The sequence below is a fragment of the Rhipicephalus sanguineus genome, chromosome 10, assembly GCF_013339695.2.
Source record: "Rhipicephalus sanguineus isolate Rsan-2018 chromosome 10, BIME_Rsan_1.4, whole genome shotgun sequence".
In the NCBI taxonomy this organism is placed as follows: Eukaryota; Metazoa; Arthropoda; class Arachnida; order Ixodida; family Ixodidae; genus Rhipicephalus; species Rhipicephalus sanguineus.
The window spans coordinates 113,263,107-113,335,037 of NC_051185.1; the positions used below are offsets into that span (position 1 = coordinate 113,263,107).

The 71,931-nt window shown below is 47.9% G+C and overlaps 3 protein-coding genes across 4 annotated transcripts; 1 reads left to right on the forward strand and 2 right to left on the reverse strand.

The window, feature by feature from the left end:
* Window positions 1–20,039: 20,039 nt before the first annotated feature.
* On the reverse strand, window positions 20,040–22,224 carry LOC125760039 (uncharacterized). Of its 2 annotated transcripts, none has more exons than XM_049419630.1 (2): window positions 22,096–22,224; window positions 20,040–21,697 (listed from the first exon to the last, which is right to left on the reverse strand). In XM_049419630.1, the coding sequence occupies exons 1-2, from the start codon at window positions 22,174–22,176 to the stop codon at window positions 20,510–20,512; spliced, it is 1,269 nt and encodes a 422-aa protein (XP_049275587.1). In that variant the 5' UTR covers window positions 22,177–22,224; the 3' UTR covers window positions 20,040–20,509. The 2 variants fall into 2 exon arrangements, with proteins under 2 accessions (XP_049275587.1, XP_049275586.1); XM_049419629.1 differs by having other exon boundaries at window positions 20,040–21,991.
* Window positions 22,225–30,207: 7,983 nt separating this feature from the next.
* Window positions 30,208–30,861, reverse strand: LOC119406669 (uncharacterized protein K02A2.6-like). Its single transcript, XM_037673399.1, has one exon. It carries the CDS (start codon window positions 30,859–30,861, stop codon window positions 30,208–30,210), a length of 654 nt encoding a protein of 217 aa, XP_037529327.1.
* Window positions 30,862–37,430: 6,569 nt separating this feature from the next.
* On the forward strand, window positions 37,431–47,415 carry LOC125760295 (neprilysin-4-like). The gene is made up of 3 exons (XM_049420175.1): window positions 37,431–37,544; window positions 38,656–38,799; window positions 47,077–47,415. Exons 1-3 carry the CDS (start codon window positions 37,431–37,433, stop codon window positions 47,413–47,415), a joined length of 597 nt encoding a protein of 198 aa, XP_049276132.1.
* Window positions 47,416–71,931: the final 24,516 nt, after the last annotated feature.

A 71,931-nucleotide genomic window follows, 5' to 3' on the forward strand; every position in this document is an offset into this window, starting at 1 on the left:
GGACCATGTCCTCGATGTACATCGCCACACTTTCATTCGTGAGCTGGTTCCTGGTTTGAAGAGAAGCCTCCGCCTTTTCTTTGCGATCTGTGCTGGCGTAAGTAGCCAGCACTTGTCGTCGAAATTCCTCCCAGGTAGAGAAAGAGGTTTCATGGTTCTCAAACCACGTCTTTGCAAAGTCCTCCAAAGCAAAGTACACGCGACGGAGCTTCTCTCTCTCGTCCCATCCATTCAGGCTCGCCACTCTCTCGAACAGGTCCAACCAATCCTCCACGTCTTCGAACAGTCGCCATCGAACACTGGAGGCTGGTGAGGTTGATTGATGACCACTTGTGCCGGTGTTACCTGGCTAGTCATGGTGGCGGCGTCCGTTGTCTGAGTTCCCCTTGGCGTGAAGTGAAGAGGACTGAACTCAGGTGAGTCACCTCGAAGACGGCGGCTGGCCCTCTGGTGTACAGGAGTCACTTCTACGGGATCGACTCGCTGGTCGTCGGGGCTACGCTGTCTTGCGCTCGTGGGGCTTCGATTCATACCCCGCACCTCCACCAGAAATGTAGCGATGCTGAAGCACAAAGGCTAATAAAACAAACGTATTTATTAAGGGCGAAGTTGTGCCCACAACTCAAAGGCACTGCGGTCGTAAAACTGCGAGTCAGTCGAACACCAAAGATGTCGTTCAGCTGTTCTCCTCTTCTTTTTCCACCGAGAGGCACACGAGCGCGTGGCGCATGCGAGCCGGGTCCGGCCAGGTGCTCGTGCCACGATGGTCGCTGCGCGGCACTACGATACGGCGCGCAGTGTCGGGTATGCATGTTGACGGCGCGCTATTTGAATGCGGCCAATATGTCGCGGCAATATTGTCACGCACTACAAGCGTTGTAGGGCAAGAACACCGGAACAGCAAGACGCGAATGACAGACACGATCCAACGGCTAGCGCCCCTCGCCTTCGTCGTCTTCGCCTTTTCGGCTTGCCACGGCATGCTGGCTCAAAACACCAGGTGGCATTATTCCCCCTCCCAACGGAGCATCGACTCGATGCTGACACACAGGAGATACACTGAAGAGGCCGATAAGGAAAAAAAATGAACAAGAGAGAAAAATGTGAAAGAAATACGTTATAACACATAGCGAAGATGCACGCGAAAGAAAACGAGGTCTGGGGTCCGCAATAAAGGCAAAAAACGCATTTCACAGTTCTTTGGAGAGCTAACCGACAACGGCAAAGGGAAAAGAAAGTTTGCTGCACGACGAAAATAGTTGCCAAAAATAATCACCGCATAAAATATGGTTTTAGGCGTACAACATGTACAACCTCTGTGCGCGGTACACGGCGTTGGGACGATGCTGAGCCTCCGTCTGGGATAACTTCATAGTTAACTTCGCCCACACGCCTTAGTACTTTGTACGGTCCGAAGTACTTGCTCAGGAGTTTCTCGCTGAGACCTCGTCGTCGAATGGGAGTCCAAACCCAAACTTGGTCACCAGGTTCATAGGTAACTTGTCGATGGTGGATGTTGTACCTTCGTGCATCTGCACACTGCTGCGTTTTTATGTGCACGCGGGCCAGTTGACGCGCTTCCTCTGCGCGCTGAATGTAATCTTCGACGTCAGGAGCTAACTGCTCGTGCTGGGAGGTGTCGTCATAAGGAATCATGGCGTCTAGCATGGATTGAACATCTCGACCATAAACGAGGCGGAATGGCGTGAATCGAGTCGTTTCCTGTATTGCGGTGTTGTACGCAAACGTTACGTACGGTAGGATTTCGTCCGACGTTTTATGCTGCGCATCCACGTACATAGAGATCATGTCCGCCAGCATTTTGTTGAGCCTTTCTGTGAAACCATTAGTCTGAGGGTGGTATGCAGTGGTCTTCCGGTGGTTCGTGTAACTGAGCTTGAAGATGTCGTCCAAGAGCTTTGCCATAAACGCTGTCCCTCGGTCAGTGATGATGAATGACGGGGCGCTGTGACGAAGCACAATGTGATGCATGAAAAACTGGGCGACTTCGGATGCTGTCCCGCGGGGTAGTGCCTTCGTCTCAGCGTAACGGGTCAAGTAATCAGTGGCGATAATGAGGAAACAGCCCAAGGAGGTCCATTCCAACCTGGTCAAACGGTGTACGTGGTGGATCGATGGGTTGTAGGAGGCCTGCAGGTTTTAAAGGTGGCGACTTGCGACGCTGACATTGACGGCATCCTTTCACGTAGCGCTTGACGCAAGCAGCCAGTTTAGGCCAGTAATATTGTTGTCGCGCCCGATCAAGAGTCCTCGAGTAGCCCAGATGGCCAGATGTCGGCTCGTCGTGGCAAGCTAACAGGATGTCATCGCGAAGGCCTTGAGGCACGACTAGAAGATGAGATCTGCTGCCGACACCAGTGTTCCGTTTGTATAATATGCCCTCTCGTAAGCAAAATGACGGCAACGTTCGCGAAATAGGACGAGGGATTGACGCGGTGCCACCTTCTAAATGATCAATGATGAGCCTTAACTCAGCGTCCGTTCGTTGTTTAGCGATCAGATCCGCCCCGCTGAGAGTCCCCAGGAAGGCGCTGTCGTCTTCTGCGGCTGCACTTTCAGATTCGACAGGGGCTCGTGATAGTGTGTCGGCATCTTCATGCTTTCTACCTGACTTGTATACGATGGTGACGTCGAATTCCTGAAGTCGCAGACTCCATCTTGCTAATCGGCCAGAAGGGTCTCGGAGGTTAGCCAACCAGCATAAAGAGTGATGATCAGTCACAACTTTAAATGGGCGCCCGTAGAGATAAGGCCTAAACTTCGTAATAGCCCATATTACCGCGAGGCACTCCTTCTCTGACGTTGAATAGTTGATCTCGGCTCGTGACAAAGTGCGGCTCGCGTAGGCGATAACTCTTTCGGTCCCATCTTGAGTTTGCACCAAGATAGCTCCGAGACCAATGTTGCTGGCGTCAGTGCGTACCTCTGTATCAGCGTCCTCATCGAAGTACAGGAGGAGAAGACAATCTATGTTGCAGTTCCGCAAAGGCAGTCGAGTGTTCGTCAGCCCATAGAAATGGTGCGTCGTCACGCGTAAGTCTGATTAGTGGCTCCGCAATCTTAGAGAAATTTTCAATAAAGCGGCGATAATACGCACACAGACCCAGAAATCGTCGAAGACTTTTCTTGTCCGTCGGGGCTGGAAAAGCAGCCACGGCAGCAGTCTTCTCGGGATCGGGTCGAACACCAGCAGCGCTCACAACGTGGCCGAGGAACTTTAGCTCTTCGTAGCCGAAATGGCATTTCTCAGGCTTGAGGGTGAGGTCAGCCGATCGAATGGCTTCGAGAACACTCCGAAGGCGACGTAGGTGCTCGTCAAACGTTTCCGAAAAGACAACGACATCGTCCAGGTAGACAAGGCAACTTTTCCATTTGAGGTCAGCGAGAACGGTATCCATCAATCGTTGGAATGTGGCCGGAGCGGAACAGAGACCGAAAGGGAGCACTCGAAATTCGTAAAGGCCGTCCGGAGCTACAAAAGCAGTTTTTTCGCGGTCCCGCTCATCGACCTCTATTTGCCAATAGCCACTTTTCAGGTCGATTGAGGAGAAGTACTTTGCGCGCCTGAGCCTGTCTAGAGAATCGTCGACCCGAGGCAACGGGTACACGTCTTTCTTTGTGACGTTATTCAGCTTCCTATAATCGACACAAAACCGAAGGGTGCCATCCTTCTTTTTCACCAGGACGACAGGCGATGACCACGGGCTGCTTGAGGGCTGTATTACGCCGTCTTGAAGCATTTCCTTCACCTGCGTTTGAATTGCGCGTCGTTCGGTTGGTGAAACTCGGTAAGGCTGCTGCCGTATAGGGTGCGCGTCGTCGTAGGTGATGATACGGTGTTTCGTAATCGATGTCTGACGTATCTTCGACGCACGTGCAAAGCAAGTGTGGAACTCCAGCAACAGGTCGCGCAGTCTTTGTTTGTCTTCGCCAGGAAGAGTGGGACTTATGTCGACTCCGCGGAGAGGTGCTTAGCAGTGTCGATCGCCTCGGAAGCAAAACACTCAGTGACATCGGCTACTGGGTCGGCGTAGGCGATGACAGTACCGGGGAAAAGGTGCCGGTGGGCGTAGCTGAAGTTTGTGACAAGAACCTCGCAGTGGCCTTCACGGAGGTCAACCAGGCTTCGTGCTACGCAGACACCTTGGGAAAGGAGTAGGGAATGATTGCTTTCCGCCACCATTTCGCCGTGTGCTAATCCGTCGCACGCCACTTTAACCACGACACTTGCGCGCGGTGGTATCGTGACAGCGTCGTCTATTACACGCAGACATACTCGATGGTGGCTCGTGTCGTTCGCTGCTGTGGCACTCTTTGTCGAGAATGTGACGAGGCGTTGTCGAGTGTCGATGATAGCACCGTGCTCTCTGAGAAAGTCCATTCCAATTATTAGGTCTCGAGAACACTGACGGAGAACGCTCAAGCTAACAACAAAGGTACAACCGCGAATCTGTATTCGTGCCGTGCAAACGCCGAGCGGTGTGACGATATGACCACCAGCAGTACGAATTGGCGTTCGGTTCCAAGGCGTCGTCACTTTCTTCAGAAGGGCGGCCAGTTTTTCGCTAATGATAGAATAGTCAGCACCCGTATCCACTAAAGCACTGACTTGGCGACCGTCGAGCAGTACTGGAATGTCCAAGGAAACCTTTCTGGAATCAGTCGGTGATGTCGTCGGTGGATCGTCGGTTCGCGTAAGCGTCGATGGGGGGCCTTGAGCATATCCAGTCTGAGCGGCCTTGCCCCCGAAGGTCGCTGTGGTTAGTTTTCCCGGCGTGGGCTGGGTGACCGACCCTGCACCACGCTCGAATAGCTACGGCGACTAGGGGAAAACCGCCGCGGTGATGGGGAGCGAGGTTGGTGCAGGGATGACGAGGATCCACGCTGCTGGGCAACGTAGTCTTCGATTTCAGGGGGCCGCTGGCCGAACCTAGGTCGCGGTGAGTTCGCCGAGAATCCGCGTAAGCCAAGCTCCCGGTAGGTGCACTGTCGGTATACATGCCCAGCTTCGCCACAGTGGAAGCAGAGAGGACGTCGATCTGGTGCACGCCATACGTCTGATTTCCGCGGGGTCAGTCGATGGTCGTTGCAATACGGGGCCGCTTGGACTGTCTGCAGCATTGCTGGGGCCGCGGTGTGAAGCGGCATTGCAGGTGTGATCGGGGCCGCGGTGTGAAGCGGCATTGCAGGTGTGACCGGTTGCCTCAAAGCTTGAGCATACGACATCCGGGGGAAGTCACTCGGTGGCTGAGGTTCTCTCATAAAAGACGGTTCTCTTAGGGCATGCTGGACTTCATCTCGGACAACGCTGGACAAAGAAGAGATAGTGGGCGGTGAAGGTACTGACAGCTTCTGAAGTTCTTCGCGTATTACTGAGCGTATGAGCTCTCGGAAGAAATCCATGTGGCCACCGAAAGCTCCCAAGCAGTCCGTAGTTGAGGCAGCGTTGACTTGTCGTTCGTATGATGGGGCCCGGTGCCGAAGAGTGTTCTCGATGGTCACGGCTTCAGAAAGAGATTCTGACACAGTCTTGGGCGGACTGCGCACAAGCCCACCGAACAGCTGCTCTTTCACCCCGCGCATGAGGTACCGCACCTTTTTCTCTTCTGCCATGTTGGGATCGGCTCGTCGGAAAAGACGCGTCATGTCCTCGACATACATTGCAACGCCTTCGTTTGGCATTTGTGTGCGGGACTGGAGATCACGCTCAGCTCGCTCCCGACGATCAGGGTTGGCATAAGTCTCAAGAAGCCTGCGTTTGAAGTCTTCCCATGATGTCAAGATGCCTGCACGGTTCTCATACCAAACACGTGCGCAATCCATGAGGCTGAAATAGACGTGTCGCAGCTTGTCTGCGTTGTCCCACTTGTTGTGCACGGCAACAAAGTCGTAGTGCACAAGCCAATCTTCCACATCCTCATGTGGAGCGCCATGGAAGGGATTTGGCGTTCGACGATTGAGCAAAGTACAATGAAGCGGCGTTGTGCCTTCCGTACCGGTTTGGTTGGTGTCGGTTGGGATTGTCGAAGCCGCCATGTTGTCTGGGAGCAGTCCAAACTCAGGAGCTTTTCCTCGAATCCTTCTGCTGGCGCGGTGCACAGGAGTAACCACCGGCACGATGCTTGAGATCTTGCTACTCGGAGGGGTACGGTGCATAGATTACCCCGCACCTCCACCAGTTTGTCACGCACTACAGGCGTTGTAGGGCAAGAACACCGGAACAGCAAGACGCGAATGACAGACACGATCCAACGGCTAGCGCTCCTCGCCTTCGTCGTCTTCGCCTTTTCGGCTTGCCACGGCATGCTGGCTCAAAACACCAGGTGGCAATATAATAAAGAAATGTCCACCTAGTCAAGCACAATTGAAATGTAACAGTGTTAGTGTTCGAATAGGAAAAAAAGAGAAAAAGAAAGCGACACTACGGTGCTATACAATAAGAAATGGCAAAAAACTTACAACACAGAGAGCACACTGCGATAATGGCAAATATTTTTACACCTCGTTGGCCAGATAACTGGTCAGTGAGTCACGAAATGCATCAATGTCTCTGAGAAATGCGATGCCATCCGGCAGGGAATTCCAACATCGGACTGCACGTGAAAGCGCAGAGCAGTTGAATGCACGTGTTGATCCGTAAATGCGGCCATAGCTAAAGTGACTATGGAGCCTGTGTACAGTGCTTTGTACAGTGCTATGTACAGGTGTATGTTAACCACTACAGCTGTGGTTAACATACACCTAATGTCCATGTTAAGGGACACTAATCTCCGACAACTAATGTATATGTTCATGGATATTATTTGTCGCGATGGAGATGTGCCACCAGGCGTCAACGTCGGTGCGTCAACATCAAGCGGTGGTATAGCTGACAAACCTCAATATGCATTGTGCCAGCTCTCCCATATCAATCGTGTAATAAACATTCAACTAAGTTTGACAGGACGCGTTTAGCTTTCATGTTATAGCGATTCTTATAACGGAGGATTCTTATAAGGAGTTTGTAGGTATAACGTGCAGCAGAAAGCACAGGACAGGGTTGATTGGCGGAACATGGGAGAGGCCTTTGCCCTGCAGTGGGCGTAGACAGGCTGATGATGATGATGATGATGATAATAGAGGGATCAACCATGTTTTTTCCGAAGAAGTTTCAAGCGCTGGCGTAGATCTCTTGATTAATGCTTCATTGCCACGCAGAGCGCCTGGGTTCGACTCCAGCTAGAACATTGGTTTTTATTTCCACTGTGCGCAAGGTCACATTAGTTTTTCTGCGACACACCGCAGCCAGTGCCTGATCAGGCACTTAAGGCTTTCGCCTTAATAAAGGTTACGACATAGTTATTCTTACCTTATCCGTTCGCCTCTATTGTGACGATGTTTCTATTTTTGTATGATGCCTCAAAAATATAAGTGTTGTTTCTGCCATCACAGTAAACTTGAAAAGTTTAGCAAACGTTTTCATTTTCCTGTTCAATCGCAGATCGACTACAGCACAGAACATGGTATGTGGCGACAGCAGGAGCACTCGCAAGAGGACTACCAGTGGTTTCTCGCAATGTACGGCGTGAAGCCACCTCATGACTACGAACTCGCCGCGAAGATAAAACGATACGAAGTCCAACGTGAGATGCATCCGTTTTTTGCTCTCAGAATTTATTATACAGTTGAAACGCGATTTAGTGAAGTGACCGGGGTGCTCGAATGATTTCGTTAAATCAGGAAGTTCGTAAAAACGAGGAAGGAATATTTCGGTCCATCAAAATCTAAAATTGTAACGTAGCGTCACACGAAAGCTGATGCGGCATTATATTTGTCACCAATACACGCCTGCGCGTGTGAAAAGGCCGCGAGGCCAGCCCGAGCATGAATTTCTCCCATGTCCGGCCGATCCAGGCAAGGTAGACAGTCCCGTGAAGCTACGACAAGCTGCCGACATTTCAAGACAGGGAAAACGAATACAGTTAATGTGCGAGCAGTCAAAGCAAGACAGTTCCGAGGAGACGATCAATGCCATCTGTCGCATAAACGATCAAATAACGAAAGTGACCACCATGTTATGTGGAAGTGCTTGCAGGACCAACAAACTACTACCGCCCAGCGCCATTTGATATGTAAAAGCGCTACCAACTGCGGCGTGCAGCTAATCTGGTTGCGTATAGGTTGTTGCTAGGCTTGTTGCTAGGTAATGTTAGGTTGTTTGTAGGTTGTCTCTCAGCGCAGAGAAGTTCGAGGTAAACTACAGACAGTCGCAGACACGACACGAATGCCCAAATTCTAGAGACAGAAACTCGCGCTGAAACCGAGCGTTCGCACCTCTCATAGATCTACTGGCACGTCGTCGTTGGCGTAGGGCTTCCGTCGCTTCGGGGTCTTCTCGCACCCACCCTTGCCTTTGCCGTTCCCTAGTATTCTCTAGTTCTACGTACTCGGGGTCTTCTAAGCTCGCCGCCGTCACTTTGCAGCCCTTTCTTGGGCTAACTGTTGCCTTCTTCATTATTAATGAACCAGTAGGGAGTAGTGGGGTTTACCCAATATCTGAGGGACGTACCCGCTTAAGATGATGATAGATTTTTCCGGTCATACGTTTTACCTCTAGCTTTAACAGCTTCGCTGTTTAAAACTACTGTCGTGACTAGGGTGTCTAGCTGTTTTTATGCGATAGCTTTACAACGCACGTCCGAAGAAAAGCCGCATGTTTAAAAATTGGGAAGAAATCACTGCATTTTTGCTCATTTATTTACGGATAAACTTTGTTAAATGGCGTTCAGTGCTATGAAAACTTTACTTTGTTAAATCGAGTTGATTACAGCGTTGAACCCTATGGGTACCTGCCGTGGAATGGAACATTCTTCGTTAGATCAGGAAATTCGTAATATCGGGTTTCGTTATATCGAGTTTCAACTGTACCTCAAAACTAGCGTGCGCCTAAAAGTTGTCGATACGTGCCTTCCCGCTAATGCATGGTGGCCTAATGTATGTAATAATCTCATTGCTTCATTTTTTGTGCTCTTATTTAGAAACGTAAAAAGAATATACTGCCATGGCTAACCCCAATTCGCACACGAATTGCTTTATGTATCCATTCCTTCCTCGCACCATAGTCGACTAGAATAAACTAAATGTATCCATTCCTTCCTCGCACCATAGTCGACTAGAATAAACTAAATAATATAATTGTGTGAGCACCAGCTTTGTCATTGTCTTTCTCGAAATTAGAAGGTGCACATCCCACTTGAATTATGTTGCCTTCAAGACTCGCCGCCGAGAACGTGTGAAAAATCACCAGTGTCCTTTTGTGGTATGCACAGAATGTGTTGTGTATCGCGGTTCCATTCTCGTGGCAGAGCGCTGTTCTCTGCCAAGATTTTATATATATATATATATATATATATATATATATATATATACATGTATAGAGAGAGAGGTGCATGTTTCATTCTATTTGTTCGCAATGCGTGCTCTCGTTCTCTTGAAAATGTACTATAACGTCTATATCTGTGGCATGTTTTCTTTATTTCTTTCATTCTTTATGTAGTTGAAATGATCGCGGACACCATACTCTCCAAAGGCGATCGCGCGGAGAACATTCGCATTACTGATCTCGGCCTACACACAGCTCCATACGTTACTTCAGGTACGTGAATCAAGAACTGGTCCTTCTACCATTGTGCAAAACTATTTGGTTCAATTGTGTTTTGCCTAACGCCATGAAGGTGTCATTTAATACCAAACAGTCGGAATTATTCGCTTCTCCTGAACGAAGTGTTCTGGCAGATCCCACGCACTGTGGGAGTCGATGTCATGCGAAGCAGCAAGCGAGTATCAGCATATGACAATCTTTTTATTTTGCTTTGCGCCAAGCGTTGCGAGGTTTGTCGTCGTCTTTGTGCAAATTGAGTAGTAGTGCGCAGATCATGGGCTTACCAGGAACGTCCGGTACGCAGATGCCCAAATGGCAGCTTATGGTCCGATGTAACGTCGACACTCACCTTAGAGCACAGACGTCAATTTCACCGAAACGAAGACCACACTACGGTGCAGTGATGTACATATCCTAAGTAGCTGTTGTCGGCGTATTTCTCTGGAGTCGAGCCATGGTTGACTATAACTTGCTGAGCCATTGGGGTAGTTCTAGCGGTACTTATGCATTGTTTATTACATTGTTATGAAAGCGGATAGCCAACACTGCTACCATGATTGACGTTTGCTCCGATATGATGCCTGTGCATGCTTTTTTTTTCAAAGGAAGTTTCACGTAATGACTAGCTCTGTGGTAGAGTATACACTCAACTGTTACGCTGAATGCCTGGTTTCGATTTCGTCTCGCACCAACGATTTTTATCTTTGCGTCCGTCCGATTGTTCGCTCACTGGCAACGCTGCCGATGCTGGCACCGGATGTTCTGCGACGCAGGGTCGTTAACGCTGTCGCGTTAAGATTTCCCAAGCCACTTCTCGGCTTTCCTGAGTTGATATGGGCTGTGCCTCATGTATGGTGGATACCCGTATTCCATAGGCCGTTGTATGCGGGTATGCTGCACACCTGACTCAGGGAAATGGTTTCATGATGTACGCGACAGCCATATCGTGCTAATCATGTCATGACCCATTAATCGTGCTGATCATACCAAAATCTTTTTCCATGCCGGTGTGCGTCAAGCTATGGAGCTCACAGACGTAGGCGGCTAGATAGATAGAAACGGTCAAAGTTGCTTTGCTTCGAAAAGCAATGCTTCGCATTTAGAAGTCTATTGAACACGTATTAGATGGGAAGAAAATGCATGTCATCAATTTTGCAGACTGTAGATAAGTGAAATCTGGCGTACGTACCTTGTCACGTGCGATGGGAGTCAATCCTTGGAAGTCGCTGCAGGAGGGCGAAAGGAAGAAAGCTCGTCAGTGGACTAGTATCTTGAACGGTCAATCTTGTCTTCTTTTTTAGAGAGTGTCCAGAAGAGTACACATACAGGACAATACTTAGAATGATCAAAGCGTGCCCACATATTTCGACAATCACGGGAAGAGCACAAGGGGAATACACATAACGATTAAAGCCTCTCGATTTGTCCCGACACCAAGAGCACACGAATACTGGAATACATAGGAAGGTTCAAGGAAAGAAGGTGACTATTAAGGGCTCGTTTTTGATTTTTTAGACACAATAATGTTAGACACAATAAAAAACAACACGGCAGGGACTTGTCGGTCCCTGCCAGCGGCAAGTTATCTTTTCGTCTACTTTACTTTCTTCACATTTATATTCCAATTACTACAATTAACACCCACTGTACTTTCGTTGGCATTATTGTCTGTTAGTTCTCATTAATATTGTACCTAGCCAATCAAAAATGAGCCCTTAATAGTCACCTTCTTTCCTTCATTCATAGCGAGCAGAGTGTCGGAACGGAACGAAAACCGAAAACGAAAAACGAAAAAAAACGATATTTTTGACCGGAACGAAAACGTAACCGAAACTTTATCTATTATATCGTTGCGGGGTGAAACCGAAATTTTTTCAATCGTTTTTCGGTTCACGAGAAAACTTGGCAACCCAGAACAACTGAGGTCATGCAACGGAAGCAGTTATGCATGTATCAGGGTACAGTATCACCGCGTACCTCAGGCAGGAATTCCAAAGCAAAGAAATGTTCAAATTGTTTGAAAAACGAAAACAGTGGCAACTAGAGATGTTTATATTAACGCAAGTTGACTTTTGCGTGCCTGCCACGCAGCCTAGCGTGGAGAGGGCATTCTCGGCGCTGAAGTTTGTTATAGCGGCAGCCGTTGCGAGATCACAACAGCCGACTTTCGCGCCATAGTTGTCCGCCGCCGCCGCCACCGGTGTCCGTAACCGCTATCGCGTGAAATAAGAAAAAAAATCAAATGAGAAATTTATAGGATCGGATGGGATTTGAACCCGCGCCCTCTGCGTGGCAGTTGAGCATTCTACCACAGAGCCACGCTGGTGCTTGTAACGCCTTCGCAAAAATACTCTAGCATCATGTCGGGCAAGGAATCGTGTTAACATATGTAATATAGCGTGTCAGAACAGTGAAATAACAACCTGGAGTCACACAATGCGAATTGCGCAACAAGTCGGTCGTTGAATGCTTCCAACCCATTACAAAGGGCTCAGCCATAATTCTTCATCATCCTCAGCCACAGCACAAAGTGTCCATAATGCCTTACAGATGTGTAGCGGGTACCACGATTCTCCGAAGAATGACAAAAAGTGGCATAGTGGGTGCTTCCCTACTTCAGAAAAATTACGATGATTTGTTGCGTAGTGGGTACCTCATGTGTACTTGTATTAGTTGCACCAAGAGAGCCTACAGGGGGCTCTAAAAAGGCCGCTCTTCCAGCTATCGCTGTGACTGTGCTGCGGGTTCCGCGCAGGCCTGGCGATTTTTTAGGTGCGAAGTAGCTTATGAACGAGGCCTGTCGCCCCGGCGTTACCAGTGCCCCGCGTGCCACTAGATGTATGGAAGAAAGAAGAGAACGAAGTACTGGCACGAGTGGAGAGCTCGCGAATGGTGTGCAGAAAGAAATGTTTGCCTGACAGATGGACGTGCCATATAGTGCTCTCTCCACTGCGGCGCGTGCTCTAGTATAAATCATGCAAGGTACCCACTGCGCCATAAATCATACAAGGTGCCCACTTCGCCATAAATCATCCTCATTCATGCAAGGTACCCACTACGCCATAAATCATGCAAGGTACCCTTAGATGCGAACCAGCTTATGAACGAGGCCTGCCTCCCCGGCGATCGCGTCGGCGTAGCCAGTGCCCCAGCCGATCCGGAGCGGTGGGCTCGCGAAGCCGAAGCGAAACGGGCGCATTAACATCGCATTCTCAATCTTCAAGCTGCAATGTTCAAGCTGCGACCACAAGGCTGTTATACTCAAGGGAAAACGTTTCACTGAGCTTAAAGTAACAACATCAGGGGAACCGTTTCCCTGAGCTTAAAGTCATATATGACGAGTAACAACATCAGGGGAACCTCGAATAGAAGGACCATGAACAGTGATGAAGAAAATTAAACATTTACAGAAATCTAAGTCGACTAATGGCTGCTTCGCACATTATTCAGGGTTCTTTTTACGGGGACCTGGCGGGAATTTTTATCAGAACAGCGGTCTACCACATCAATCACATGCTGCTCCTGAGATTGTGCTCACTCCGTTGGCACAAAGCATTGAACCCTCTAAAAAATTCGTAAATAAACTTCTGAGAAAATAAATGCTATGACTTCGAAGGGTACTGGTTTGTGCTAGTTGGTAGGAATTCGTGGTACAGTTACTTCCGCTCCTCTGAAGAACGTGGGAAGTACGTGTGTGACCCCTGTCCCACTTTCTTAAGAGGAGCGCAACCAACTATACCACAAATCCAAAGTTTTTATTGGGATAGCAATTATATGGACAGTCTCGGCTAAATTTTGCCGTCGCCGCCGTCATGCACCGTATATGTATAAGTATGTATATATACATAAAAGCCCCAAAGAAAAATAATTTAGAAAAACGCTTCCGAATCGCGGAAGCGAACCAGGGACCTCTTGCTTCGCAGCGAGTGACGCAAACCACTACGCCACAAAGCGCAGATCCTCCACGTAGCTAACGGCGAGCCTTATATACACACCCTTTACCGCTAGACGGACTCAGAGACGCTAGGCGCTTATAAGCGTTTCTCCATTACCAGCGAGATTGCGCTAGGAGAGCGACGGGCGGATTTAAAAGTCGTCGGCGAGCTCGCTCGCTTCTTCTTATATTAGCGCAGGGAGAACCTTGCGCTTCCGCTGTCTGCTCGCGCGTTTTTCTCGTGCTGAGGGGAAGAGGGATAGTTCACGCTTTCATCGTGGTGTCCGCGCTCATGTTGCGGAGCGTACGAGAGTCACTCGAGCTCAAGGGACGCCGCTAAACGAAGAAACAGACGATGAGCGCGAACTATCAAGTGCCACAGCTCGACACTTGAAGCACTCTAGTTTCCTTCACTGCTTTGGCCGCCTTTGCAACAGGAGCGCTGTTCAAACTGAAAGTATCCATTGGCGAGCCTCACTTTTTTATGATTACTTTAACTTCAAAATTTTACATACAAATAAAAACCGTTACGAACCATTATGGAACATTTTTTATTCGTTCCGGAACCGAAACGGAACGGAACCTTTTGCGGTAGAACGAAACTAAAACTAAAACGAAAAACATTTCGTTCCGACACCCTGATAGCGAGGGTCTCGTTCTGGCAGACTTGATGTTTTCAGGTGGTATGCGAGGAATTATTGGTCAGCTGCCAGTTCGTAAAAAAGATGACGTTGTACGTGACGCCAACAGGCAGAAAAAGAGGGTTCCACGCTCGCCGCCACGGCTGCGATCGGCGCTGACTAACACTCCTCGGTTTAAGTACACATATATACCCCATAAAGTGGACGGGGGGATGGTCGCCGCCGTAGCTCAGTGGTAGAGCATCGGACGCGTTATTCAAAGGTCGCAGATTGGGTCCCTGCCGGCGGCAAGTTATCTTTTCGTCCACTTTACTTTCTTCACATTGGGAGTTTAAAGGCTCTCCACCGTTTTCAAGAGTATCAGAGAGAGCAGAAAAACACGAGAGTGCTTAGGACGGTTAAACCATACCTAAGCTTTTCGAAAGTGTCCAGGAGAGTAAAGAAAGTAGCAAAATACTTGAAATGATCGAACGTTCTGTAATTTTTTTAGGATGACAGAGGCGCCACCGCGGCGCCAAGTGGGTGTGTGCCACGTCGGTTCTGCACTTCTCGTGAATGATAACCCAGGCCACCCCCTTCACGTCGCCGATAGCGTGTCGGACTTGCAAGCGATTATTAGAGGGGCCACCCGGAGCCAACTTTGTAGTCGCTTGGACATGTTTCACCTCTTATATACTTGTGGCGTGACGAAGCGAGCGCTGGCCTACAAAGCCTAATGGCAGACATGGCTCGCCTCGACTAGTGGCGAGTTGACACTTCACGCGGCGGGCTTCTCAAGCCTACGATCGATTACCCCTGCCCCCCCCCCCCCCTCAACGAATACGTGCACGGAGCGTGATACGGACTCTTAGACGGATGATGATCTATTCTACTCCTCCCTCCCGGACGACCCCGTTGACCTCGACAGACATACGTCGACAAGCAATGAGGGCGACCTTGGGAACATTGGGAGGCGCAGATGACCCGGGTGTCAAGTGGAAATAGGCGTTGTCTCGTCACTAATATAGAAACAAAACCGACGACTACGCGAGCACGCAAGAACGCAGCAGCAGGTCGGCGATGCTGTGGCCCCCAATGCCACCGGGAACGTTTAAACTGGACAAAGCTCTCTCATCACTAGAGACCAGATTTCAGACACATGCCTATTTTGTTCCTTGCGTTCCTATCGTGCGACTTTGATATATGAGCATGAATTATAGGTTAAGAAGGGCTTTTATAGTGTTTTATAGTGCCTATATAAATGCCTATTTTTGGTGTTTTTGCTTTAATTCCTATAGCTGCCTATAAATGCCTATTTTCAGAATCGGTGCCTATATGAACGCTATTTAACATCAAATTTCGCTTTCAAGGGCAGTTTGAGAATGTCATTCATGTTACCAGGCAACATTGACCTTTCGTAACTCTATGTGGTTCAACCTAACCACTAGTTCAACCAACTTCCGAAAAACAACCGCTAGCAGCAGTGCCATGGGCCACCTTACGCCGCTGCGTCGACATGACGCGAGCGGTTGGAGGACGACGAAGAGGAGGTGTTGAGGAAAAGAAAAGACGCTATCTCTGCAGCCTTAAATTGGAACATGTCTCAGCGTCTGCAGAGGAATGGGGACAGGGACATAAAGATGGGAAGAGGAGATAAGAAGATGACGAGAGTTGCGTCCATGACCGAGGACGCGGCGGGCGACTTCTACAGCCGGTCGTTCAGTCCAGTGTCCCCAAGAATTGAATAACCTCTTGAAGGCCTCGGTTTGGCGGTGGACAGGGAACAGGAGGTCTCGCTGTGCAGCCGCGGGAAGGCGGAGAACGAATGCGAAAACGTGGAGTGCCGTCAGGGGAAAGGAGAGTGCACATTAAAAGAAAGAAATGTGATGTGCACGCGGCTTTTCTTTTGTTCGTAATTTACTTCATATAGGTATAGGCGTGCGCACAGGGGGGGGGGGGTTGGCAGGGTTGGCGCCCCCCCCCGAATCACCTCAGAGGGGGGGCGCAAAATCTGCCCCATACATTGACCCCCCTTGTCACCTAAGAGGGGGGGCGAAATCTGCCTCGTACATTGACTTAGTAGGAGGGGGGGCGCGACGATGAACCTTCGCCCCCCTGATGGGGAACCCTGCGCACGGCTATGCTTATAGGGCCCTTCACCATGTCACATGAGAAATTCTAGTTAGACACTGGAAGTTACGTGTCCAATGAAGAGCGTTGTACCACAATAATGTTTTAAATTGGTTCTTTACGAACCGCGAGACCATGATGCGAGGAAACAAGCTTGAAAGCCTTGCCGCTCTCCCTTGTAGCCTTCGCAATGCAAACTCCTTCCCTGCCCTCTTCGGTATCGGAGCAACTCGGAGCTGGAGCATCAGATGACGCAGAAGCATGAACACGTCATGCGTACTCAAGGTCACGTGCGCATGACGTGCCTGAGCCAGGTTGTCCACGCGACCGGTGTTGTGCACTGCCTGTTTCTGTGGGATGGATCCCTAATCGCGCGCACGTTTGGAGAGGCTGGCACGGATCGTTTATTCATACCGCGATACACGGCGTCGCACCGCTGGAACTGTTGTGAGGGACAATGACCGAAACGCGCGCCAAGCGTTGTCAGGGCTGGCGCCGGAACGACGCGGGCACGGCGAGAACAGGAACGCGTGCGAATTGGAGGCAGATTAGTCTCGCATCCCGCTGCGATTCGAAGTAAAAGAAGAAAAATGAAAACGCGCACGGGTTCTGTTTCTGTGATTTAATAGATCAGCTTGAGCAGATTGCACAAAATGCACATGTCACCTCGGATAATCCTCGCAGTTCCACGTGCTTCTGTGAGCTATGTCAGAGCACTAATGTCTACGTAGAGGAGCGACGTTAGGGAACACACAACTACGCAGGACCATCCCTTGTTGCACGTCACCCGCTCCATGTTGGGGCATGAGATGAAGGGCAAGCGGCGTTGATTTAGAAATTACCCCTCTTTCGGCTGCACCTAGCGCTGCAATTCTTGGCAGACCTGATCGTGAGCGCCCGGCTCACGATCAGGTGTTCACCTGATGTGTTAACCGGCAGAAGAGAAATTCACCCTCCGCGATTATACCTGGCCAATACGAGACATCCCTCTCTTCTGGTCTTTTGGCGTTCTGGATACCTGCTCCTATGTTGCCCATGCCGAAAAAAAAAAAGACAGAGGAATGTGTTTATTCGACGGTGGACACTTCATCATCATCATCATTTATTTTTCCCTTAAAGGCCCCTCTCGGGGTATTACATAAGGGGGGGGGGAGGTTACATAAGGAGTTACAAACGTATCGGATCACAATACTGAAACATAACACAGAGAAATGCAGACTTATTTAGAAGCAAAAGAAAAAAAAAAAAAAAGGTTACAATTTGAACGAGGCATATAAAGGCGAAAAGAAAGAACAGTGTAAATGAATTTTACAGCGTAAGATGATCAGTGAGCAACTGCTTAAACACAATAGGGTTTCGCTCAACGACAACACAGTCTGGCAAAATGTTCCATTCTGCAATGGCTGTTGGCAAAAAATATTGATTAAAAGAAGACGTAGAACCGTGCAAACGCTGGACGCTGCACGAGTTAAAAAGGCGACGAGATGTACGGGTTGGCGGGATAAAGAGTTTACCGTGAAGATGTGGGAAGTTATAGTAAAGCCGATGGAACAAGCACAGCCTTGCAATCTTCCGACGGAACGACAATGACTCGAGTCCCAATGATGACTTTATGGCACTGATGCTTTCATCGCGACCGTACCTAGAAGAGATGAATCTGGCCGCACGGTGCTGTATAGATTCTAAAGTGTTAATGAGGTATGCTTGATGAGGGCTCCAAATAGCTGAGGCATATTCAAGCTTACTTCGTATAAATGTTTCATAAGCCAGTTTTCGCGTGGGTGAGGGACACAAGGAAAGGGAACGTCTGATGTAACCAAGTGACTTAGTAGTGTCGGCTGCTAATTTTGTGATGTGATCGGACCATGTCAATTTTTTGTTTATTGTAACACCAAGATAACGATAAGATTCGACGAGGGACAAAGCTATCGAGTTTAAGGAGTACGTGTAATTACTGTTGGAGCGCTTACGGGATATCTGCATAACTTTACATTTCGAAATATTGAGTTTCATTAATGAATTGGAACACCAGGATTCGATTTGATGTAAGTCGCTTTGAATGATTTCATGGTCAGTTCGGTGTGCGATGCGACGATAAAGAACGCAGTCATCTGCAAAAAGTCGAATAGAAGATGAAATGCCATTAGGAAGGTCGTTTATGAAGATGAGAAAGAGCAGAGGACCAAGGACGGATCCCTGTGGTACTCCAGAAATCACGTTAGTAGTGGCTGAACAGTGATTACCGACAACCGTGTATTGGAGACGATTGGTCAGGAAGCATCGGATCCATGACAACGCTAGGGGGTCCAGCTGTAGGCATGAGAGCTTGGCCAGAAGTCGCTGGTGGGGGACACAGTCAAAAGCTTTCGCAAAATCAAGATAAATGACGTCAGTTTGAAAGCATGAGTCTAAGTTTAAGTGAAGCTCAGTAACAAATTCAAAGAGCTGAGTATCACATGATAGGTTAGGCCGAAAACCATGCTGATTGGGGAAAAAGAAGGAATGATTACCTAGATGACATGCTATTTGTGAGTATATTATATGTTCTAGGAGTTTGCAGGCAATGCTTGTAAGCGAAATGGGACGATAGTTGGAGGGATCCGAGCGGCTGCCAGACTTGTATACAGGTACTACTTTATTAATTTTCCAGTCCGTCGGAAGTGAACTGTCAGTGATTGACTGCGTGAAAATTATTTCTAATATAGAACTAGAGAACACTTTTGTGCCTTTTAGTATTTTGGCTGTAATACCATCATGTCCTGGGGCACTAGAAATCTTCATTTTTTCAATGAGCTTCAAAATTCCTTGAGAAGTAATGATTATAGGAGGCATATCGGAAAGAGGAAGGTTGGGCGGATCAAAGTCGTTTAGCGTGGGTTCATTAGTGAAAACAGATGAAAAGTACGAGTTGATTACATCTGATCGCTTATCAATTGGCACATTGGAACCATCAGGGTAACTCAAAGAAATGTTATTGGAGCTTTTACTAGGTGTGAGGATTTTCCAGAATTTCTTAGGGTTGATACGCATAATGGCCTGTAAGTCGTGGTGGAAGAACTTCTTTTTGGATTGTCTCAAAGCAGAAGTATATTGACGCAGACTCGTAAAGTACTTTTCCCACTTTGAGGAAGTTACCGATCGTTTCGCGTCGCGGAAAAGACGCTTTTTTTTCTCTAACAGCCTCTTTAGTGTGTTCGAAAACCAGGGTTTTCCCAGGTCACCGCGAATGCGTACAAGGGGTACATGTAACTCTACAAGCGATGTTAACTTATTCTTAAATAATAGCCAATTATCGTCTACTGAACGAAGTGAAGCAGACCGACGGAAGTAATCAAGGAACTCACTTAATTCTGAGTTAATTTTTGGGAAATTGGCTTTGTTGTAATCCCTGATGTGTTTTATTGAGCGCTGTCGTACAGGACGTGGGATGCATAGGTTAAATAGCACTAAATTGTGGTCACTTAGACCTTCAACGGATGATAGCGATTTAACTATATCAGGGTTGGAAACAAGTACGAGGTCTAAGATATTTGCCCCACGGGTTGGTGTATTAACCATCTGAGTAAAGTTGAACGTCAGGGTCATTTCAAGAAAATCTTTGGACTGGCGGTTTTCTGACTCAAAATTTGTCCAGTTAATATCTGGAAAATTAAAGTCACCACAGAGCATGAAATTAGCAAAAGGAAAACGAGAGTAAAGATGTACTAGAACTGTATTTAGTTCATAAATGAAGGAGGCATCACAATTAGGAGCGCGGTAACAAGCAATAATCACAGTCATTTTCGAAGCTAGTGAAATGTTCACACAGAAAATTTCGTGTTGACAGTTCATTTTGATGACATAAGAAGGAACACTTTCTTTAACAAAAATCAATATTCCGCCCCCCCTCCGCCCCACCCTGTCAAGCCGGTGAACAGCGTACGCTTGGCCGTCTTGTAATAGCTCGTGGTCAGCAATGTGCGGCTGAAGCCAAGATTCCGTAAATATTGCAACGTCAGTGTTGTTGTCATTCAGAAGGGATTCAACAGCGTCTTTCTTAGGCAGGTAGCTACGCACATTAGCGATTAAGACTGCCATACATTGACAAACGGGATCATTCATAGGGGCGAGGCAAGGTTGGGGGGGAAGTGGGCGACGCGCATGCCTGAGATGTAGAAATGACTGCTACGACTGCAATTCAACAACGCTATCAGATTCTGCATGGTACGAGAATTGCTTGTTTTCAAGTAGTAACTTGTCAAAGCGCAGCTTGAAGGGTTTGCCGCTCAGCATGCCATGGTCATACAGTTTCCTTCGTGCCTGTCGAACTCTAGCTGAATAGTCTTCGCGAATTGAAAAAGTCGTGCCCTTGAGCTTGGACGCAACTGCAAGAATTTTCGATTTATCTTTAAATCTTGCATATTTTACTATGATAGGTCTACTTTTGTTTTGCTGGTATCGACCAAGCCGATGTGCACGCTCCAAGTCGTCTTCCGGTATGGAGATACCGAGATTTTCAGAGCAAAATTTTATCACTTTTGCCTGGGACTGAATCCAAGACTCGCCTTTTGTGTCTGGGATACCACAGAAAAGCAGGTTAGAACGACGTAGGCGATTTTCAGCATCATCACACTTATCTGTAAGAACCCTGATTTCAGCAGAAAGTTTGGCAAAACTGTCCTTCACGTCTGCCTTTAGACCTGTTTCGTTTGACTGAGTCGACTGCACAATTTTTTCTAGGGTGTCAACACGAGTCGAAAGGGTGGTCACGAGCGCCTCAATGCTAGACTGGGATGTTCGTATTAGTGAAAGTTCTGTCAGGACCGAGGTTTGAGATGCTTCTATGCGGGATATTGCATTTGCAATGGTTTCCATTGACGGTGGTGAAACAGGTCCTGGGTTTAGTTCAACGTCACCCGACATCAATAGGAGCATATTTACCGCCTGAGCATTGTTACAAAGAGACCACAACATTTCACACAGTAACCTACATGTACCAATAACACAAGTGGGGCACGACACCGCAAGAAGACAGCGATTTCCAGAACGCACGCAGGCCGCGTTTGGAAGGTAACTGACCTGCATTAAGAAGGGCATTTTCGTGACCACTGTCGTTGCGGTGGCGTGCCCCAAGGCGCTCGAGTCTGGTGCCGCTATTTGTAGGCGATGTTGACGCCCCTCACTTGTAGTAGCCCGATGTTGCCAGACGCAGAAGCGAGCGGCCGACGGAAACGGCATCCTCGGGGTTTCTTGGGAAGAGGCATTCCAGGCCAGCGACTGAATCGTGACGGACGCGCTTTGGCAATAGTCCAAGAACGGGTGGTTACCCAGGAAGCCAAGGCGGAGCAACGGTGCGAACAACAGGACGAAAACCTGCATTAAGAAGGGCATTTTCGTGACCACTGTCGTTGCGGTGGCGTGCCCCAAGGCGCTCGAGTCTGGTGCCGCTATTTGTAGGCGATGTTGACGCCCCTCACTTGTAGTAGCCCGATGTTGCCAGACGCAGAAGCGAGCGGCCGACGGAAACGGCATCCTCGGGGTTTCTTGGGAAGAGGCATTCCAGGCCAGCGACTGAATCGTGACGGACGCGCTTTGGCAATAGTCCAAGAACGGGTGGTTACCCAGGAAGCCAAGGCGGAGCAACGGTGCGAACAACAGGACGAAAACCTGCATTAAGAAGGGCATTTTCGTGACCACTGTCGTTGCGGTGGCGTGCCCCAAGGCGCTCGAGTCTGGTGCCGCTATTTGTAGGCGATGTTGACGCCCCTCACTTGTAGTAGCCCGATGTTGCCAGACGCAGAAGCGAGCGGCCGACGGAAACGGCATCCTCGGGGTTTCTTGGGAAGAGGCATTCCAGGCCAGCGACTGAATCGTGACGGACGCGCTTTGGCAATAGTCCAAGAACGGGTGGTTACCCAGGAAGCCAAGGCGGAGCAACGGTGCGAACAACAGGACGAAAACCTGCATTAAGAAGGGCATTTTCGTGACCACTGTCGTTGCGGTGGCGTGCCCCCTCACCATGCTAGGCAATAAAAGGAAAGACCGTGTTCTGTGCTATCGGTTCAACCATTCGCACCTTTGTGAGGAGGTCCCGATACAGACTTCGACATTGGGACCTCCTTATTTATAATAAACACTTGTAATATTTCTGTATTTTTATCAATAAAATTCTGATTCTGATCATAAACAATATTTTTTTCTTTTCTATCGTAGATACAAGTCACGCACGTCTTTCATTGAAATTCTATGAATTTATGTAAATATTTATTTTGCCTATACTTCAGATTTTGGAGGCCTAAAACGGTGTTCTGCGTTCCTATTTTTGGCGCCTAAAACGCGCTTTTTTAGTGCCTAAAAATCCGGCCTCTACTCATCACGACAGCCACCGTAGTAGCGGGAGCGTCTCCGACGAGAAAGGTCCCTAAGGCGTCGCGCCGGCTGCGATGAGAACTGCTATCGCTGCCTCGAAGCGACCTTGAAATCGTGCTGTAACCGACGAAAGGCTCCGCCATCAAGGAATACTTCTTGAATCAAAACTCGCACCACACTGCCCACCTGTGGAATCTGTGAGCACGTGCAATCGTGCCAGCAGGTTTTGTCACGCTTGAATTTTCGCTTTGATAATTACATATTTCCCGCAGCATATATACCGTTCGTGTGCGATAAAGCTTCCGTCGAAGGTCAGCGGTTGTCCGTGTCGATCCCTTTCGATTTATCCCCGTCTGAAGAAGCCGCACTGCTTCGTTTTCATTATACGATACCAACCAACCCAAAGCTTGACATTATAAAGTTGACTTCCGCGCTCGCTTATCAACACAGAATAGTTTGCTCTGAATAAAAGCGGAAGGCATCCACAGTACCCCTACAAAGTTCTCGCATCTACCTGGTCCTTGACACCAAAGGCGATATTGACAACGTCATTCATTGAGCTAATCTCGACATGCTCGCTACTTTCAACTGCAGCCACCGAAGCTATGGATAAGTGCGCCCTTACCAATCACACAGCGACGATAGGTCAGGGCGCACTTCGATCTGCCTCGTTAACCGTTACTAACAAGGGAACATCCTCTTTCCGAAGAGCCTCTGCTCTTCGAAAAGAGAATTCTAAAAGGACAAACGCAACATATGTAGATGCAGTGCTCCACAGCGCTAATCAGATTGGGCGTATACCCACGGCGGTCAATCATCGGCTTGCGCGAAACCAGCAGTGCATCCATTCGCTGCTCCACCGTTACGGAGGCTTAGGGAACGGCCATCGATCTGGCCGGTGACGTCGTCAAGACCGAGAGTCACCGCACGTATTGTCACGTGGTCGTGACGTCGACGAAGACAGCAGTCGGCATTTGCAGGATAAAACTGTTTATTTGGCCGAACTTGTGGTTGGAAAATGAGAACTAGAGCTACAGCAATACACGCTGTACAATAATAGCGGCGCACAGGGCGTCGTCCGTCGATCATCTGACAAGCGGTGAAGCGCGTCGGCCTTTAAACATGTGCCGTCGAATATTCCAGCGTTATCGCTGGCTGTCGTGCAATTTCTAGAATAACCTCGAGTGCGCGCGTCTTGCGCGCAATCTTAACGAAACGATCTACAATGATCGCGAAGGTTCTCGAACAATGAGGCGCGGTTCGCGCTGAGCGTTGCCGACAGTCTTTGTGGCCAAAAACCGAATATAGCAAAAGTGATAAAGAAACGCACGTGGCAATGCTCCCCTCTGAAAAAGCATCGTCCCGATGCTTAAAACAGGACACGGGTAGGTGGGGTGGCCGATACATGCAACAATAATTAACAAGAATGAAGCAAGAAAGTTCAATAAACAATAAGCAAAAGTACAGTCCTTAGATTCACTAACGCGCGTAATATGGCTTCAGGCGCACGACATGGACGACTTGAGGTCGCGCACGGCGCCGCTGAGAGTTCGTTATGCCGTCCGGGACAAACTCGTAGTCGAGTGCGCCGAGGCGTCGAAGTACCCTGTACGGTCCGAAGTATCGTCGAAGAAGCTTCTCACTAAGTCCCCGTCGGCGTATTGGCGTCCATACCCATACACGGTCACCGGGTTCGTATTCCATGTGGCGTCGTCGATGGTTGTAGCGGCGGCTGTCAGTCGTCTGCTGGTTCTTGATCCGTAGGCGGGCGAGCTGTTGTGCTTCTTCGGCGCGCTGTAGGTAGGTGGTCACGTCGATGTTTTCCTCGTCGGTCACGTTTGGTAACATGGCGTCGAGAGTCGTTGCCGGGCTCCGTCCGTAGACCAACTTCTATGGCGTCATCTGTGTCGTTTCTTGCACGGCCGTGTTGTACGCGAAAGTCACGTAAGGAAGGATGGCGTCCCATGTCTTGTGTTCGACGTTGACGTAGTACATGACCAGCATGTCGGCGATGGTCTTATTTAGACGCTCGGTGAGGCCATTGGTCTGCGGGTGGTAGGCGGTGGTGCGGCGGTGGCTCGTCTCGCTGTATTTGAAGATCGCCTGAGTTAGGTCCGCAGTAAAGGCGGTACCTCTGTCTGTTATTAGGACCTCTGGGGCGCCATGACGCAAGACGATGTGCTCCACGAAGAACTTGGCTACCTCGGCGGCACTGCCTTTGGGCAAGGCCTTTGTCTCGGCGTAGCGGGTGAGGTAGTCAGTTGCCACGACGATCCACTTGTTTCCGGCATTGGACGTCGGGAACGGCCCCAGTAAGTCCATCCCGATTTGCTGAAACGGCCGTCGAGGTGGCTCGATAGGCTGCAGAAGTCTGGCTGGCCTAGTGGGCGGTGTCTTGCGTCGCTGGCAGTCCCGGCAGGTCTTTACGTAACGGGTGACGTCGGCGGAAAGGCGCGGCCAGTAGTACTTCTCCTGTATTCTTGCTAGCGTGCGAGAAACACCCAGGTGTCCAGACGTCGGGTCGTCGTGGAGAGCCTGGAGGACCTCTGGCCGCAATGTCGAGGGTACCACGAGAAGGCAATCGGCTCGAAGTGGTGTGAAGTTCTTTGTTAGGAGAACACCATTGCGCAAGAAAAACGACGTCAGTCCCCGCGTGAATACCTTCGGAACAACGGTGGTCCTGCCCTCGAGGTATTCCACAAGGCCCCTGAGTTCCGCGTCAGCTCGCTGTCGTTCGGCGAAGTCGTCGGCACTTATGGCTCCCAAGAAGCTGTCATCCGGGTCGTCGGGCGGTGGTGGGTCGACAGGGGCACGAGACAGGCAGTCGGCGTCGGAGTGTTTCCTTCCGGACTTGTACACGACGGTAATGTCAAACTCTTGAAGTCTTAGGCTCCACCGTGCGAGGCGACCTGAAGGGTCCTTCAAGTTAGCTAGCCAACACAAGGCGTGATGGTCGCTCACAACTTTGAAGGGCCTGCCGTAGAGGTAGGGGCGAAACTTTGACGTAGCCCAGATGATGGCGAGGCACTCCTTTTCTGTTGTCGAATAGTTGGCCTCTGCCTTAGACAGCGACCGGCTAGCATAACTGATAACCGTTTCCAGTCCACCCGTCCGCTGCACAAGGACGGCGCCGAGTCCTACGCTGCTTGCATAGGGCGTCGTCCGTCGATCAACTGACAAGCGGTGAAGCGCGTCGGCATTTAAACATATGCCGTCGAATATTCCAGCGTTATCGCTGGCTGTCGTGCAAATTCTAGAATAACCTCGAGTGTGCGCGTCTTGCGCGAAGGTTCCGAACAATGAGGCGCGGTTCGCGCTGAGCGTTGCCGACAGTCTTTGTGGCCGAAAACCGAATATAGCAAAAGTGATAAAGAAACGCTCGTGGCAGTATTGATGGGGTGTCAGGCGGCCTAATGAAAATTTCCTGCATGGTAGTCGGCCAAGCAGCCACGAGCGTTCTCATTGGTACAGAAGATTCCAGCGACAATCCATGTAAACTAACTCCCGCCCAACGAGCACAGGATAATATGGGCACCGTGTCTTATGGGACTGGACGGGAAGCGGGAGGTTCGCCTGTCCACAAGAAGATGCGCCGCAGTGCCTATCTCTGAGTTTTATGCTTCACGGAGAAAGAAAATATAAATACTGCAGTTTTCTTGCATACAGTGCGAAACAAAAAGATGAGCAGCAAATATCACACGGCAACCAACTGGTGTTACGGTAATAAAATGACTTGCCGCTTTACACAACAAGATAGGCCGCATAATGCCTTCATTCAAATTTCGCCACTTCCTTGTGATGGTTAGTTTCGGAGTGAGGTCGCGATTTTGCGGTTTCGGCGTGTCGAGCGTGCTCAATTTGCATATCCCCTTCAGTCACGGTGTACACAATTGTGTACATCAAATTCGGAGGCGCATCATGCACCGCTTGTTTCTTCAAATGGCCTAAAACTCAGTGTGAACATTCGTGCGGGCTTCCTGAGCGCACAACTAGCGGTCATTGAACTTCACTGTTCTGCGTATTGCTACAGATGATCACTTTGCTGGTGACACTACCATGTCCGACGATCGTTCGACGTGGCACGTTCCAGAACCAACGTCACGTGTATTTTTAACACGAAAGTTATGCCGGAGCCCACCACGGCCCACCACTGCCGTATTTCCGTCACGGATATTACGTTGTAAAATATACACCTACAGATGGCGAAGAAAATACTAGAAGAAAAAAATTACACCATCTCCCACTCAAGGGAACCATGAGGGGATGCGAAGCAGCATTGGGGGCGTACACCAAGTATCCGTTACGTCCACTCAGCGTTTCTGTTAGTGTGTGAACTTTGTATTTACTGTTTGTGTTATCATTACGTTGTGTTTGTGCGTTGCTTTCCGTTAGCGCCAAGTGAACGAGTGGCGCCGACGTTGACGTTACAACTTATCTGAACGGGAGCGAAGCGAGAATGACGGAAACCGACCGAGCACACGCACTTATACACACATGAAACGGGGGGGGGGGAGAAGAGAGAGTGGCTTACAGGCTGTGTTTGGCCACGGCGCGGCAGCATCACGTGGGAGGAGAGGCTGCGCCACGGCTGCAGCTCGGGGAGGAGAGGACAGGAGAGAAGGCGACCGAACACCTGCGTGAAGGAGAGTGACAGAGAGAGTAGGTGCATGCGCAGTGGAGTGCGGACGCCACCACTACCGCCGGACACAGCTCTGAGCTAAAGCTGCTTCGCATCTAAAAGTTCCGTCCCTGGGAGTCCAACCTACGACCCCTCGCTCCGCAGCGCGAAACCATTCAGCCACAGAGCGCACGTTCTTCTGCTTACTAACGGCGAGCTATATATATGCACCATTTCCCGTTGGCGGTACTCAGAGCTCGGTGGCTTCAGCGTGTTTTTGTTATCACTAGCGAGATGGCGCGAAGGGCGCGGAGGGCGCGCTTCAAAAGTAGTCGCCCCGCGCGTTGCGATGCGAGAGCACCTCTACAGGGGGTGTCTCTCGTGCGCGCGCGCTTATCTCGTGATAGGGGGCGGTTAGTACGTCTTGTGCTTTCACCGCAAGTTTCCGTTGACGTTACAGAGAGCGCGAAGGTCGTTTCGCTCGTTGCAGCGGCCGCATTTCCGAAAGGAGCGCGCTGCTCACACAGTGGCGTAGGCAGAAATATTTTTCGGGGGGGGGGGGGGGAGCACTTTCTTCATCCGACATGGGGTCTGCACAGATAAGTGTGGTCCGGTGTCATTTTGTGCTCGGTGTCCTATGGGGGAAAAAATTCGGGGGGGGGGGGGCGGGCCCGGTGTGCCACACCCTGGCTACGCCACTGTGCTCACAAAGTAACAATTGTGACAATTGCTAGTTGGCGCTCGTCCTGCGTATGTTCTTTTCGCGCGTCCCTTCTGCTTTAGAGCGCGCTGTTAGTTTCGAGCTGCTTGCTGTTCTTCACGTGGCATTGATATGGTTACTATAGCATTCATTCCTTCGCCCTTGTGGTGAAACATTCCGTCACGATCTGCCCCGCAACCGTGGACGAGGGGGCACCGAGGCACCCGCACTCTAAAAAAAATCACAGCATATCCACGGGGTGAATGATGATGAGTGGGGCGAAGCTACGGAGGGAATCATCTGTAAACCGTGAAACTCTTCCGTGAAATGCGCCCAGTACATAACATAAAGAGTGTGAAACATCGTGTATATATTAAACATCAAACTTTTATTGTACTGTTGGTTTACGTGGTCCCTTCATTATCACTTGTGATCGGTGAAATGCAAGGAAGAAGTCCGCTCCCGAGCGAAAGAGCGCCAAGAGCGACCACATTCCCCGCTCGCCCTGTGCGAATTAAAGGCAAGGCTAGAGGGACGACAGGACGCGCGTTCCACGACGCGAGGTCGGTAGCATGCCCAACGAAAGCCAACGGAACGCGATGGTGCAAGTGCTCCGGCTTCGCATCGCCTCATGGTTCCATTTAGCGTCCCAAAACCAAACATATTGCTCAAGGTGTGCCTTGCGTTTTTCGTAGAAATAATTTCTTTATCATGTACATTAAGACGAAAAGTTGAAAGCTCACTAGAGTGTATCGCCCGCAAAGTATGTCTTTTAGTGTGATTTAACTCTCGTACGGCAGGGTCCTCGCGCCGTTGCCGGTCCACCTCGCCCGTTGACGATCGGGCGAGGTGGCTACATGCAACTACTACTACTACACTTTAAGAAAAACATCTGGCGTTCTTTCGTTCTGCTTTTACAAAACATCTGGCGTCTTTCGTTGGTTTATTTCATCAATCAACGGCGTTTTGAACAAAATTTTTATTCTTTAATCACGCACAGGAGAAATCTCACCAGGCACTACCTTGGAGGTAAACAATGGCTGCTAATGGCAATGAGAGACAGAAGAAGTCTGCTTTTAGCTAACACTTACACTTCTACTTCTACTAACGTTTCCTACTGGAACATGCCAATGGCTGCTAATGGGGAATGAGAGACAGAAGAATTCGGCTTTTAGTTAACGCGCACGCTGCGAATTTTTTATCGTTCAACAACGCACAGGAGAAATCTCCCACCGGCACCACCTTGGAGGTCAAAGCGTAAGACTTGTTACTCACTACTACGACCACGACGACTACGAGGGACGAACGGGTGCCGCCTTAAGGAGCTTCGCCCCTAAAAGGATGACCCAAACGCATGGTGGGGTAAACAGCCACTGACTGCCGATCCGCGCTCGTCAGTGTTTATTATCCATACGCGACCAAGGTTGCCAGCCGAACCTGGTGAGGTAATGAAACTAAGCTAGGCAGCGCGCCATACACTCGTTACATCCGGTTCCATCCAGTTCCATCCGGTTCGATGTACAGTCTCATCCGGTTCGATGTTGGCTTAGTTAGGCGAAAAGCGATCTGGTGCCCTTCGTCGTCGAGTGCGCCTGGGTACAGGTGTTGAGGAACAAGGTGCGGCAGCACCAGGTGCTGCCTGAGCCGTGCTTGATTCATCCCGAGGCTCTGCCGTGGTTGACAGAAATGGCACTGAACTTGGCGGTGGCCCAAATATTGGCGCACAGCTGGAGGCCCCTGTCCCTTGCGAAGTGGTTGTCGTTTCACTGGCTGCAACTGGTGCTGCCGTGGATGCAAGCCGGGTCCTGCGGTTAGCCCTCACATGGTCAGCATGCCGGTGCCGTGTGGTTCCATCCTGCATACATACGACCAGAGAGGAGGAGTTTGCAGGCGAGACCACTTGTCCAGCAGACCAAGGTGGGCCAGAGCGGAAATTCCTGGCGAATACTGGCACTCGAGGTACTGGCAACGGCCCATGACGGCACCCTTTTTCAGCAGCCAGCTTCTGCTTCAGCTGTTTGAGGAGCGCCGTGGACCGGAGGTCCACGGCGCTCCTCAAGGAGCTTGCCTTTTAAGGAGCTCACAGGGGGCATGGCCGGTGACATCATGGGGTGTAGTCCGGTATTGGAAAAGTATGCAGGTGACCTGCGTACGGAAATCTCCAGCCTGGCTCTTCTTACGTTTGTCCTTATTAGTCTACACCACCCACCCGTTCTTCGTCAACCAGGTCAGATACTCTGCGCTGGGGAAAGCGGGCCCATTATCGGAGACTATGATGTCCGGCAGCCCCTGGGCGGCGAAGACCTGCCGCAGTGCTGCAATGGTCGCACCTGCTGATGGGGTGTTGACAGGTAAAACTTCCACCCACTTTAAAAATGCGTCGACCACCACCAGGAAGTAGTGGCCTTTGAAGGTGCCCCCAAAATCCACGTGAAGGCGGGACCAGGGCCTCTGTGGGAATGACCATGGGGTGATCTCCACATGATGCGAGGCCCGTTGATGTTCCTGGCAGAGTTCGCAGCTCTGCACCATGTGAGCGATGTCCTGGTACAGGCGAGACCACCACTCGTGGGACTGGGCCACCATCTTGGTCTTTTCCATGCCAGGATGCCCCGCGTGCAGCAACTGCAGGACTCTGGACTGGAGACTTTGTGGGATCACCAGCCTGGAACCCCAAAGTAGGCAGCCCTGCTTCAGGCTCAGCTCAGCGGCCTTGTGTCTGTAGGACTGCTGCACCAACTCCTCCCCTCGGGATACTGCTTTCACCACCTGGGACAGGACAAGGTACCGACTGGTCGCCTGCGACACAGCAGACCTGGAGAGTACCTCCGTGTACGCATGCTCCAGCATGAGCACTTAATCTGGCTTTGGAACAGCAGTAAGCACCTCTGGCAGCGGCAACCGGCTCAGGGCATAAGCAGGCCCCAGTAGCCCCAGCAGTGGTTTGTGGTCCGTGACTGCCTCGAACTTTCGTCCCCACAGCTACTGGTGAAAACGCTCGACGCCAAACATGAGGGCGAGACCTTCCTCGTCCAGCTGGCTGTAACGCTGCTCTGCTGCGTGGAGACGACGAGAATCAAACGACACCGGGCGTTCCTGGTCATGCTTGTCTCGGTGAGCAAGGACGGCTGCTAAACCGTATGGTGATGCATCTATGGTAAGGACGACAGACTTGGCTGGATCGGAGTGCACTAGCACCGGTGCCTTGGTAATTTCCTTCTTACTTTGCTGAAAGGCCACATCCTGCTCCTTCTTCCACGCCCAATTTTGACCATCTTGAAGCAGAATGTGCAGTGGCTGTATATTGCAGACAGGTTAGGCAGGAACCTCCTGTAGAAATTGATGAGGCCAAGGTAGCTTTGCAGCTCTTTCTTGCTCCGGGGCTTTGGCGCCTTCAGAACAACCTCAACTTTGCGGGGGGCCGGAGTCAGGCCGGCCTGAGAGATGACGTGTCCCAGGTATTCTACACTGGGAACCATGAACACGCACTTTTCCCCCCGCTTGAGCTTGAGGCGAGCATCCTGAAGTCGGGCCAGAAGTTGTGCAGATTCTGCATGTGGTCTCCGTCGTCAATACCGGTGACGAGGATGTCGTCCAAGTACACTGCCACGTGCCTCATGCCCCTGAAGAGGTTGCCTATCTCTCTCCGAAAGATAGCTGGAGCCGTGGCCACGCCGAATGGTAAACGCGTGTACTGGAAAAACCCCATAGTTGTCAATATCGTGTCATACTTCCGTTAGCCCTCCTGGAGCACCAGCTGCTGGTAAGCGTCCCTGAGGTCGAGCTTCGTAAACTTCTGTCCACCAGACAATGCCGACCAGATATCTTCAATCCGAGGCAGTGGGTACTTCTCGATGGTAGCAACGGGGTTGAACGTAACCTTGAAATCCCCGCACATTCTGACACTACCGTCTCGCTTGGGAATGGAACGATGGGAGCGGCCCACTCCGCAGTCTTCACTGCTATCAGGATGCCTTCAGTGCGAATGGCAGTGGGCGAGGCTTGAAAACCCGAGGCCGGACTCCCTCGGGTACATAGAAGCCAGCAGTCGTACCGGCGAATGTGCCCACCCCTGGCTGGAACGGTGACTGGAAATTTGTTAGAAGGCTCGGGATGTCTTGTAAGACATGTACGACTGCTTCATGACCTTCTGGCAGCCGAACACCCAGCGCGCAAATTCAATTTCTGCCGAGCAGAGTCGGTGACAACCCCTTGGTCAAATAAAGAAGGAAGGGTTGCTTCCCTGTTGCCAAAACGAACGCCGACCTGGGCCTGACGTAGGACCTGGGAAAGCTCTCCAGAGTAGCTCCGGAGCATGACGCCTGAAGCCTCGACGGCCGCTCCAGGGAAGCTCCTTTTGAAAAGTTTGCCAGCCATGACAGCCATGACTGTCCCCCGTGCCAGTTCCATGGAAATGGGGCGCCCGCAAACTTCGACGGTCAGCATGTACGGCGGCACAGACTACGGGACAAGGCCTGTGCGCCACATGTCGAAAATCGACGGGTCCTCGGACACGACGTTGAGCCTGGCCGTGGAGAAACCCGAGCCTGCTGCTGCACGTCCCCGCCACCACTTGCGATGCCTACCCTGACCGCGGGCTGGTGTGGAACCTGGCCTTGATCTAGGCTGCTGCTGCGGTCTGCTGTTCGGTTTCCCCGTTTGGCATACTCGTGCAAGGTGCCCAGTTTTTCTGCACGTGGAGCACTGCGAATGTGCAAACTGGGACTGTGAGGGAGATTGGGCGTCACCGCAATGACTGCAGATACCGCCCCTTGCCACCATCTTGTTGACCGTCGCTTCCGTTGACGCCGCACGCTCAATCTCGCCGGCATTCTTTGTCGCCACGTCCATCGCCAGCGCTGTTTTCACCACGTCGTCCAGCGAGAGGTCGGGAAATTCCAGGAGACGTCTCTGCATGGCGGGGTTGTTTATGCCGCAGACGAAATGGTCCCGGAGCAGCGAGTCCAGCTGGTCCCCGAAAGCGCAGGTACTCACCAAACCTCGTAACGCAGCGACGACCTGCCCGAGGCTCTCCTCTTCCCAGCGGCTCCGATTATTGAAGCGGAACCGCTCCATTAGCGTGGACGACCCCGGACTGAAGTGCGAGCGCAGTGTAGTGACCAGCTCGCTCAGCGTCTTCGTATGCGGTGTAGCCGGCTTTAGGAGGTCGAGCAGGAGACTGAAGACATAGGTTGCGCAAGTTGCCAGAAAAATGTCCCGCTGTTTCTCCTCGGGCGTGTCGTTTGCGCGGAAAAACACGTAAACTTGCTCCTCGTAGATGGGCCAGGCGGACCCGTCTCCCTCGAACGGCTCGAGCCTTCCGTACAGCGGCATGGCGGCAGATGCGGGGGACGTTGTTTCGCCGCTATCTATGGCGTGGGTCGACTCGTTGACTGTACTCGTCGCCAGTGTCACGATCTGCCACGGGACCGTGGATGAGGGGGCGCCCAGGCACCCGCGCTCTAGCAAGGACGAGCCAAACGCATGGCGGGGTAAACAGCTACTGACTGCCGAGCCGCGCTCATCAGCGTTTATTATCCACACGCGACCAAGGTTGCCCGCTGAACGTGGCTAGGTAACAAAACTAAGCTAGGCAGGGCGCCACAGCTCGTTACACCTCTGTGTCCTATGGGGAAAAACTTTCGGGGGGGGGGGGGGCAACACGGGCCCGGTGTGCCACCCCCTGGCTACACCACTCTGCTCCCACACAAAGAAGTAACAGTTGTGACAAGTGCTAGTTCGCGCTTGTCCTGCGTATGCTCTTTTCGCGCGTTCCTACTGCTTTAGAGCACGCTGTTAGTTTCGAGCTGCTTGCCGTTCTTCACGTGACATTGATATTCGTTGCTATAGCATTCATTCCTTCGCCCTCGTGGCGTAACAGTGCACCATAAGCGCTCAAGTACACCTGTGAAGACACGTTTCCCTTTCGTGTTATAACGATTCCTATGAAAGGGGGATCAGTCGCCCGAAACGAATACAACCAAAAATTTGGCTGATCCGACGTCTTGTGGAAATCGGTTTCATGCGAAGCAGTCAGCGAGTAGTTTTATGCTGCATTTTTTTTTGCTTCGAGCCAAGCGCTACGACGTGTATCAACGAGTTTTTGTTAGTGTATTACTTGTGTGCACATCGTCGGCTTACCAGGCACGTCGACAACAGTGGCGTTTAAAGGCTAACTTATGGTCTGCAGAAGAACCGACATGTGGGCGAGTTGGATTGCGTTAAACAGGATGAGTGGTTTTCAGCGCAAACGACAAAACACGGAGAAGAAGGAGGAACACGAACACCAGCGTTGTCTCACAACTAACATTATTAGCAACGAAACCGCACATTTTAAAGCACAACCTATCCCACGTGGGCAGACGTGGATGACGCCAGACACCTTTGATTTCGTACTGTATCTTTGGTCTGGCGTCATCATGATTTTTCCTCTGTCTTTTCCTTTATATATTTATAGGTTGCGTCCTTGCTGCTATATTCCCAAAGGGATTGGCAGTATGTTCTAAATAAAATAAACAAAAAGAAATAAGTATTAAATAAGTAGGAAAACAAATCTGATGTTTATGAAATTGCTTTAAAAGTGGAGCCAACACTGGAACCACAGACGTCAACATGACATGATGTCTGTATCGTAGGAGTAAATGTAGCATTTATTGCTTTATTATAAAATTAGATAGTCAGATCTAAAACCACAATTGACGTTGCACCGACATTACGCCTGCATAGGGCGCTTTCCCTGGCGTGGCTCAGTGGTAGAATACCCGACTGCCACGCAGTATGCTTGAGTTCGATTCCTGCCGGGATTCTATATTTTATTCTGTGCATTCATCGGGCCAACGCTGCCGTTGACGGTTTTTCTTAACGCTCTCGCATTCAAATTACCAATGTCTGTCCTTGCCGTGCCTGGGTAGATATAAACTGTCAATCACCTGTGGCGCATACCCGTACACCGCAGCCTGTGGTAAACGGGTATGTGCCACACGTGTCTGGAGGAAAAGGTCTGCCGACGTACGCGACAGGATTTTTACGTTCTTAATATCATGACCGAACAGTCATATTCGTCAAATGCTCTTACCCTCCCATGGCAGTTTTGGTCTACACGAAGTTAAGGAGGCCATCGCGAGAGCACCCAGACGTAGGCGGATAGATAGATAGATAGATAGATAGATAGAAACGCTCAAAGTGCCTTGGGGTCACTAATAAATTCTTCGAATTCAAAACAAACTCTGCATGCACTTTGGGCCTAATAGTTGATTCTTTTGATGCATGGATTGAAGCGGACTGCAGAAGAATTAGATGTTTAGTTGCACGCTAATTAAGATTAATTACTGAAACTCACGGAGAAAAACACATTCCTTCATTTTGTTTCTTGGAATGTAATACCCAGTGCCTTGGAATCACGCCATGCGAATTTGACGCATTTTCTGACAGTGTACGATAATTCGTGACTGAAAGCAATATCGCAATTGAACTTCGCTGATGAATATCTGAAATTAGGTGCTACTTCTACGAATTCATAAAAATGTCTATGACCAATTGTGACGGCAAACATTTTTACTTATGGAACTGCCCTTAAATACATTATTAAAAATTATTTATACAGTTCTTGTAAATAATCGGTTCAATATCAGTTTACCTGCGCGAAGTATTTTCGCCTGCATGTATAGTTCATGCGTGAAAACGGCAGAATCCTGAGCGCCATAACATTTTAATAAAAATCTCTACTTTATTAAAAAAAGACACTCTATATATCGCCTAATACTATCTTTTTTGCAATCACTGCCTCTCCACTGCTACCAGATCAATGGGCTTCCTTTATCTCGAAGTACACCAACGGCACCTATACGGGTTCCGATACAATCATGCACCAGCCAGAAGCAACCAAAATCCTCGTGAATCTCTTGAAGAGCGAATTGGTCGGAACGGAGGGGCTTCGATACCTGGTCGCCTGGAGCTTCTACAGGCAGCTGGTGCAATTCACTGAGCCTTATTTGTTTCTTCAAGGCAAGAGTGCTATAGAAGTTTGCTACAAACACATCCTGAAAGTTATGAACCTGGCGATCATGAGCCCCTACTTAAACTCGGGTATGTCCACTTTGTTGTGCACCTTACGTTACTTTAAGACAGGCGTCACGATTCCATTCAATCGTTAGGGAGACTATAAAAAAATCTCATGGTCCCTTATGCATTTACCTAAGACGACTGTGGCGCTTGCAGGGGCTATGAATCTCACATGCTACCATCCGATATCTGAGCTACTTCTGCCATCTGACCGAGGGGCCGAAAAACACATATATAATATACAAGTCATCCGAAACACATCCCTGTTACTAGAGTGGATAGGCTCCGTGTGCCTGGTTTAGACATTCAACGCAACCGGCTAGGTACACGCTAAATACACTTCACAGCACAGGTTATCACACCCTGCGCCTTCTAGGTCTGGTCTCTAGCAAACATGGCGGACTAAAGAAGATTGAACTCCTCCACTTGGTCCAGGTCTTCGCTGTCAGTCAGATTACATTTCCAACACGCTATCTATAATTTCTTAAATCAGAATCCGATCAGACGAACACCCTTTTACGCAAAACACATTTCGCGTTGGGGGTACCCATACGGACCTCCAGTGAAGGACCTATGCGTACTGGCACTTTCAACACCGTTGCTGAACTCACAGAAGCACATCTTACATCGTAGTATAACAGACGTTCGAACACCGTGACAGGCCAATACATCCTACAAAGTCTTTCTGTCACACCAGCACCCATCACCAAGGCTAAGTACACAATTCAACAACACATACACGAGAATCTCTACATTACCCCACTTTCCAAAAACACGCACTCTGCGCCCCGCAAACAGCGCAGGCGGCAACTTACAAAGGCCCTCAAAAACAATTCTCCTGCTTAAATGACGTGATTTCTGCTGATGCCAATGATTATGGGAACAGGAAACATGATGATGATGATGATGCAAACTTTATTGGGGTCCAGAGAAGACGCAGGGGAGAGCCACCCGGCTAGTCCCACGTACGGAACCGCCAAGCCGAGCTTGGCGGCCCGTTCGCGGGCACTCTGGACGGCCAGGGTTTGGTCATGGAGTTCTGGGCTGCGCAAGAGCGCTGCGCACATGTCCTCGCTGAAGGCGGAGCCGATGGCTTCACATTCCCATAAGATGATGCAATATCAATGATCAACACTCACGGCCAGGTCACTGCGGTCGCCTCTATTGCTGCCTCTTCTTCGGCGGAGGCGGAAGAGGCGGCTGTAGCCCTTGCCCTTACAATCCCTAATTCATCTGTTGTCGTAAGCGACTCCAAAACAGCCATTTATAATTTTGGAGCGGGAAGGGTCTCTGAGCCAGCTCTTTGCCTGCTTTTGGCCCATCCCTTTGATCAAACTGTAGCGCTAATCTGAACTCCCATGCATCTGGGCCTTGCCGGAAACGAGGTGGATCATGCCAGTGCGCGAGGATTTACGGTCCGGGCGCAAGCACCAGATGTGTCGCAACTCGCCATGGAGGAGGCGCCGTTTACGGTGCGCGATCGGCTTATTTCATTCCACGACATTTGCACACACTGACGATTAGAACTTTTAACCTTTCCACCAATTTCCAGTGAAATTCCGTGGCGACAGCTACAGACACATCTTTCCTTCCGCTGACCTCCTCCACCGCACTCATCCCTCCGGTTAGCCTTCTCCATCTTGCATGTTTTGCACCTCTTCCACAGCAGACTTAAACTACGTCATGCGGCGATGCCCTAAGCACCCTCTTCCCCCTTTCCTGACACGCTTAACTTCTATTGAGGAGCAGTGGGAGACTGCCTTGCGCAGCTCGAGGCCCAACATTCAGGAAGCCATCCTAGAGTGGGCTGAGAGGTTAGACGAGGCCTACTTCGCGTAGTCTTACCCGCCTCCTACTCTCTATCCCACTGCCCCGTTCCCCTTTCAACAGGGGCAAATAAAGGTGTTCATTCATTCATTCGGGAGAAGTCAGAGCTTCTTGGGGTAATTCTCGCGTGTTGACCGTTTGCTAACACGTAAACTGTACGCACTTTTACGTAGGCCTAACCGTTTACTATATCTGAAAAAAATTGGTAATTTCTGCAAACATTTCGTTCAATATTTCTTTAGTTCCAGAATTATATTGTTAAAAGTAATTGAATTGTGTTCATTCACTTTTCAGATACTCTTTATGCAAGCTTTACATGTTCACAAGAAAGTTCATTTGATTTTCATAATGGTTCCTTTGGTTCACCATTGCTGAAATTATATGAAATTCACTGTTCGTTGGTATTTGAAGGCCCCCGCGTCCCGTCAATCTCTTTGTGACTGCTGTTTGTCTGCAAGACCCCGAAATTATGCTTTCGGAATAAAGCGGATTCTGATTCTGAAAAGTGTAAGCCATTTGTGCTCCTGCTACCTGCTGCCATGGCCGCCAAACTGCTGCAATAGTCTGAACACAACAATGTTAAGAGAACTTAAGATGTTCTCTGAAAGGAATTGCATAGGAGCGCTACAGTTAGACTATCCTGGCATTGAGTTGTCGTACTGCTCATAGCTGCATTTTATCCTCAAAACTTGATATACTGCGTCCCGTGAATCTTGCGTTCATACGGTACCCCTATATAATTATCTTCTTCAAGAGGTTCCTCTGGTGCTGATAGACCAGGCGAAGAACATGGTGACCCACATCATCAACACCTTGAAGCAGGCCCTCAAGTCTGCAAGCTGGATCAGCTCCAGTATTCGAAGTGATGCCATCAACACATTGGACTACTTAAAGACCTACGTAGGAAGTCCTGGTCGTCGATTAGACCCCGACTTCGTCGAACAAGCTTACAGTAAGTGTTGTTCAATTTCCATACACCTAACACGCATTTCAGTGCCCCACGCTTTGTTACAAGCTCAAAGGTGACTAACATTTCCGCGATACGTGATGGACGGGACATAGTTCACTGACGTGACATAGGTGGGCCCTCCAAAGAGAGCCCTGGCGAGGCCGTCCTCAACCTCGCCTCTCGTCATCCTTGATTGAAGAAGCGAGACAGAGGCGACGACAGGCTTTGAAAACATTGGTGAGGGTCAGCTGAGAGAGGGCAGGTGAGAGCCAGGCAGTAGACGCTTGCATCATCATAGTTGTCAGCCTGGCAACGTCCATTGCAGGGCAACGGCCTCTCCCATGTGTCTCCTATTAACGCAGACCTGCGCTTGGTGTGGCTGCGTTATTCCCGTAACCTTCTTGATCTCATCTGCTCACCTAATTTTGTTTGTCCCCGGCACGCTTGCCTTGCCTTGGAATCCAGTATGTTACTCGTAATGATAAGCGGTTATCTTGGCTTCTAAACGTCCTGCCCATGCCCGGTTATTGATTACAACTAGGAACTCATTAACAGGCGTTTTCCCTGAACTACTCGGCTCTTCTCCTTCCACGTTTCACCTATCGTTTTCCTTTCAATGACTCGCTGCGTCATCCTGAATTTAAGTTCAACCCTCTTTTGTAAGCCTCCAGGCTTCTGCTCCCGAAGATAAGTACCGGTGTCACAAATTAGCGTGTTATAAAGCGCGCGCGCGCCCGCTTCCAAGCAGCTACGAGACAGAACAGCGCGAGCCGCGCGACCAAGAAGCGCGAACAACGAAAAAACAAGCATCAAAAGACGCCGGCGCGCCGCATCCTCCTCACCCACCCGAGCCAGACGCCGTCAACACGATCGAACGCCCGGCAAAGCCTGGATCTTTCTAGAAGGAAAGGGTGACGCATCCGCGAGCGATGCCGCCGCGATTCGAACCTACGAGAAAGCTCTCGCCCTTTCTCTAGCCTTAGCTGTACTGCACGCCGAAGACCACTCCCGACGCTTCTAGAAACCGGGGAAGAAGGGATAAAAGCGTGCAAACGACGAGGGTCGGACAGTCAGCGAAGGAGTGAGCGAGTCAGTCGGCCCGGATATGGTGAAGTTACGCTAAGTGTGGCTCCGTTAGCCAAAGAAGACGTGTTTATGATGGTGTGCGGTCAGTCGATCGTCGATCTGGAAGAATTGGATGACGACGCCGTGTGAGCCGTGACAAGTCACGACGACGGTTTTAGCTACGACGATCAACGCTGGAGCTGGCGTGAGTGTTTCCTTGAAGAGAAGCATTCGATTACCGTCCAAGTATTGTGGACTGGATACGCCATTGTTTATTCAGGACTTTAACTCTCATTGAATAGTTGTAATGCATGCGATTGCATTTGTAGCGTGTGATCTGTTTGTTTAGCTCCCGTTGTGTAAACACCATCTGAGTAATATTGTGAAGTTGTAACTGGTATCAGCCGAGTGTGCATGTGTTTGGGATATTTGTATTGCCTTAACTGAGAATATATTTCGTTTTCGTTTGTGTTGTCGACTCTCGGCTCTGACTCGGTCTTTGGACCACAACCGGCGTTCGCTGGCGCACCAAAGGACCAACTCTAAATTGTCCGCGCTTTCGTGGTGCGTTTTCGGAGGGCCGTGACGCCAGCCCTTAGAATCCGCCCGGCGATTGCCGTCCCCATTAACAGGATAAGTGACAACCGGTAAGATCCAGCTGTTATATATCCTTTTCTGTTGGGCGATGCTGGTAAACTGCGACTCATGATCTGAGAATACCTGCTCGATGCGCCCGCCCATTCTTATTCCTGTTGTTACTTCGCAGTTGGCATCTGAGGTCAGTACCTCCCTTAAGTAGACGTAGTCCTTTACCCCTCCCAAACAACTCATCCGAGTACTGTTGAACATTGCTTGTTGTTTTCATGTTAATTTTGAGACCCCCCTCTTTGCTTTGACTCTCCGAGTCACTGATCATGTTTTTCTCTTCGACCCCTTATATACTCAGCAACGCAATGTCATCAGCGAATTGCAGGTTACTAAGGTATTCTCTATCGACTCTTTTCTCAAACTTTTTCACTGTGAATAGCATAGATGAGATCGTATCTCCCTGTGTTATACCCTTCTTCATAGTAAAGTGCAGCTTCGGGCTACTTGGTTTTGCATAACAAAATAGGAACAGCGCGATTTTTACACGAGGACACAAAAAATGACACGGACAAGTGCTGACTTTTAACTGAACTTTTATTGCACAAGAAAGGTAAATATATACGGCGCATTGTTCCAAAAAATAAATTAAAACATTACGAGATATTATGGCATAATCACATCTGCTCTTCCAAAAATGGCAATTCTTTCGGCGACAAACAGAGATGCCGTGTTCATACAATTAAAACCTGCATGCGCTATCTGGGCGGCTTCCATGATTTCTGGCCTAGAAGCTGTCCCACTGTCATGCAAGGAGTGCTATGTAGGCCAGACGGGAAGGTGTCTACATGAGCACCTTCGTGAGCACAACAATTATGTGCGCAATGCTAAAGAAGGTTTTTTTAGCTATTCACTGCCGTTCTTGCGGATGCGCCTCTCTGTTCGAAGAAACCACGATCGTCGGCAGGCATCAGGACCAACACACTCGCGAAATCATGGAAGCCGCCCAGATAGCGCATGAAGGGTCATCATGTATCAGCACGGCATCTCTCTGTTTGTCGCCGAAAGAATCGTCATTTTTGGAAGAGCAGGTATGATTATGCCATAAAATTTCGTCATGTTTTTAGTTTCTGGACAATTTCACGGTATATATTTACCTTTCGTGTGCAATAAAAGTTCAGTTAAAAGTTCGCGCTTGTCCGTGTCGTTTTTTGTGTCCCCGTGTAAAAATGGCACTGTTCCTACTTCATAGCATTTTTATAGCGTTCTAATTTATAGCTTCCTTTAGAGAAGACTATGGTGGCTGTGGGGCCGATGATTATTTTTTTCTGGTCCTATATACGGCTCTCATACACTGATTCCCCAACGCATGCATGACTGCTGATGTATCAACTGAACCAAATGCTTTCTCGTAAACTGTTAAGGCTATATACTCGTGGTGACTTTGAGACAATACAGATCTTCCTATAAAAATTCTATGAGGGTGAGGCTCCTGTCGTTTGCGCACAAAACTCTACGCCAAGACGGAAATACTTTGTCGCAGCTCAAGTGTCACTGTTACGACTAATTAACAAAAACTCGTTCATTACGTTTTTAATTATTAACTTTATGGCAGTTGTTTATATTAGAAAGTTGCAGTGCATGACATTCTGGCATAGCCTTTTTTTAGAAATCGCGAAAGCTGCACGTAAGTCGAGATAGTGACCATCAAATTTTAAGGGCGATAGTGAAATAGATCGCGCCCGGCGATCTGTCTCGATCAATGTGCTAATTACTTGCGACTACACTGCAGTTAAAGACAATTATTGGCCCCTTTGTTTTCTCTGGCCTAACTCTCTCTTGTGTTCAATCTAAACCAGCGCAATAAGCGTAATCTTTTGTAATTTCCATGCTGAATCTCAAATTTCACTGTTGAACAAATATGACCACCAAAACACCTAATCGTCACCATATGCTGCGATCTTTCCTGCGCCGCATATATCGCCATTGTCATATGATGAGAGAATAGATCTCTCAGGTATTCAAAGCGTCACTTGCGTCGCGCCCTACAGGACATAAAAATTTCGGCTATAAATCTATATACCGTATTTACTCGAATCTAGGCCGGCCTCGATTCTAAGCCGACCCCCAAAATTCGCAAGGCCAGAAAAGAAAAAAACCTATTCATTGTACTTGAATCTAAGCCGACCCCCCCACTTTCGCACAGCGTTTTTTCGAAAAAAACATCGGCTTAGATTCGAGTAAATACGGCATCTAAAATAGAAGAAGCGGTGTCCATGTGCAATCTGCAGCAGATATACTTAGTGAACGAATGAGAATCCGTGCAGAATCGGGTCGTTTGGTTGATCTATTTTTCGTACTTATGTGGCATAAGCATAGTGTGCCTCAAAAGCAAAACGGGTCTTCTCAATCTTTCCGCGTGTCACCGCATCGCCTATCACTGTTTCCTTCAGAAGTACTCGCATAGCTCCATCAATAACGCACTCCACATCACGACACCGGCAGGCATATCCCACTGCACTACCCTTTCCTATGTCAGCACACGTCATGTCAGCATGAGTATGAGCATGAGTATGAGTATGAGTATGTCAGCTTGAGTATGAGTATGAGAGCATGGCGTATGAGTTGGGTCGCACCGGTTGCTCTTGCTGGCTCGCTCTTACTCAGCCGGCCAGTCTCCGACCGTCGTGCACGCTATCGGTGCGGCAGACTTCACTAGTACGGTCTCGGAGTTAGGTAACGAGAACCTCGCTGGGGTTGAGTTGTGATAGCCGAGCGGACCTTTCTGTCGACGTGAAATATTTGTTCACAAGATGTTCGCTGCGAAATCCCGTGTTGGGCTTCGGATGTGCACAGCACCTCTACCGAAGATGTTACGGGAAATCTTGGAAAATAAGTTTATTTACAATATTTGCACTTCGACAGTATATTCGCAATATTTGCACCACAACAACAAAAATGGGGAACCTGGAAACAACTCGTCGTCTTCCTCATTTCCCAAGATAAGCGACTCATAACAATAAAAGGCAAAGAACATTCGACAATACGTTGAGAAACGCTTTTCCTTCACATAAAATGCTTGTAGTAGATGTTGAATCTCTACCGTTGTTACCATGGCATGGGAAACATAGCCCATGATTGCAGCGAGTTAGAGGGAGTGACCAAATTAAGCTGTTTGTCGCCTTCCGCAGAACCATACCCGGATGCATCACTGGACCAACTTTTCCCCGCTTGGATAAAAGCTCTATCTCTCTCGTCTCACGATATTTGGATGGACCAGACGTCTCCACTGTATAACGATACAGAAGCCAACGCTTATTATTTGAGGCCAGAAAACTCTATCATAATACCAACAGCAATTATGCAAAGCCCATTCATGTATCCACATGCGCCAATCGGATTAAACTACGCTGGCCTTGGAATGGTAAGTACTTACTAATGCCTTAATTAGTTATCCCATACGGCGTAATATTTATTCGCTATAAGCGCAGTGCCGTGAAACCGCAGGGTGAAGATACATAATGTAGAGCAATTTCAAACGAACTAGAATGTGCAAGAAACATCGTACAGCAATACGCGCTAGGAGAAAGACCCAAACAATGTTTTACATTAAAGTTGCATTACATACCTACATTCTATATCTCTGCATACGTGCATAAAATCTATCATGCCTCCCGAATGTGACAATACTTCTAAAATGTACGCTCAAAGATGATTCACTGAACCTCAAAAAACAAGAGTTGAATATTGGAATTTGTACGGAACATGATGGCGACGGCCATGTCATACACCCGCCAACAATTTCCATATAATGGCTATCGAAATAAGACTACCACTCTTAATTCTCTTGGTCCATAGCAAAAATTTAGCGCTTTCCATAAATGTTTAGAGAAGGAGTGCAGCCACAGGCCCGTACATGAATGAACTCCACGTCTGTTCATCCGGATCCCCATAAGCGGTCACTACTTGCCTCCTTGATGGGCCATGCGAGTGGCATTCGCACGAAACGTGAAGGGCCCACTTCCGACACGCACAAAGTCTGGAAAGACCTTTCGCCTGGCGGTTACCACTTGCGAGTAAAGCTGCTTACGGGGACTAGTTGGTATGACTTCATGAATGTTCGTGCTGCCAAGAACTGACGAGTGGAGGAATGAAAAAAAATACGCACATACAGGGCGATGCGCGATAACGCGCATCGCCCTCTGTGTCATCTGCCGGAATTATTGTCACTCCCATATTTTTTCTCGAATTGCAGATAATCGCGCACGAGCTCATGCACGCTTTTGATGTGGAAGGAATAAAGCGTCAATACTGGCCCACCGAAGACAGACAGGAATACACGAGAAGGGCACTCTGCTTGAGAAAATCGCATAAGTCTGTTGTAAGCACATTTCACTTCTTGACATATATATATATATATATATATATATATATATATATATATATATATATATAGGAAAAAGGTATACGCTTCTAAAAAACTATTTGTTTATTTATCGACATGACAGTCAACTTCATCAAGATCGGTCTCCCATGGAAACGTCGACAAATAAACAACTTTTTAGAAGCGTCTACCTTTTTGCTATTTATTTTACGGCAGCCGAAGACAGACTCTTCATCCTCTATGCATGTATATGTATATATATATATATATATATATATATATATATATATATATATATATATATATATATATATATATATATATATATATATATATATATATATATATATAGTCGAAGAAATGAAGGAACACGCTTACGAAAATTGCATATGTTTACTTTGGCCGTCGTATGTCGTATTTTATAACATGTTGTGTTTGGCAGCATACATATTTTGGCAATCGCTTATATGCTTTGTTCACTTCAATAAAAATCTTGAAGGACGCTTGCGCTTCGCTTTCAGCAGCAGAACGCGATAGCGTAATCGGGCCCCGTGTGCATCGCCTTCAACCGCGCCACACGGAAATGGACGTTTGTGCGCGTAACATTGGCAGTTTCAAGCGTTTCAAACTATTCTAGAATGCTTATACTGCTAGTACACTTGCAAATTGGCCACAGTGCCATAAATATTCCTTTTGTAAATTGGCGAAGCACTACGCGTCCGTAAGGTGCTACGCGCACCTTCGCAGCTGCGCACTCTGTAATCTGTGGGCAGCTTTAGACCATCCACTCCTCGTGCAATTCGCTTGTTTTGACGCATGGCGCCATTATACGCTTCTGCCACGCAATATTAAATGCGTTAAGGATACTGCTTCCACTACAAGACATTCTTATAGCGCTTTTTTTACAACGGAGTTTCAAGCACTGGGAGGCTCCGTGGTATAACACCTGTTGGCCACGCAGGAGGCCTGGGTTCGATTCTCGCTCTAACCGAGCATCCTTATTATTTATTCATTTGCACCTATCTCGAGTTGTCGCTCAGGGACACCGCCGAATTTCCGCTCACAGCCAACGACGCCGAAACCGACACTTCTGCGAAACGAGCTCTTTAACGTCATGGCGTTAAAAGTTCACGTGTGAGCAGTCCTGTCTTTTCTCGTCTTCGCCCTTTTCCCTTCGCGCTCAAATTTTCAATTATGCCTTAGAACGCGTAGATATAAAGCGAGGTTCAGTAAAGAAGAAGAAGAAAAATCTACATGCTGCGGGGAAGCTAAGGAAACGACGGAGCACGTTATAATTGAATCAACGCGTGTGTAGGTTTCGGTACTAGCTTACATGAAGAGGCTTGAGGGACAACAATGGAAAGGTAAACAGGTACGTTGTAGAAATAATTAACAGGTGGTTAGAGGATTCATGGCGGAAAAGTGCGGAGAAAGGGCAAGAATAAAAAAAATGGGAAAATAAGGTCATTCTGACGTAAGGGGCACAGGATTGGGCTTTGAATGTATGATATTTTCTTTTTTCTGTAGGAGAATATATTTAATTGTTGTAGACAGGCCATTTGTTTTTTTTTTCTTCTACATTGGTAGCGCACAGATCACTGCCCCGTTATAAAGTGGACGCTCACAGAACCCCTGCATCTATTGTCTTTGCAGGACGCGACCACTCGGCTAAATTGTTGAGGGCAACAACACAACAAGCACAACAAAAGCGGAGGCTAACACTTATTCATCCGTTGCTTCTTTGTGACAGAGTGCTTGCCATAAATAATAATAATAATAATAATAATAATAATAATAATAATAATAATAATAATAATAATAATAATAATAATAATAATAATAATAATAATAATAATAATTTTTGGGTTTAACGTCCCAATACCACGATATAATTATGAGAGACGTCTTAGTGGATGGCTCCGGAAATTTCGACCGCCTGGGGTTCTTTAAGGTGCACCTAAATCTAATCACATAAACTATCATGAGCATGATTTGGTAAAGTTTTAGCCTAAGAGCGTACGTGATTTAGTAAAACCATTCCTGCGACTTTTTCATTTGTCCAGGCTATTGCAGGGTTAAGTGCCCCATTATTTCTTCAAGTAAACATAACAAGATCATTGTGTTATTGTAGCTCACTTATTCAGATTGGCATTTCCGTGTATCAGATAACCCATAGAACGGTCGTCGTTTGCAGCTGTCTTTGAGTCGTCAGCAGGAGACGTTGAACGACTTGGTGGACTCCGAAAACATTGCCGACCTGGTGGGCACCATGATCGCATACGCGGCCTTCGCTTCGTTGTCTCCGCAACACAAGAATGAAACACTGGCCGGGCTCAGCATGTCATCGGAGCAACTGTTCTTCATCAACCATTGTGTAAAATGGTGCAGTCAGTACAGAACATCAGGACGACGCTACGCACCATACCGGTCACGGTGCATAGTGCCTCTCATGAACATGCCGGAGTTCTCGAGGGCCTTTGGCTGCGCCACAGGGACCCCTATGAATCCGCAGGAGAAGTGCACATTTTGGTAGTACAGGGCGTATTGCTTTGTTTGTTTCTAACGCTATATCAGTTGCGTTTCTCTGCAATTTTTATTTCAAGTGAATAACCGAAAGATTATATGGAAAGTAGTATGGAAGATACCGTTAATGTTGACGAAGCGTACCTTTTACTTCGGTCGTCTCAAAAGAAAGTGTTTTTACGACAAGTATACCTAAAAACATTACACCATTTCCCGCTAAAGGGGACCATCAGGCGATGCGAAGCCGGAGCACTTGCACGATCGCGTTCCGTTGGCGTTCGTTGGGTATGCTACCGACCTCGCGTCGTGGAACGCGAGGAGGAACGCTACGCGCGTCGTGTCTTCCCTCCAGCCTAGCCGTTTTTTCTCACAGGGCGAGCGGGAAGCGTGGTCGACAGGCGCGCGAGAGGGGGACAGCGTAGGAGAGGAAAGAGAGGAGGAGGGGACGCGCATGCGCTGGCGCTCATCGCGGCGTTGCGCAGGAGAGAATTTCGGAATGTCTAGCCCGCATTTCAGAGGAAGAGTGGAGAGGGAAAGGAGAGAGGGGGAAGGGGAGGGGGAAGTGGAGAGGAGAAAAGGGGAGAGGGGAAGTGGAGGAGGAGTGGAGAGGTACAGCGGAGAGGAGGTGTGTGGTGAGGGCATGCGCATGCGCAGTAAGAGTGGTCACGCCGCACACTACCACCACCACTGGTTAGAACTGCGCTATTAGATGCTTCGCATCTAATAATAATTCTACAGAAGTTAGTAGTATGCATTATGCGATAAATCTAAAAAGTGTGCATACACAGAGTCTACCTTTTATCTTTTAGACTCTTACGCATCTTTTTCAGCAGTAATACGTTCCTGAAGAACGCACGCATTCGTAAGAAAAAGCGCATGCGCAGAAACAGTTTCAATAAATGAAGAGCCGTTGCTCAAAATCAATCTTTTCTTCACAGCAGCAAGGCGCTTAAAGGATACATTCTCGAAATTGTGAAACATCTGAGCATTACGGGGCCACGAATCGGTCAGCATTGCAGGTTTTCTAACAATTATTACCTGTATATTGCAGATTATTTTAAGTTAGAGGGACAGAGAAATAGCGGGAAAAGGCACGCGGCGTGACGCTGGCTGTGATGTGCTGCTGCTGCGGTGATTTTACACTGACTTTGGAGGTATTAAAAGTATTTCTGTTGCTGAAGGTGCTGAAGGTGCTGCTAGTGCTGTAGCAGACGACGCGCCGTTTTGCTATCCACCTATAGGCTTCCCAAGCATCGCTTAGTGGCGCTGCTACACTTCACAGGCAGTGCCATCTCTGGCACAAAAATAGAGCTAGGAGCAAGCAACGCACGTTTTCCCTTCTCTCCAACGCGCTGCCGCTCGCTTCCGTGCACGTGCAGAGCTCTCGCGGTGCATTTGCGGGCCTCATAATGTACTGCCTGCACTCCTGCTGCAAAAAGATCTTCAAGGTGGACAGGCAAGACACCTTTTTCAATCTAAAAAGAGACAGGGCGTGCAAACACGGACACAAGAAAGAGATAAGGACACCACAAACGCCGACTAACAACTGAAGAGACGCAACTGAAGAGTCTCTTTTAAAGACGATAGTCTTTCTTGGGGAACTTAAACGCAGAAATTTTGGTCTGTCTTTCTGTCTGTCTGTCTTTCTGTTTGTCGGCACGTCCCTCGATTCAGCCACTCGGCCAAAGTTGAACCACTTGCCCAAGGGCCAGCCGTCTTGAACTGGTACGGCTGTTCATACTTGTGAACGTTGTCGATCAAAAAGTAAATATCATGCATATCTGAGGTGCAACATCACTAGGTAAGTATTAGGTGGCGTGTTCCTTTAATAGAAAATGCATACATACGTAATTTTAAGGACCCTAGTTTCTTAAGCTGCGCTGAAAATGCATAAGAATGGAAGCTTGAGCGAGTTGGTATGCGTTCATCTTTGTTGAAACAGCGCTCACTAGACGACGACGAAGTAAAAGAAGGCACTTACTTCGTCGTCGTCTAGTGAGCGCTGTTTCAACGAAGCTTAAAATGCGACTGCGCTGAAATTTGCCTTCCTCCGTGCCCTTCGCACGAGCTCATTGTTGTGTTTCGGTTTCGGTTCTGTATTGCACTGTACGAATGCCATGGGTTGGTGTTGAAAAACTTTACTTTTGAGAAGGCCAAGAAGGTGAAAAAAATATTTAAAAAATGAAAAAGCAGCGTTGTGGGCGGCCTTCAGGCTGCCGGTTGTGGGCGCCGCCCTGGCGTTCCTGTTTTACTCAGGCGACGTGTAAATAAAAGAGTGTGTGGAGAGTACTCGTTGAGTGCGGACGTTTCTCTGCTTCAGCGCTTCGCGCCAAACCGCGTTTTCGGGCTGGCTGGCGTCCCCGCCGGTCGCGTTGGTCACCGCCGGTCTTCGCCTGCTGCTGCGCCGGGACTACCAGCACGCAACACAGCACTCATGTTTCCCGACGTATTGCCAGATGGCGTCCATATCTCACACAGCGCCTCTTCTATCGTCTTTACACGACATTTGCAGCGAAGCACGCAGATACGCGGCCAATTTTTTTAGAATGAATACGTACCAACTAGCTCAGCTCTCTGTTATTCTAACCTTTTTCAAGCTATTCCAGAACACCTCGCGGGCGCCCGAAGCACTGAGGGAAAAGTGTGTACGGCGAGCACGCCGACTGTTCCGTTGCTCGCTGCTCGTTGGCGCCATGGGAGCACCAAACGAAAAACAAAACAAAAAAAAAACGCGTCGCCGCTGGTTGACCATTATTAAATCCTAAATACTACACATGTCTGAACGCACCTGCATGTATCTCTTCACATGAAATGCGAAAGGACTGACGCAGTCAGCGTAGGTATTACCGAGCGGATGTATACCGGATGTAGCAGTTAAGCTGCATGCGAGTTAAATCGTGCCGATACATGCAGTCAAAACGTGCTACCGTGAGCAATGTGAGCTGGAATACCGAATTCGTATTTATTCAAAGATTACTTGTTCACAAGCCGCTTTGGCATTTAATACCATAGCGGCTCGTGATTGGGTTTAGCCAAACTGTAGAGAGGTATTACACTGTTCCGCTATACAGATGATTATTTGATTTTAATTGACAAGTCACGCGCTGTACAAAGAAGTGAGCACATTCTAAACGTGTTTAAAGAAAAAGGGATGGGACTAGAATTTACTTGCGAGACGCCTTGCTCTGATAATTTGCAGCCTATTGATACATGCTTTTAAGTTTCACTGCGGAGCATGTTTGCGGGCAGTATAGCCCGCGTTCAGCAAAATCGGTGGTTAATTTCGCGTCGGCGCATTCGAATATTGTTAAACGAGGAATTGTGATGTCATGATTACGCACAGCATTGGAAAACAAACTTGCGCACATAAGATAAGCAGTAGTTTACAGCTGCAAAGTGATCAAAGAGGCGGGATATCATGCGTATCGTTGTATCGGTTTGCGAAAATCTGTTCGCATGGCAAAGAAAGATTAACACGGTCGTCCTCTATCCGTAAGTAATGAAGAAACTAGAAATATTGCAGTTATTCCAGATATGTATAAGAAGTCGCATGGCCTGAAGAACGTAGGGAAGCGATGTGGAGGTGAAGGTTGTGTTTGCCGCCGCAAATAAGTTTAGTCGTATTAAGGTCGCAGGGGTCTGCGGTGGGCAAAGAAAATACGGTCTATGCATGCCAATTGTTTTCTAAATTGTGTAGGAATTAACCGCAAGTTTCTCTTTCTTGTACCCGCAGACTGGTCGATCTATTAATACGTGCCTCAGCGAGCATCGAAATTCATTGAATGGAGCCGTCTCATCTCGCATCGCTATGTCAGTCATGAAAATGTAACCCCATCTTCAAAAGCACAGTAATTTTGTACTATCAACCTAATAAGACAACGCGAGAAATTTCGGAGGCATATCATGTCACAAATAACGCCACACTTTGTGTCAGTCCACCTTCTCAGTCGTTACAAGACAAGGAATTCAACTTTATTAATCGACTGTAAGCACGCGCCTTCGTTTGACTTTTTGTGCCTCTTATGACACGCGCGACGCACTCCCATTTTTGTATATATGCTTTTTTTCACGCGTGCAATAAACTTTCAGTTGTGTGTGAGCGCTGGTTTGTGCATTTCCTTCCTTGTAATGCTTCTTTCTTTTTTCGCTCTAAGTATTATTCCAACCTGTACTTATTGCACCAACGAATGGTAATAGGTACTTATCGTTCGTTATATATATGGTGCGAGGGACGCAATGAATTTATCTCATTTCCCCAAATACCGACTACACTTTCTAGCGCACTCTCTTAATATCAGAACCTCACACTGTACTCGTCGACAGTGTCGATGGACGTTGATTCCAAATGCATCCGCGAATCATAGACCGCTCCTGCACTTCATAGGCAACAGAGTTAATTTTTTTTCATTTATACCGTAAGGCACACTGGTGCTAAAATAAATAAATAATTAAGAGGTGACGCTTCTGAGCCGCTCAACTGGTCCAACAGTGGGACAGATAGAAATCGTCGACGGGCCGTCACAGCTGCGGCCGCGCGATCGCCTAATTCAGGCTTTATTCTGGTCCGCCCCATTTATTTGCACAGGAAGACCAATGTAAGAGTGTATGTCACATAGCTTGCCCTCAGGGATTGCTTGCTTTTCACGCAAGGAGCTTCTTTGCGGATACTCCATCGTAGCAACCGCGCGCAGTTTCCGCTCACTCTACATATTCTCTAAAAGTAGCGCTGGTACACAATTCTGTGCTTCTTGTTGTCAAAAAATATTCTTTCGACTGTAAGAACTTCTACCGTTTCGAAAGCACAGAAATGCCCAGCAGGGCTTCCGCATGGTGTCTTCGTAGAGCGCCGACTGCCAAACTTATGAGGAGTGCGCCAGCCTTATCGTACCTAGGACGCAGGAAGGTCCGCTTGATAGAAGGTGACTCCGTTGCTCATCGTCCCAAAAGTAATCTAAAACGTTCACAGTTTGTTGTAAACTGAACGTTGCATCAGTACATTCGAGGTTGCCATCGTGCAGCTTATGTAAGTACAGCGTATCACTCTCCCGTAGTACTCTTAAGTCGTTTCTCGTTTTGCAGCGTGAGCTATTATGAGTCGGAGTATCCGCAACAAGCAACGTTGTTGAGCTATTATGAGCTCACAACAGAAGCCGATTTCGGTGTAGCGATGTCAACCGCCGCCGGTGTTCGCCGCAGCTATCACGCACAATGAAAAAAGATACTTGCAGGGTTTCTTGTCCACTCGCCTAAGACGACTCGAAAGCGAAAGCCATATTCTTTTTTCTTCTCGGTCGATGTACTTATCCTCCCCGGCCCTCTTCCGAAAGCTCTCTGCACGTAACGTGGTCTTGCTCTGCCTTCAGGATCAGAGGAATGGCAAGCTTTCTGCACCCCATCTGGTTTTGCACTGCCTCCGTGATCGGCCCACTTTTGAAGAAAGCAACGATAACATGTGATGACGTCGCCATGCGACGCCACGTTATGTCACGTCATGATGGCGTGACAAATTTTGGCGATATGTGACGTCATGATGACGTCATGTGGCGACGTCATCCCGTGATTACTGTTTGCATTATTCGTGTTGACGTCGCTGGACGCCGACGCCGCACACGATCAATTTCCGTGTTTGATGAGGCATATAAGGCTTTCACCTTAAACATATATAAAATTATTAGATACCGGTCCATCTCTGTGCTGCAAACTGTCACATACCTTATGGAAATATAATATAGACATCACTTTGTGCTTGGAAAAGCACGAAAATCGCTTTGCCTATGCCGTCTCGCAAAGGGAGTCCTTTAAGTTGGAAGCGCGCAGCGTAATGCAGTACCGTCTGTGCTGTCTTGCTTCTTTCTTCTCTTTTTTGTTTACATGGTGCGCACTCCGGTCACCGACTCAAGATATATTTTTTTTAATCGCTGAGCTAGAGTCAATCAGGTATATCTCGAAAACTGTTTTGCTTGAGTGGGCTTCTGAAATAGAATATTTGTCCGGAGTACCGCGGTGATTGCCAAGTTTGTCGCCGGTAATACGCGTGGGACGATCACGTCGGCTTCAAAACCAATTATTCCATATGGAAAAAAATGTTTTAAATTCTGAGAGACCTTCAGGTTCTTTGATCTCCTCAAGCCCTTAACAGATTTGAATCATATGTATATTATGCAGCCTATTTCCTCGAAACGTATGCACATAGGGATACGCAACTCGCGATCTCAACCCTCCTCAGGTTAGTGTCTTTTGTTATTGCTTTAGGCGTCGTGTGTTGCCGTGGCTGCTGCTGTGGGTGATTTAGCTGTGTCTTTACTACCGCACTGTACCATTGTGTTGTTTTTGTGTGCCTACAACTATGCCCTCGAATGTCGAGTTGGCGAGGCGCATTGAGCAACTTGAGGCATGGAGTGAAGGTAAACTGGATGAAATAGCTTCTAAGCTCATTGAAAAATGTAAATCCAAACTTCAGCTACCCCAACTTGAGGTATCAATGCTGAAGGCTGAAGTTGAAAGCCTTGTATCAGGCGTCAATGGTCTCAATGCGCTCGTTGAGGAACTCCGCTCGGAGAACGCAACATTAGTTGCCTCTAACAAATCACAGAAGAAACAAAATGAAACACTGGCCAACCGTGTGTCTGAACTGGAACAGTATTCGAGACTTAAACAATGTAGAACTAAAAGGGATTCCGTGCACTCAAGGGGAAGATTGTACAGCCATCGTAAAAGCTATGGCTACTAAAATCAACTGCACTATCAATGCCTCAGACATCGATGTCATTCATCGCGTCCCCACTAAGACTGACTCAAACAAAAACATTATTGCGTGCTTTTGCTCCTGCGACAAAAAGCACGAATTTCTAAGCAAGGCTGGCAAGGCCAAACTGCACAGGAATGATCTAGGACTCCCAGGCCCTTGTCATGATCCGGTATTTGCAAATGATCACCTCACCCCTGATAACAAAAGGTTGTTCGCGAAAGCTCTTTCCCAAAAAAAGAGAGAAGGGTTGGGCGTACCTCTAGACGGACAATTGCCAGATTAAGGCGAGGCAATCTAACGAAAGTAGGGTGTATCGCATTCGCACCGAAGCTGACCTTTCTGTCTTTCGGTAGATCTGGTCACCTATAGTAACTTATCTATCAAGTTAAACCGCACTCCATCATGTCGTCTTATCTCAGTATTAATAAATTAGATTCTTTCTTGAACAATTCTAGCTTATCAGCAATTCACTTTAACGCGCGTAGCCTAAAACGAAATCATGATGAAATCAACGCACTTCTACATCCTTTCAAAAATTCCTCTTCCCTCGTCTGCATGTCGGAAACATGGCTTTCACCTGAAAATAAAAACTTGTTCGGCTTACAGGGATATTTGTCAGAATATTGCAATCGCAAATCGAGTAGGCACGGTGGCGCAGCCATCTTTATTTTGCCTACTTTACATTATAAGCGCAGATCTGATCTTCATATTGCTGTCGATAACTGCGAATCCGTTTGGATAGAACCAAATGAGCTGTCGTTAGCTGATAATACTAATAAACTTATTGTTGGCACTATCTATCGTTCACCTTCAGCGTCAGTCTCAGAGTTTTGTACAAGTTTCAACGCTGTCCTTGAAACTTTATCTCTTGAACGTAATAATGTAGTTATTCTGGGTGATATTAACATTGATTTACTCGATGATGGATCTAATCGCACTGAGTACGCAAACTGTTTTCAAGGTGTCCGGTATGAATCATTAATCACTCTTCCTGCTTAATGTATTCCTGGGCGCAGTAGCGCACTCATTGATCATGTTCTTTCTAACTTCCTTTCACCTGAAAACTGCGGTGTCCTTAAGGCGAACATTACTGATCATTATCCTGTTTTCTTTTCGTATGGAAGTTTCATGCATAATCGTGATTTAAGATTTACAAAAACAATTCTAAACAAAGAGGAGTTAGTGAACCACATAAGCAATGTCGACTGGTCTTCCATTGAAACGTGCACGGACGCTAACATAGCTTTTGATTAACTTTCTTCTCGCATTTGTAAGTGTCTTCATGATAGTATCTCAGCGGTCAAATGCAAGAAAATCTATTCAACTCCTCATAACCCGTGGATAACAAACAGTCTTCTGACAAGCATGCGCAAAAAAGAAAACCTTTATAATAAAGTCAAACGCCGTCCTTATAACATTAAATTAAACTCTCGTTACATTTTGTATTATAATACTCTTAACAGACTGCTAAAAATAGCAAAAAATTATTACGAAGACAAAATAACGTGTGCTGGCAACAACTATAAAGAACAATGGAAAATTATTAATTCCTTCTTAAACAAGAACACGTCTGAACTACCTATAATGAAATTCAAACTGCAGACCGCGTTTTAGATCAGCCAATTGACATTGCGAATCAATTGAATTCATTTTTTTTTGCAATCAAGGTTCTACTCCACCTCTAACCCTGAATCACTCTCGAGTCCGCTCTTCACAATCATTTTACCTTTTCCCAACAGATCCGAACGAGATAATTGGCATTATTAGAACTCAGAGACACTACTGCCGGTCTTGGCGGAATTCACTCGTCCAATAATAAATTATTTGCTAACCATATTACCGTCCCACTATCCCGCGTTATCAATCTAATCTTCAAGACCGGGTCATTCCCCATTACAATTAAAAAAGACCAAAATCATTCCAGTGTTCAAGAAAGGTGACAGAACATGCATTTCAAATTATCGCCGAATAGCCATTTTATCAGCTTTTTGTAAAATAATAGAGAAGTGTATCGAGAAACGCATCACTAATTACTTATCTAAATTCTCTATTTTAACTTCTCATCACTTCGGCTTCCGACCAGCCTTTTTCTGCGAATCTTGCTTTGCTAACTTTTACTGATAAGATTAAAAGAGCCATTGATTCTGGTGAATTTGCTGGAGCATTGTTCATTGACTTAACCAAAGCTTTTCACTCCCTTAATCACAGCATCCTGGAAACCAAACTTAAGTCTATTGGTATTGTTGGACCTGCATTAACACTAATTAAAAGCTACCTATGTGATCGACAACAGGCTGTTCATGTTCGCTCTACATTATCAAACTTTTTGACTACCAATCAAGGCGTTCTTCAAGGTTCCATTCTTGGCCCTCTTTTATTTTTAATTTACATGAGTGACCTTCATCAAACAGTTACTAACTCTGAACCTTTTCTTTACGCTTATGACACTACCATACTAGCCTCTTACCAGTGCTGGGCAGTATCGAAGATACATGTATCTTAGATACTATCTTAGATACTCCTTGGGTATCTTCTATCTGTATCACGATACGTCTCGTAAGACGAGTATCTGTATCTGTATTTCCGATATATTCAATAATGTATCGTTTATCCTAAGATACAAGATACTGAAATAGAAACAACACCGAGCGAAACAATTAACGGTGGCTGAACTACGCTTCTCAAGCTGATACTGCTGCTACTAAGCTACTTGAATAAAACTAGCGACAGTGACATTCTTTTATATATCTGCCAGAGTTCTCCAGCGAGGGCAGGCGATGAGGTTTGCGCGTCCCTATTGGTGGAGCACAGTCGCGTGGTGACGCTCGCGCGATCTCGACAAAAACACGCCCGCGAACGTCTACGCGCAGTCGAACATCTTTCTCGGTATTTTTTCTTTCTTTTTACTTGTGTCGGTGCCATGATACTTCCTAGTATACACTGCACTGTTCTACGTACTCCAACGCGTTCGGCACCTTGCACGAAAATTCTGATGCTCCTGCAGTGCCGTTATCGAAGTTTCCCTTGCGTGGTGCTTCGTTATGAAGTCTGGAGAATGCCAGAATGGGGTTTCTTTGCGTCTCGCGGCGTTCACACGACAGCGATTTAAAAGATATCGTGGATGTAAGTTTGACTTACATACGATGAGATTGACTAATATGCAAATGAGATTCCAAAAACTGTCGCATAACATATCTTGGCGTACTGTATCTTTGTTCTTCCTGCTCAGTTATTCAAGGGGTTATTTTCATCATAATTTGATTGTCAGCATGACTGCTATTTTTGCTGTCCTCCGTGTGCATCCCCTTTTAAAGAAAGCCCGCGAAACAGGACCACGTGACTCGTGTGCTGCCGTACTCCAGCGCTCTCAAACGCGCTACGAGCGAAGCAACCGGCGCGTGGACCACGGCGAAATTACCGGCCACGGCTTTATGCTTCGGCTTCACGGTGCTTCAACATTTCTGCCGACTTCACACGGCAAGGAAACGCCGTCGTCCTCGATATGCTGATATTTCATGCGCCGGTTGTTTTGCTCGAAGCACGTTTGAGAGCGCTGCAGTACGGTAGCGCACGAGCGGCGCAGTCACGTGGTTTCATTAGATATGTCATGCGCTTTCTTTAAAAATCAAAAAAGATCACCACGCCACCAAAAATTGGACCGGCCGTTTTGGAATGCCTTTCTACGACGTGACTGGCACCCACTTGGTCAGAAATTAATATTGAAAATGCTGCATTATCGACCCCAGTTAATCAATTAGGCGCAATATGAAACATATTTTAATGAGCACTACATGACATACTCCATTGGATTCATTCGGTCGAGGTTAACGACTTTTTTACATATTTGGTTCTATATTTGCGTGAAACAACCTGTAAACGTATTCACTGTGATTGATACGGAACCGCCTTGCCATTTGACTAAGATAGATTGGTTTTCTTTTTTTAGTTCACCGTAAAGTTCTTCGCTGTTGCAAATCACGAGATATATGTGGCAATAGTGTGAACAGCAGTGACATACTGCAACGACTCATGCCACTACAATACGCCTGAGACAATTCTCGACGGCAGCAGTTCTCTCGGAGAAGAAATTTCAAAAGATTTCACGTTAGTGGACATGTTGCTAAGGAACGCTTTACGCCAGCAGATAAGTAGAATATAAAAATCATTGCAGTTTTAAGCCTTCAATGTAAACATGATCAGTCACCAAAAAATGTCGCTACCAGCGTACGTTGCTGCATTTCGGGTGATCCGGTGTTGCGAAAACGGTAATACGCTTACGGACAAGGCAGGACAGCACAGCGGTATTTGCGCCATTGTGCGGAGGCTTCTTATTGACAACGTGGCTTTTTGGGCTAGTTGGTTATATGCTTCAGAATGGGGCATAGAGCTAACACACACGGACACACACATGTCCGTGTGTGTTAGCGCTATGCACCATTCTGATTCTTATTGACGTTCTTGTATTCAGATTGCTTGTCAGCAAGTAGTGAAGCGGTACCCACTAATTGCAGAAGTGTCAAACAAAACCATTGACAACGCAGCGCATAAAGAGCTCCCATGTTAAGCTGAATTGTTTCGGAATGAAACTAAAATATCTTGAGCAAGTAAGACAGAAATCTGGGGACAGAAACAGATATTCTCTCAAAATTAAACAAAGTTGGTCGCGGTTAAGAAGAATCCGAGTACAGATTTTTGTTCATAAGCGTTTCCTGCTTCATAATATGAATATATGAGCAAAATTGCAAATGTATCGAAGTATCGTAAGATACAATTTGGAAGTATCGTATAGGATACAATTGTTCCAAAAGTATCTTGTATCTGTATCTCAAATACTTCTTGCCTGGGTATCTTGTATCGTATCGCGATACAATTTCAGAGTATCTTTGCCAAGCCCTGCCTCTGACAAATCCATTCACTCTTTGACGCTAAAATTGCAGGAAGACCTAAATAGCATTCTAACCTGGTGGCATTGTAACTCCCTCAGTATTACTCCTACAAAAACTAAGTTCATGATACTCCACTCAAATAAGAAAATTCTTCCATCCCAAGTCACCATCAAACTAAATGACATGCTTACTGCTCCTGACAATGAATGCTCTTTCTTGGGAGTAATTCTTCATACTAACCTAAAATATTCTAACCATGTCACCCACTTAAGAAAAAAACTAGCTTTCGGTATTAGAGTTTTAATCAAAGCACGTGACTTTTTCAACACTTCGACTTTATTAAAACTATATTACGCTTTCATTCACAGTCATATTAATTATTGTATCACTACATGGGGTAACAAATATTTAACCCATTTATCTCCCACTCAGCACATTCAGAACCAAGCCATTAGAATAATAACTTACAGCTCATATCGCAGTAGTGCATCATCATTACTTCACAACTTTGACATATTTCAGTTTATTTAAATACCATCTCACCATTACCCTATTCAAGTCGGTCATCCATCTTGTACCATCATGTGTTTTTTGTCCTGATGTTCTTAGTAACTGTAACCCAACTCGATTTTCTTCAAATGGAAATTTTTACTACCGTCTATCCGTACTAATTATGGTCGTCACACTGCTTATTTCCTTGCTTTATCTATATGGAACTCATTACCATCCCAGAATAAACAATGTTCTACGATCGGCTTATTTAAAAAAAACGATTGTATTCTTATTTGCTTAACTACTAGATGTGTATTTTTTACTTCAATAATAATGTTTCTCGTACAATTTTTGTTTATGTATAACTGATATATTAGTGTTGTATGAAACCTCGCACCTTCCTTGTTACATTGCCGTTTCTGCTAATTAGGCAATTTTTATTTTTCAGTCTTGGACAGGAGGTCCCCCTGCAGCCTAGTGCTTTCGGACTTCCTTCTGTATATTTATCCTGTAGATGTTCTGTTTCTGTACTAATATCTGGAATAAACTTGAAACTTGAAACTTGAAACTTGAAACTTAAGGGGCGCATTATGACCGGTCATCTATAAACGCGAAAAATTTACAGACAGTGATGCCAAAGATGTGGAGACCAGATTTAAAGCTAGTGGAAGTGTTAGAATAATATTATGGCTTGTTTAACAGCAATTAATTGTAATCAGACCGTAAATAATTATCTAACCACTGTACACTCAGTCAGGGTATATTTTTTCGTATAGGGAATTCAACTACCCACTGAAATTACACCCAATAGTTATCTGAGAGCAGCGAACATTTCTAAAACGGTAAAAAAATATTTCGAAATTCTTGCCGAAACGCACCACATCCCACGTTTCGTTCACCACGGCGCCGCCTTCACCGAAGCGGTCGTGTGTAGCAAGTATTTCAACCAGAAGCGATGTCAATGAACTTTAGGCCACAAGATGGCGGAATTTACCATTAGCTCAGTGCAGGCCCGTAGCCAGGGGAGGGGGGGACCCAACCCCCCCCCGGAAATTTCGGTGAAGTGGGTGTTTTTACCAATATAAATAACAAAAATTAGTGTTTTTTAAACAGTCAAGGTTTTCAGCAAGTGCCCCCCCCCCCCCCAAAAAAAAAAAAAAATCCTGGCTAGGGACCTGGCTCAGTGTGTGTGGCTTGTTTCCTTCGCAAGAGCGCACAGAAATGGCGAAAGTAAGTCGCGTCTCGAAATAGGGATGCCATGTCGCAAACGGTTAAGAAACTGCCATAAAACTCTAGATGCTTCTGGTTAAAAGGGGGAGTTAATCATACTGGGGCAATTGACTACGAAAGGGCGGCGAGGTTAGCTGTTCGGAGCTCGAACGGCACAGTGGCGCGATGGCAAGTGGTGGTGCGCGAACTCACAACACAGCGCAACAGGTAACTACGATGGAGGCATAATACTTTTTTTTTTATCGCTGCTCAAGTCGGCAAGGCGACGTAAGTGGAGCTGCTGCTGTTGTTGTAGCGTTAGTCGCTGTTTTACAGCCTCGTCTCCACTTAGGCATTTCGGAATAAAATCTTCTTCCATGTAATATACCTGAAATAACTGGACATGTAGCATTCAAGAACACACTTATTGAGGCGTTCGGAAAGGTACACACTTCGAGCCATGATTATTATTTTGACGCTTCAAAAAAGAAAAAAAAAGAAAGCCAGGCATGCGCAGAACGCGCAGCCTAGTCACAGCGAAAGGTGGAAGAGCGACCTTTTTATAGAGCCCATTGTAAACGCTCTTGGGGCCACTACTACAAGTACGCTTGCATGTACCCCACAACGCGATAAATCATCATAATTTGTGCTAATTAGGGAAGCACCCACTACGGCATTATTTGTTATTATGCGGACAAGCGAGGCACCCGCTACTCATCTGTAAGACATTATGTGCACTTCGTCGATGCTGTGACTGATGACGATGAAAAGTTATGGCTGAGCCTTTTCTAATGAAAAGCGAGCATTCAACGACCCTCTCGTTACACAAATCGCATAGCGTGACGCTTGGGTGTTCTTTTACTCTTCTACCACGCAATACCGCACATGCTAATGAGATTCCTTCGCCGACATGAAGCCTGTATACGGTCTGTTTTCAAAGAAGTTTGAAGCAGGAATGTGGCTCTGTGGTAGAATACCCGATGGCCACGCAGAGGGCCCGGGTTCAAATGCCTTCTAAGAGTAGACATTTTTATTTTTCCTTATTTTGCGCTATAACGGCTGCGGACACCGGTGGCGGCGGATAACCGCGGCACAAGAAACCGGCTGTTGTTGTTATCTCATAACAGTTTTCGCTGTAAAAACGTGTGGCCAGCTCCACTTCGCGAACACTGTCGAAACAGCCGAGCTGATGCCCCCTTCGTCAGTCTCACCCGTAATTGTGCGCCTCTCATTGGTTCACCCTTTTCACCGAGCCCCGCCCTCACCCATCTCGGCGCGGCGCAGCCCTCCCTCGCCTACTGAGTCCTACTTTCTCCACGCACCAAGACCCCGTGACCTGAGCTACGCCAACGGACAGTGAAGCCTCAACTAAGAACAGCTTCGTTGCTAAAATAACCCCAATTTTTTTTCAAAGCTTCCTATATTATTTATTGTAAATATCGTTATGACGTGTGATTATGCAGGATATCTGATGTAGGTTTATTTTCGTGTAAGGCAGGAATTGTTGCAGTATGATGATGTCACTTGTAAAGCGGATAGGTCCTACCATGACATTATGGCGAATGTTGTACTTACCAGTGCATTCACTTATGGCATTTTTGTGTGCTCATATAAATGGAACCCCCCTCCCTCCTCTTATGTAATGCGCATATTATCTTTTTTAGTATGAGTAAGTGAAGAAAGAAATATCAGACCAAGGGATACACGCCTTCATGGACTCGCCGATATGAGAATCCGTCGTATGCAGAAGACACCAAGGCGAAAACAAAAGAAATGCGAATAAGCACTGCGCACGCGGTATTATGACGTGCATACCTTCACCGTCTGCATTTGGTCTCGCAGAAAGGCCATGTTTTCTTTTTTTTTTTACTTTTTTTTCTCATCATACTGCAGCGGCAAAATCATGTATACCGATTAACCTGATTTGAGAGAGAGCAACTGCCCATGTTTTTTTAATTTATTTATTTAGAATAAAATGTAATAGCCAAAGAATAGAGAACACGCGTATAGTTGTTCTAATGCGCAAAAAATTGACTGAATTCCTCATTTCTCGAACGAAACGTCTTCTTGAGGATACTAACTTTTAGCGCAACAAAACGACACAAGAAAGACGGGACACACCGCTACCATGAACTGGTCAGATGAGAGTAGCGCTGTGTCCCGTCGTTTTTTTCTGGCGCTATGTTGCGCTAAAAGCTACCATGGACAAGTACACACCATCATGGCAATTCATTGCGTCAAACCACGTTCTGTGGGAGCCATGCATACCAATACCGCGGGGAGTCGCTGTCGCTAGTTGACCGACCCTGAATGTCGTGTCTCTTATTGGCATACCTGTGGGACGTACTGCGGAGGAGCTCCGGTTTTCCACAAAACTTCGGTTTTAGTTTAACAGACTTGTTCGCCTCGAAAACTCTAAACTTGCACAACAAAATTATTATTTCACTTTATTTTCATGTAGGAACAATGAGGAAGGAACGAAACAGGAAGGCAGAAAGCAGTCGGGTTAAACAGGAAAGGTTCCGTTTGTTATGAAACTGCCTGAAAGGGGTTAATTAAATGAGGATCGAAATAATTGTCCGCCTCTTGTGTAGTTGAACTCGAAAGCGTTACCGTGAGCCCGCTGATTTCGAAGTTTCAGCTTCAAAGCGTTGCAGAGCTGAACATTTCACTGTGAATTTTGTTTTTGAGCCCTCAAGATAACAATTATTTTTTTTTAATTAGTTCCTCAGATATGTTAGCCCAGAGTTCTTCAATCATATGAGTTGCGAAACTGACCATAGGCCCCATGTGTCAAAATCCTAACTCGCTATTGGCCGAAATCACGGGCGTTTATTGATTGTCTCGTGATCTGTTGACCAAATAATAAACTAATGAACGCTCGCGACGAAGTCAGCGCTGGGTGCGGCGTTGAGCAGCTTTCGAGGAGGGAGCTAGCGGGACCTCCAGTCGCGTTCAGCTTCTGCCACTTTTGGACCACAATAAAGTTCTCACTCGAGGAGGGTACACAGGGGTGGCCCCACGGCGATCTAGTGTTTTGCATTGCTGCTCCCAGATGGCGCGACAATCTGCAGCATCAGCCATGGGTATCCGGATTTCGGAACGCAGTTTTGAAACTGGTATGATTCACTCTAGGAAAAAAATGGAGTATTTGGGGAATGTTTCTGCTACACTCTAAGAAAAATTGGAGTATTTGGGGAGTATTTCTGCCACACAACAATAATCGTCATCCGGCTTGCTCGCGTTTCCTTTCTTGAAAACCCGGCTCTCGTCACTTTCCTATCAAGAATGCCATGTCACGCTGATAACGCGCGCGCCATTCGTGACCGGGAAGTGTGGGACCGCGGTGATAACGCGAGAAAAGTACGCAAGGCAGATGACGATTATTGTTGGGCGGCGGAAATACTCCCCAAATACTCGATTTTTTCTTAGATTGTACACAACGATAATCGTCATCCACTTCGCGTACTTTCCTCGCGTTATCACCGCGGTCCCGGCACTTGCCGGTCACGAACGGCGCGCGCGTTATCAGCGTGACATGGTATTCTTGATAGGAAAGTGACGAGAGCCGGGTTTTCAAGAAAGGAAACGCGAGCAAGCCAGATGATGATTATTGTTCTGTAGCAGAAATACTCCCCAAATACTCGCTTTTTTCTTAGAGTGTTGAAGAACTCTGATGTTAGCCCGGTTGATCGCCTGCATGGCTTGCTACTACAGATGTCGGGTGTTCACTATGGTATATACAATGACCACATTTATGACGTACAACACGTCCAGTAGTGCACACACATACATCCCCCTCCACCATAGAGTTTCTTACAATAATACCTAGAGGGGAATTTGGCGCTAGTGCCTACGTGGGCTCCTTGAGCGGCGCTTCAACCACCATGGGAATGATGGGAAGTACAAGCTTCGGATTTGCTTCGGATGGATTAGGTTCTTGAAATTCGCGACTCTTGTTTGCCGAGTATAAAATAAAACGATATGAAGTTATTTCCAATAAAAACTGGCTTCATTCTTTTGTACGTAAAACTTATTGCAAAAGGTTTGCGTGACTGTAAAATGGAACTGAAACCTGGAGAAATTCAGCCACCAGGGTATGCATTGCTCTGCAATTGTGTTCTATATTTGCCGCCAAAATATAATGAAATATTTTCTTTAAAACACCTAAAACAAACACGCTTGTTTTTCCATCGAAAGTACGCATTATCTGTTTATGAAAATAACAGTATCGTATTGAGTGAGAAACACTTAACGCATCATCTGCTGCGATGTCAGGTGCGTCTGTCCAAGTGGTCTGCCCCCAACGCATCTCTCGTTTTGTTGTAAAGTCAAATCAGAGGACCGTGCCGGTGCGTCTACTTAGCTTCGCCGTCGTTTTGTAGCCGATTTGAACGAGTTTTGGCAAGACGCGCTTATTAAAAAACGTGAACTGTATGCAATTTCCTGCACTGGCATGGGACGCTACATCTATGCACATCGGTGAGTGCACGACGCTTTACTAAAACTGTGTCACTGATCCCGTTAATCGGGTTGGCAATCGCCGGGCGGATTCTAAGGGCTGGCGTCACGGCCCTCCGAAAACGCACCACGAAAGCGTGGACAATTTAGAGTTGGTCCTTTGGTGCGCCAGCGAACGCCGGTTGTGGTCCAAAGACCGAGTCAGAGCCGAGAGTCGATAACACAAACGAAAACGAAATATATTCTCAGTTAAGGCAATACAAATAATACGAACACATGCACACTCGGCTGATACCAGTTACAACTTCACAATATTACTCAGATGGTGTTTACACAACGGGAGTTAAACAAACAGATCACACGCAACAAATGCAATCGCATGCATTACAACTATTCAATGACCGTTAAAGTCCTGAATAAACAATGGCGTATCCAGTCCACAATACTTGGACGGTAATCGAATGCTTCTCTTCAAGGAAACACTCACGCCAGCTCCAGCGTTGATCGTCGTAGCTCAACCGTCGTCGTGACTTGTCACGGCTCACACGGCGTCGTCATCGGATTCTTCCAGATCCACGATCGACTGACCGCACACCATCATAAAGACGTCTTCTTTGGCTAACGGAGCCACACTTCGCATAACTTCACCATCACCGGGCCACTGACTCGCTCACTCCTTCACTGACTGTCGACTCCACCCACTGACCGCCCGACTGCCGTCGATTGCACGCTTTTATCCCTTCTCCCCCGGTTTCTAGAAGCGTCGGGAGATTTCTTCGGCGTGCAGTACAGCTGAGGCCAGAGAAAGGGCGAGAGCTTTCTCGTAGGTTCGAATCGCGGCGGCATCGCTCGCGGATGCGTCACCCTTTCCTTCTAGAAAGATCCAGGCTTTGCCGGGCGTTCGATCGTGTTGACTGCGTCTGGCTCGGGTGGGTGAGGAGAATGCGGCGCGCCGGCGTCTTTTGATGCTTGTTTTTTCGTCTTTCGCGCTTCTTGGGCGCGCGGACGCGCCGTTCTGTCGCGCAGCTGCTTGAAAGCGGCTGCGCGCGCGCTTTATAACACGCTAATTTGTGACACTGCCCCCCACTTCAAGGATATTATCACATAATATTCAAGCAACACAAATTAGCGCGCACATACACACAACCAAAAATGTCCCACATACAGAGTCCACGACCCAGTCCACACACAATGCGCGTCACATTCACAATAAAACTCTGAATACAATTCACAGGGCATTTCAATGCCAAAATATAAACACAAGTACATGCGTACAAAACGTCATCATACATTTCATATAAACAGTGCAAGCGCTCAAAACAAAGCTCTTCACTTAAACGATTATTCAATTATATCAATAACATTGTACACATAAGGTTGCGCCAAACGACACTTGGGCTCTCTAGCCAAACACTTGGCACGTGTAATAATAATGGAACATATTCAACACACTTCAAACACATTCAAACTCAAAGACACTACCCAACCCCCTATCTTGTGTGCATCGTGTCGCGCTTGCGCCCCTTCTTTCGGTGCTCACTCGCTCTCTTTTTGTTCCTCTTCTTTTTCTTGCGAGCCGTTCCATTTGACGGTGCCGGAGGGGGCGTCTCTGCTGCCGTCGACACATTCGACACCGGCAAGGCGTGGTCGCGTTCGTTCGAACGTTCGCGGTGCTTCGACAACTTCTGCGCGTCGTGGTGTTTTGCCTGGACGACCACCTTCGTCATCATTCCACTCACCGGTGGTGGTGGCCGCTTGGTGGCAACATCACCTGCTCGGCGCGTCTTCACGGGCGGTACAGCGACTGTTGGTGCCCCCTCACTAATATTCCGTGATACCTCGGCCTCAATTTGAGCTCGGGCGGCATCCTTCATGAGATTCCCTTCCGCGCTTCCTTTTTGTCGCGGTTCCCGAACTGACGAGGGCTCCATCTTTGGGGCTTCTCCCAAACGTTCAGGATCGTATGACCCTCGAGCTCCGTCGATGTTTCCCACGATTAGGTCGAACAGGGGGTTATTGATGCACAGGGCAGTAACTCTCCCGCTGAAGTAAGGGGTCTCAACCTCAATCTTGGCTTCGGGAAGCATTCGAATGGAACTATCAAGCAAGCGAACAGGTTGGGTATTGCCTGTGAATTCGCTCTCTCGGACCAATTTCTTTCGTACGATCACAGTAGTGCATCCACTATCTCTTAGCACTGTGACTTCCTTTCCACCAACTTTCCCCTTAAGTGTCGGCATTCCTTTCGTTGTGTCGGTTGTCATCGCAGCACCAATGAAATGCATCTTCTTCCCGCTTTTCAGTTCGGCCAATTCATCATTGCTCGCCTCTGCTTCCTCTTTTGGCGGGGCATACGCACAAGCTGTCTGGTGGACTTTACTAGCATCGTTTCGACATGCGTCTGCTTTGTGCCCAGTTCGTCCACATTTAAAACACTTCATCACACTGGGGCGTGAGAAGTTGGTCCGACAGCTGTTAGCGCGATGACCCACGCGGTTACACAGAAAGCATCGCGGAACACTCTTTGGTGCACGCTTGTTTTCTTCAGGTGCCGATTTCTTCGACTCCTCGTGAACTTCCTTTTTAACTTTGGCCAGGTTCGTGCCACCTTGCGCTTCCAAGAATTGATCGGCCAATTCAAGCATATCCTCGAGCGATTTAGCCCTCCTCTCTTTCAGATACAGCGACAGGCTCGGGTGGCAACTGGTGAGAAATTACTCTCTGATTAAAAGCTCTCTAAGCTCCCCGTACTCCTGTGCCGTCTCTGAAAGTTCGATCCACCTGTCAAAATAATGGCTAAGCCGCGCGGCATACTGCGTTGCCGTCTCGCCATCAGCTGGCCTTCCCGTACGGAACCGATCTCGGAAGCTTTCCACGGTGAATCGAAATCGCTTCAGCAAAGCAGCTTTTACTCTTCCGTAATTAGCTGCATCGGAAGGTGTCAGCCTACCGTACACACTGAGCGCTTCGCCACTCAAGCAAGTGCTCAAAGCTGTTGCCCATTGCTGCTCCGGCCAATTTTGGCTTCTAGCTATCGTCTCAAACCTGTGCAGGTATGCATCAAGGTCATCTTTCCTCTCATCAAACGCCACAAGCAGCTTGCTTGGGTTCAAACGGAAGCTATGATCTTCCCTTTCACTGCTCTCCACTCTAGCCTGGACGGGAGTCTCTGTGCGCTGTTGCAAACGGAGCCGTTCGAGTTCCAATTCGTGCTGCCGTTGCCTTTCTCTCTCAGCCATCTGCGCCTCTCTTTCTTCTCTCTCCCTCTCAGCTGCTAGCCTCTCTCTCTCCAGCTCTCTTTCTTCCTTCAGCTGTCGCTCTTTAGCCTCTCGCTCTTCTTTCTCGCTCTCAGCTGCCAGCCTCTCTCTTTCAAGCTCTGCTTTCAGCTGTTGTTCCTTCCTCTCTCTTTCTTCCTTAGCTCGTTCTCTTTCTTCTTTTTCCTTTTGGCTGAACCACTTTCGTAGTTCGGCCCCAGACAGACCCATCTCCTCACCAAGGGCAACTAATTTTTCGAGATCCATGATGCCCGTCAAACAAAACCTAGCCGCGTGCACAAAATATCTGCCTAACTTCGAATACCAAACACTCTCTGCACACAGGTTAGCGAGAACGCGGTGCAACACACAAAAATCGTTCGCAAGCACTATCAACGTCTCAAGGCTCTTTCTCCCTACTTTGGACACACTGTGCAACAAAAAGGTCCTGTTTCGCGGACGCCAGAATAATTGTCACTGATCCCGTTAATCGGGTTGGCAATCGCCGGGCGGATTCTAAGGGCTGGCGTCACGGCCCTCCGAAAACGCACCACGAAAGCGCGGACAATTTAGAGTTGGTCCTTTGGTGCGCCAGCGAACGCCGGTTGTGGTCCAAAGACCGAGTCAGAGCCGAGAGTCGATAACACAAACGAAAGCGAAATATATTCTCAGTTAAGGCAATACAAATAATACGAACACATGCACACTCGGCTGATACCAGTTACAACTTCACAATATTACTCAGATGGTGTTTACACAACGGGAGCTAAACAAACAGATCACACGCAACAAATGCAATCGCATGCATTACAACTATTCAATGACCGTTAAAGTCCTGAATAAACAATGGCGTATCCAGTCCACAATACTTGGACGGTAATCGAATGCTTCTCTTCAAGGAAACACTCACGCCAGCTCCAGCGTTGATCGTCGTAGCACAACCCTCGTCGTGACTTGTCACGGCTCACAAGGCGTCGTCATCGGATTCTTCCAGATCCACGATCGACTGACCGCACACCATCATAAAGACGTCTTCTTTGGCTAACGGAGCCACACTTCGCATAACTTCACCATCACCGGGCCACTGACTCGCTCACTCCTTCACTGACTGTCGACTCCACCCACTGACCGCCCGACTGCCGTCGATTGCACGCTTTTATCCCTTCTCCCCCGGTTTCTAGAAGCGTCGGGAAATTTCTTCGGCGTGCAGTACAGCTGAGGCCAGAGAAAGGGCGAGAGCTTTCTCGTAGGTTCGAATCGCGGCGGCATCGCTCGCGGATGCGTCACCCTTTCCTTCTAGAAAGATCCAGGCTTTGCCGGGCGTTCGATCGTGTTGACTGCGTCTGGCTCGGGTGGGTGAGAAGAATGCGGCGCGCCGGCGTCTTTTGATGCTTGTTTTTTCGTCTTTCGCGCTTCTTGGGCGCGCGGATGCGCCGTTCTGTCGCGCAGCTGCTTGAAAGCGGCTGCGCGCGCGCTTTATAACACGCTAATTTGTGACAAACTGTCATATACAACCTGTGAACCTGCAACGTGGCAGCAAAGCAAGAAACCTAGCGGTCTTCAGCCTCTTTGAACAACAAAGGCGCTGCTTGAATGCTTTGAAACGCACCCCACTACCCATGCCTCGAGAAGTACGAAACTGAAACTGTAAAAAAATTACACCATCTCCCGCTAAAGGGGACCATGAGGCGATGCGAAGCAGGAGCACTTGCACGATCGCGTTCCGTTGGCGTTCGTTGGGCATGCTACCGACCTCGCGTCGTGGAACGCGAAGAGGGACGCTACGCGCGTCGTATCTTCCATCTAGCCTGGCCGTTAATTCTCACAGGGCGAATGGGGAACGCGGTCGACAGGCGGGCGAGAGGGGGGCAACGTAGAAGAGGAGAGAGAAGGGGAGGGGACGCGCATGCGCTCGAGCTCATCGCGGCGTTGCGCAGGAGAGAATTTCGGCATGTCTAGCCCGCGTTTCAGAGGAAGAGTGGAGAGGGGGAGGGGAGAGGAGGAGGGGAGAGGGGAAGTGGAGAGGGTAGGTGAGTGGGAAAGTGGAGAGGGAAAGGGGAGAGGGTGAGTGCCGAGGAGGTGTGTGGAGAGGGTATGCGCATGCGCAGTAAGGGTGGTCACGCCGCACACCACCACCACCACCGGATTGAGCTCCGCCTTAAGATACTTCGCATCTAAAACATCTGTAGACAGTTTGCTAGCTAACACTATCCAATCCGAAGCATGTACTTCCCATCATTCCCATGGTAGTTGAACGACCGCAGCGCCAGTTTCCTCTCTAGGTTATTGTATGAAACTCTATGCCCTCCCCCCTTGTCATCTGAAGGGGGCGCCATGTGTCCTCTATACCTTTATTCAGTGGGATCTCCACCGTCATTGTCTAATCTGTAGTATTATGACCATGCAGGTTTCTGACGAAAATGGCGGCTAAGGACCACTGACGTTGCTTTTCAAGAACTGTTTTCTTCCCGCCTTTAACCCCGAAGAGCAGAGGAACAAAGGCAGGTAGTCGTGAGAAGAATGTAGCCGCTTCATTTCATTTCTGCGTCTATTGTGAAGCGCGTTTTTTTTCGGACTCGACCAATACGGTACGGGCCCGAGCTACGCTTCGGTAAGACTTGCCAACCCCCTCCCTCCACCTCCCCAACGGAAAAACCCGGCGCACGTCTATGCGCACATATGCACAAAGGAGTTATTGATAGAGTCTCAACAACAATCACTGCATGAGAACAGCGAGTGTCGATGCATTTTGAATGAAGCGCACAAGGTGGTGGGTCGCGCGCACGCCTGCCGAACGGTTTCATGTTTGAAGTTGATTTATTTTTCTCCACAAACTACAAAAAAATTCACAATTGCAAGGTGCTGTGATATCAAGCGCTTCTGCTGTGGAAGGCCTAGCAGCTTTAAAGGGCCCCTCACCAGGCCACATAGCAAATTTTAGTGAGACGCTGGAAGTTGTTGTCTGCCGAATGAAGAGCAATATGCCGCAAGAATTTTTCAAATCGGTTCATTACGAGCTCAGAAAAAAAAATAATTTGTAGCGGCGCGAAATCATGATGCGAGGAGGCGAGTTTCAAACCCTTGCCACTCGCCCCGTGTAGCCTTCGCAAGCCAAATCCCTTCCCTGCCCTCTTCACTTGACACATACGCATAAACACGTCATGCGCATGCATGGTTACGTGCGCATGACGTGCCCCAGCCCGCCCGAGCACGCGAGCGGCGTTGCACGCCCGCTACCTTTTAGGGGCGAAGCTCCTTATAGCGGCACCCGTTCGTCCCTCGTAGCGTAGTATGTAACCAGTCTTACGCTTTGACCTGCAAGGTGGTGCCGGTGGGAGATTTTTCCTGTGCGTTGTTGAACAATAAAAAATTCGCAGCGTTAGCTAAAAGCCGACTTCTTCTGTCTCTCATTCCCATTAGCAGCCATTGTTACCTCCAAGGTAGTGCCTGGTGAGATTTCTCCTGTGCGTGATTAA

Bases quoted from the DNA above. Each gene is read 5' to 3' on its own strand.
- LOC125760039 (XM_049419629.1), bottom strand. From the start codon at position 22,176: ATGCCTCTTCCCAAGAAACCCCGAGGATGCCGTTTCCGTCGGCCGCTC. The intron at 21,992-22,095 runs GTGAGGGGCGTC...TTCTTAATGCAG, and splicing joins GCAACATCGGGCTACTACAA to GTTTTCGTCCTGTTGTTCGC.
- LOC119406669 (XM_037673399.1), bottom strand. From the start codon at position 30,861: ATGCTGGAGCATGCGTACACGGAGGTACTCTCCAGGTCTGCTGTGTCG.
- LOC125760295 (XM_049420175.1), top strand. From the start codon at position 37,431: ATGCATCTGGGCCTTGCCGGAAACGAGGTGGATCATGCCAGTGCGCGA. The intron at 37,545-38,655 runs GTGCGCGATCGG...CTTCTTCAAGAG, and splicing joins TGGAGGAGGCGCCGTTTACG to GTTCCTCTGGTGCTGATAGA. The intron at 38,800-47,076 runs GTAGGAAGTCCT...CGTCGTTTGCAG, and splicing joins TGGACTACTTAAAGACCTAC to CTGTCTTTGAGTCGTCAGCA.